We start from the raw sequence: 72,089 nt of genomic DNA on the forward strand, positions 1-72,089 counted from the left end.
AAGTGGGACAATCGCACTCAAATAATTGTGTATAATATCACTACTAGTGACGTTTATTACCAGAAGACTTGCAATTCTGATGCCGTTAGAAAATGTGCTCAACTGCATCTAGAGGCAAAAACAAAGTCTCCTCAAGAGATATCAATGGAACATCAAACTTTGTGTTACCACAGGACTGATAAACATTGCAAAGACATGATCAATAACATGGCTTGCCTTCACATTGTGACTGCCGCTAGTCACAACAAACAGTGAGATGGTTGTTTTCCTGTGGAAGCATCACTTTCACATATATTCCTGCCAATGTAAACGGTGGACCGTGTACCTTCACACGATTAGGACTCATGATGTTTCCATTTCATTATGTAAATACTTACTATCCACGGGACGCAGTTCAATTAAGTGAGGACTGTGACTCCGACACTCAATTATTATACTAATCAGAATATATAAGCTTGAGTCTCTCTATTGTAGGCGTGCCCGGATTAGCTGTTTATAATACTCGAATGATCAATACGTTAGCATGTTTAATAGTTAAGAATATTAATCATACTCCCATTGCTTTATCTGAATTTTTACTAGATAAACATGGTACTAGAAAAGCTGCATTGCAAAACCGAGCCACTATTGACTACTGCTAAAGCATGATCATGGCTCCACGGAATTTGATGGGAAGAGCTGTTTTAATTTCTCAGATCATTCTAAATCTATTCAATCCCATATTGGTACTTTATAAGAATTGGTCAAATGAGTAAAACAAGATGTGGATAAAGGGTGGTGGAATTGCTTGTTCCAGTGGTTGACCAATTTTGGGCAATTACGCAAAGTTTTAGTTTTTGCTTATGGCGATTTGTACACTGATTCTGATATGTGCTGTATGCAATGCATACCTAATTTGCTTACAATGTTTAAAACAAAGAGACTTAGGGGGTCATTCTAAGTCTGGCGGGCGGCGGAGGCCGCCCGCCAGACTTCCCCCCTCCAAAATACCGCTCCGCGGTCGCAAGACCGCTGAGGGTATTTTGGCTTTTGCACTGGGCTGGCGGGCGACCGCCAAAAGGCCGCCCGCCAGCCCAATGCAAAAACCCTTCCCACGAGGACGCCGGCTCAGAATTGAGCCGGCGGAGTGGGAAGGTGCGACGGTGCAGTTGCACCCGTCGCGAATTTCACTGTCTGCAATGCAGACAGTGAAATTCAAAGTGGGGCCCGCTTACGGGGGCCCCTGCAGTGCCCATGCCATTGGCATGGGCACTGCAGGGGCCCCCAGGGGCCCCACGACACCCCATACCGCCATCCTGTTCCTGGCGGGCGAACCGCCAGGAACAGGATGGCGGTATGGGGTGTCTGAATCCCCATGGCGGCGCAGCGAGCTGCGCCGCCATGGAGGATTCAGAAGGGCAGCGGAAAACCGGCGGGAGACCGCCGGTTTTCCTCTTCTGACCGCGGCTGAACCGCCGCGGTCAGAATGCCCTGCGGGGCACTGCCAGCCTGTTGGCGGTGCTCCCGCCGACCCTGGCCCCTGCGGTCTTGTACCGCCGGGGTCAGAATCACCCCCTTAATTTTATACCAGTATGTTATGAGAGTCACTGGTCAAAGGGTGGAGTGTAATGTTGTCTGTATTTTACCCCCAACTCCATCTTGACTCCTGACTCCATTTTGTGCTTAGCTTAGCTTCAAACACCGTCATGTTGGTTGTGCAGGTGTTTTTCCATGCACAACTTATGCAACATGTTTTTCGCTCCTCTCGCTCTTGCTCACCTAAGCAGGGACATAACATGGAAGAGTGAAGGCGAGATAAGGACGTACCAGAGAATGTTTATGGTACAGCAGGGAACAGTTCATTTCTTGGGAGCACACCTTGGGATACGGCCAATCTCTAAACATGCTCTTTCAATACTGACCTGGTACAGCCAGCGTTTGAACAACAACTTACTGTATGGGAGGGGGAGTTTCTAGAATTCTCCTCTTGAGCTTGTTTAAAGTATATCCGAGGGAAATTTGACAACTGTGGTTAGACAGACCTCATTTCCAGGAGGGGATGCCTTGTTTGGATCCCATTGTGGGTAGTTTCTCTCTTTTTGCGGTCGTTTGGGTTCATGACTTGAAGCTGGCAAAGAGATGATGTCTATGTCAAGCCCCGTGGTGAGCAATTTTTAATTCTTATTTTTAGCTTTGCTTGTGCATGAATATATAATCATTATATATATATATATATAGATATATTATCCATGGTTAAAATAGTGTATTTTCTTTGTTTGTTTCTATGATCATTATTTTTCTACTGCTGTGATTATTTTCAGAAGTGCACTTGTGTTGCTCCATTTGACATAAAAGTTCACATAATTATTTCCGTGTACAAACAGTTTGGAAGTGACTCAATAAATCTATTACTCAGACTAAGAGTGCTGAATTATTGGCATTCCTTCCATTACGTCTCCTCTCAGTCTGAAGCAGAAAAAACACACTGCTAATAAATTCCTCCAATATGTTTGCAGCTGTGTGCAACTTCTCCATGGCGAACATGGATACTGTTGCATGCTGCTTAACACTCTTAAAAATTTCTTCAGAGTCAAGACCTGTAGGTAGCTTTTGCTTTACCCCCAGAAAAGAGATCTAGTGTGCAGTGATGCACATGTAATCAGTCTCCTGACAACTGTTCCCCATATCTGTCGTCAGGTGGATAGTGTGGGCAAATCTTTACTGCAAAGCTTGTCCAACCAATTGCAGCACATCATGATGTAGTGCTGGAACAACAACTCTGGCAAAATAGGTCTGGCTTGGAAACTCCCATTTCACGCAGAGGGCTGCCACAAAGTCTACAAATCGAACTCCTTCCACAAAAGAAAAAGGGAGGTGGTCCAACGCTAACATTTTTGCCAGCTTGCCATTGTAGAAACGTGCCGTTGAGTGGTTGCAGTCATATGGCACCTCCTGCCTAAACATGCCTGTAATTGTAGCCTGGATTTTCTTCATTTGTGGGTCCACTGGTGCAGGTGACTTTTCAGATGTAGGTGGTAGCAGACTCAATGTGTGTCGTAGTCCTGTAGTCACCATATGCTGCGGTGTCTCCATTTGACTTACTGTACCATTGTGAGGTCTCTGAGACGGCTGATTCTGGCACACTGCTGGGGACTTGTGTGAAGATGATGTCATCCTCCTCTTCCTCACCTTCCACTGCATTTTGACCCGGTGTAGCTTGGGTTTCATGGCTCTCCTCACCTTTACCACCGCGACCACGTTGAGCAGTTTGTTTAAGGTGCTGCTCCCACCGCATTGCATGATGTTTTTTCATATGGGTCATCTGGCCTCCAGCAGCACAATGTGAATGAAGCTCACCTCGATGAACACTTGTGGGGCAAATGGAGCATATGGCAATGTTCTCCTTCAGTTTGCTAATTGTAAAAAAGTGCCAAACTGGGAAGGAGTACTTTCTTATTGGGCCAATGCCAATGCCTGAAGAACAAATGGATGTACATGGTTGTGGGTATGTTGATTGCCTCTCTGCAGTGCCTACTTGTACTGATGTAGGGGTTGGTGCAGGTCTCTGCTGGGGCCTTACAAATATGGGAGCTAGCAGTGTTGTCTGTGACACATCCCTCAGAGCAGGTTGGAGAGTTATGTCGGACTACTCTGTGCTAGCTTCTACAATGCCTGTGTGGTTGTCATCATCCTCATCATCATCCCCTTCCATGATTCTATTGCTTTCCAGAATTGTCCTTTTTCCTTGCCTCTCCTTTCATCTCCTGGACTCTGCCAGGGTCCACTCCATGAACCTATCATTGTCATCAGAAGTGGTTCTTGGAGAAGATGGTGGAGTGGTACCCTTTCTTTTTCTTTCTGGAGATCTGGGAACCCTTGATCTTGAAAGAGGAGGTTCTTGCTCGACAGAAAGCTCAAGCTCCTGGTCTGCTCCAACTTTGGGAATATCTGGCTGTGGTTGCTGTCCACTTTGATCTGTTTCCTGAACCAATTGTGTCCTACTTTGTGAAAGGGAGAAATCCAATTCAACATCACTGCTCATCGCCATGATTGCAGTAGCTGCCTCACTGACAGACATCGTCTTAGGCTTGGGTTGAGGTGGTGCTGTTGTTGATGCAGGAGTGCTCCCAGGTTCCTACCCAAAGGTCGGTGTGGCAGCAGGCATATGTCTCCCAAAAAAGGTTGCAGTTGGCAAGCCACTGGCAGAAAGCTGCTTCTTCTCCCTGCCCACTTTATTGGGAGCAACTTTCTTTTTGGCCATCTTAACTTGCTCTAGGTTGGCAATGGTATTAAGATGCACAAGTGAATGGGTTTGGTGCCTGTGATCCGAAGTGACTGTAGGGCCTTCACTTCTGCAGTACTGCTGGTGATGTGGGGTCTCTTCTTTTGTATACCTAAAAACAACCAAGCAAGAAAAACATAGGGGGTTATTTTGACCTCGGTGGTCTTTTTCCAAGACCGCCGAGGGACCGCTGTGCGGAAGACCACCATTGTTGGCGGTTTGCCAATCGGCCTATTATGACTTTCGGCAGCTCTCCGTCCTTTTACGGATGGAGAGCCGCCAACAGCCATACTGGCGGGCGCGGGAAAGTGGAGGTTGCTCCACCTTCGCGCCAACAGAGCCCCACCCAACGAATCACGTCCTGTGATTCGGCGTGGCGGTGTTCTGTTGGCGGTGTGGTGTTGGCGGAGCAGCCCCCATGGCTCCCGTCCCCTCCCGGAGGATCGTCGGACTAGGTAAGTTGATCGTCCGTGAGGGGAGGGGGTTGGGGAGGTGATGTGTGTTGTGTGCGTGCATGGGGGTGTGCGAGTGTGTATGTAGAGGGGGTGTGTGAGTGCGTGTATGCTTGCAGGGGTGTTGTGTGTTTGGGAATGAGTGCGTGTATGTCTGTAGGTATGTATGTATGGATGTGTGCGTGTATGTTTGAATGTGGATGTGCGTGTCTGTGTGTGTGGATGTTTGCATGTATGTCGGTGTGTGTGCGTGTATGTGTGTTGGTGGTGCCTGCGTGCATGTCGTGTGTGTACGTGTGATGTTATGTTGGGGGTCGGGGTGGGGAGGGGGGTCCTTCCACCTTTGGGGGGTGTCAGGGGTGGTGGGGGGTAGGGGAGGGAGTCGGGTTGGGGGTGGGGGGTGGGGGAGACCCCTATCAGTGCCAGGGAAGGAATTCCCTCGCACTGATAGTGCTTACCGCCATGGATTTAATGGCGGTTTCAAACCCCATGAAATCCATGGCGGTCAGCTGGGTCCAAATACCGCCGGCGGTATAGTGACGGGCGCCGGGCTGGAGACCCTGGTCTCCAGCAGGTGGTCGCCTCCGCCCTGGCGGGCGGAACGGAGAATCGGCGGATGACCATGGCGGTAACCGCCATGGTCATAATACAAAAAAAAGACCGCCAGCCTCTTGGCGGTCTTACCGCCACTTCTCCGCCTTCCGCCAGGGTCATAATGACCCCCACTGAGTTAATGAAATGTGGCTGGATGGTCATTGCTGCAACAGGTTAAAAATTGTACAGAAAAATGCAATCTTATGTAATATACCTAGTATTTATTGTAAAGGCAACACACACTACTACACCATAACAAAATGACATTTCAAACCAGACAGGCAGATCTAGCTCTTTCCTTTATTTACATCTGTTTTATGAGACACCTGGGCTAGTCAGAGAGAGGTGCATTGGTAAATGGAATAATCTTTTAAATAACATAACCTATGGTGGGAAGGCGGTCCCGGGGAAATGCTTTGGTGGATGGATGGAAAAAGAAATGGAATTGATCGAATGGATGTATCAAGGCAAAATGCAGAATTCAATGAAAATTAGAATAAGAATAAAACATATTAAAATGTTAAAATATAAAAAAATGTAAACATTAAAATTAAATATAAAAATGTAAAAAGGAAAAAAAAGTAAATATATAAATGTAAATAAAAAAGATATACAAAATTAAAAGTAAAAAAGTACGAAAAAAAGCTAAAACTAAAATATAAACATTAAAATATAAAAGTAAATTAAAAATAAACAAAAATGGCAAAAATTAAATCATGATTAAGAATAAAAATGTAAAAAATAAAATTGAAAAAAATAATAAAATGGAATCTTCAAAAACAAATGATCAATAGCAAACAATGTTTGTGTGTAAGCCTATGTCAACCCAAAAACACACTGGCTGCCCAGTGTACGCACAGAATGGCTGCAAGCCAGCCACATGGTCAAACAATAACAAAAGGGAGCAAGGACGAAGCATGGAGAACAAAGAAAACATGCACGCCTATGGCAGAGGACACTGGCTGGATGGAACAAATGGCAGCCAGCCAGCCATATGGTCAAACAACAACAACAAGGAGTAAGGAGGTATGGCAAACAAAGAACACATGCACGTCTATGGAAAAGGGACACTGGCTGCATATACAAAATAGCTGCCAGCCCCATGGTCAAACAACAACAACAAGGAGCAAGGAGGCATGGCAAACAAAGAACACATGCAAGCCTATGGCAAAGGGACACTGGCTGCATGCACAAAATGGCTGCCAGCCACATGGTCAAACAACAGCAACAAAGAGGAAGGAGGCATGGCAAACAAAGAACACATGCAAGCCTATGGTAAAAGACACTGGCTGGATGGACAAAATGGGGGCTAGCCAGCCAGTCACATGGTCAAACTACATCCTCCTATGCCTTCAAATATTATTACCTCCCAATATATAAACTGTATGCAAAGAAATTAAATGCAAACAATAGCCAACATTTCAAATTTAAATTAATCCAGTGCAATCCCTGCCCTAAACACATTTTAAAAACATATACCACTGAAACATTTATTTCATGCGCTGATGATTACTAGTACTGGTCTGGGACAACTGGCTTAATAGCCCTTTGGAAGTCTAAGACACATGCTAAAATAATATTGCAAATGGAAACATGTAGAAAAGGTACGGAGCTGTGGAAAATGTTTCCTTTACCGAAGGTGAAAAATCAATGAAATGCAAAATAAATAATGGCTCAGCCCGTACTTAAACTCCAGGTCACACACCACCACTAAGCATTTTAAAATCAAGTTGAAGCACAAAGAAATACTGGTGCATGCACAAGCAAAAAACAACAACAGCCATATTCAATATAATTTTAGAACTTACTTGTGTGGTGATTTCATAAAAACAAAGTCCTTCAATCCAAAAGATATCCAGGAGACAGAGAGAGTGATACTTCTACCTGATGGCTAGAAGCAATGTGAGAGAATACAAGGTCTCACCCACCCTCGCTAGCTGCCCAGTAGAATCGTTGTACTCAGAGAGAGAGCCAAAACCCAATCTCACAAGCATGAATGAACTCCGCTCTGCATCAGAGAGCAGAATTCAGGAAAACCACACTACTTAGCGTAAAGCAGAGTGCCTGAATTCCGCAAACTCCACCGCTGGATCGGAGTTCTACACCAAGGACTAACCATGGGTGACCCAACACAAGTGTTGTTCCATGCCCAGGAGCCTTAGAATGACCATAGAGGAGATAATTCTCCCAAAATATGAGGTGAATCTCAAGAGGTTTCACTAGCTGCTCGTGCATCAGCTTGTCATCTCAAGCCCTCTAGGGTTGGGCATTATGGTCCTCATTATGACCACAAGGGCCACAGTGGTGGTTTCACCGCCAACAGAGTGGCGGTGAAGACCGCATCAATTTGAGTGTGGCGGATTGGCCTCTGCCAACCCGCCACATCCCCACACATAGCACCAGGGTGGTTGGACCCGCAGGGCTGGAGATGAGCATATCTGACACGGCGGTCCACCGGTGCTATTTTGAGCTGGTTTTCCACCAGGTTTTTCTTGCGGAAAGGCTAACGGGTACACAGATTTTCTTCCCTGTCACTGGCAAAGGACTACCCCCAAGCAAGCACAATACCCCCATCCCCACCGCCCCACCAGGTATAGCGCCCCTCTCCCCTACCCCTCCCCACCAGGTACAGCACTGCCCTCCACCCACCAGGTACAGCACCCCCCACTCGCTCTCCGCATACATGCACAGGCACACAGACACCCACACGCACCGCGTATACAATCATTCACCAACACTAACATGCACGCATTCACTCACATGCATCCATGCACACATTCACTTCAGCACTCATACTCAACTACACACACGCATACAAAGACTCATACAAACACGCATACAAAGACTCATACACACATCGATACACAAACTCATACTCACATGCATCCATGCACACATTCACTTCAGCACTCATACTCGCATACACACACACACACACACAAACACTCATACACACACGCATACAAAGACTCATTCACACATGCATACACACACTCATACACACATTCATACACACATCCAAACACCCACTCACATGCAAACACCCACTCATACACGAACACACAACACCCCCCACCCTCCCACTCCCCTCCCCTGTCAGATACGCGACTTACTTTATCTGGTGAGGTGGTCATCCAGCAGGGAACGGGTGCTTCCACCACCGGCAGCACCCCGCCATCAAGACACCGGCAGGCAATATTACAGGTCATAATATGGCTGGTGGAGTCCTTTTGGCAGGGCGGGGCCAAAGGGGGAACCACCCATGCTCCTGTGCCCGCCAGCATGACTACTGCTGGATTTCCAGCCAAAATATGGCAGAAATCCAGCAGTACTTGTAATATGGTGGGCGGAAGACCACCAAAGTCATAATGAGGACCTATGTCTATTTCATACAGAACTCCTCCCTGGTGGGCCCACCCTCAACTTGCCATCCAGCAAGCTCAAGAAGAACTCCAAGGGCAACAATATCCTTCCCGATAGAGTCCAGCGTGGCCTCCACAGGTGCCCCATCAACTTGAACTACCGAGGTTTGAGGGAATGGTTTACCATGCCTCTTACCCTGCCCTTTCTTGACAGTTGCCTGGGCCCTTTTTCCGGGCTTTGTTTCCAGGCTTACTTGCATCCCCTCGTGTGTAGCTATAGACCTTGACTTCACGTAGACTAGGAGAGGGTAATAAATTCCACTCTGCTGCCAAAGTTGGCAGAATTTTGGCCTCTTCCCATTATGATTGTATTGCGGAATTCTGTCCAAATTCCACTAACTGCTGCGTGGTGGAGTTTTTTTTCATAACAGTGAGTTGGCGAGAGAAGGTGAGATTTGGCATCCCCTAGCACAATCTTCAGGTGCTAGGAGGGCACTTGGTGAGATTTTCTCACTGCGAACAGTTGCAGGCGGTAGCAATCATTAACAGTAAGAAAGAGGCTGCTCAAGTAGAAAATCTACTTGAGTGGCAACAAAATCAAGCAGAGCAGTAGCACCCCCTGACTCGCCAAAGGGTGGCATTTTCTCTTATGTTTCTGAGCAGAACTAGCTCCCGGCCCTAAAAATCAGTGTAAGCAGTGCAACATGCAGATTTCCTCCCAGTCACAGAACCCTTTGGAATCTTGTGGAATTTTCATGTAACCTTGCTGAATTTCACAGAGTGAAACTCCGTGAGCTCGCCCATCTCTAATGCAGATGCACTCAGACAGCCCTAACATCTCCAGGTGTGAACTACTAGAGCTCCAATGCCTTCCAGATAGTGCGCTCTAGATTATTGCCTTTCAGACAATCCACAGGCATGTCGGACCTCACAGATCCCTTCAGAGAACTTGACACCCCAAAGGGAACCAGAGCCACTAGGCTACTACAACCTTGTGAAATGCATTGGGTATCATGTGCTATGAGGATACCAGATGATACCTGGCACCTGCCTAATGCAGTTTGGGGTCCAAGAGTCAAACAATACTGATACCCATCTGTTTAACGGGGGTGCAAATAACAGTCAAAGGTACCAGGGGAGCCGTGAGCTTTTTCCTCATTTTCCTACTGGCCTGACAGATGGGAGATGTCCTGCAGAATGCATCTGAGGCTGTCTTCATCCGGGGACAATAGAAATGAGCTTCTGTATTTGCCTTATACCCATTGATGGTTATTCACTGCCTCTACTTTGAAATGCTGGAAGACATGTGGGCTCTGGGCACCATCTTCCTCTTACCAAAGGACACATGGGTAACCTATTCTGTACCCTCCATACTAACTGGGACCATCTCCTCCCTTCTGGTGTTTGCCCACCAGTGGAGGGCTGGGCCCTCTTGGTGCATCTCCCTTGGTGTGCCCACTTTTTTAACACTCAGAGCACTTGGAGAAAAACTTTCAAAAAAAACAATTTTCCTTTGGCCAGATTGAGGCTGGGTCCCTTTCCCATTTGAACTGTTTAGTGGGATTTGAGAGAACTCCTTGTTGTTTATATCCCCCTCTGTCTTCTGGTGGGAACTCTGACCACCATTTTCAGAGTCCCCTAAGATACATTCTTGGACACTGTGGTGCTGACTCAAATATCTTTCACTTTAGCATGCTCGCTGGAGTCAGTGAGCTTACTATCAACAAGGTGTTGGTGCAGGTGTTGGCACAGTTCTATAAAACAGGTACTGAGCATGTGCTCCTTCAGAATTAGGTTGTACAGCTCAGTAAAATCATTCACCTGGCTGGCCCTCAACCGACCACTCACCGCCTTACTGGAGAAGTACAGGAAATCCACTCAAGACTGCTTTAGAAGCTTCAGGTTGTCCCTGAACCTGATGTGATACTTCTCAGGGGACAGGCAAACCTTGGAGATTAGAATTACTTTCGCAGAAGTGTATCTCATTTTGGTCCCGTGCCTCTAATTTAACAAGGATAGCCCTTCTCACTGGGGGCATGTGTTTGCAAAGTCTAGCTCTACATTTCCCAATCCTCCTCTGGGACCCTATGCATCCTCTGAGCTATCTCATGGGCAGAAAGACATTTGTCTATATCATCTGCCACCACAGAACTGGACACGTGCTCTTGAGGTATGCAGAACTCAATTCTTCATAGGTCATTGGAATGCTGCCAGCACTGCTGCTGGATTCTGCTCCTTGCTTGCCTCTCATGAGCCAACATATTGCCCTCTAGTTTACCCTTAGCCATCTGTAGTTGGAATTCCCTCTCAGTCTTCCTATCTAACAGCATCTCAGAGGACAGGCCTTGGAAGGACACATTGCTCCTTGCCCTAGCATGCGGCTCCTCTTCTGCAGGTAAGTTGTCATCCTGTTCCTCAGGGATTTGTGGCTCAGGGCCATACCTTTTCCCTCTATCTCCTCTAAGTCCACTTCCTAATCCTCTGGTTCCTCTGGGGTGGGGTGGACTACATTCTCTTGACCCTCTCATAGGCACAAAGGGCTAACTGGAGGTCCAACACTGTGGCCTTCTTCCGCAAGTTCACCCCTCACATCTCTTTGCAGAGCTTCTGCAGCTCAGCTTTGCTGAGATCATCAATCTTGAACAGCTCCATCTCCATTGTAGCAAAAAGGCGGTGAAGTACACATAAACTTGGAAAAGGGAAAGCCAAACCAATCAAAAACTACAGATAATTTAACAAGGTGTCAAATAGGGTGTCAAAGTATGCATTGAGGATTCTATTAATTTTACACTAATCACTGTCTGATACTGCACAAATACAAGTACTGAATCCCATATTGAGAACCAATTTAATAAATTGGGCTGTTAGTTGAGGGGATGTGAACCCTTCCAGGCAACAGTCACATTGCTTTTTAGGGTAAACCACAAAGAGTCACAAAATTCATCCATGCTTAGCTTAGAGCAAAAGCAGTCAGGCTTAACTTAGAGGCAATGTGTAAAGTATTTATGCTGCACATAAACAGAAATAAACTGAAAACACAATAGAAGAAATATCCCACACCAATTTAAGATAATACAGTAAATGTTAATAAATTGTTTGACATAAAAATGACAAGAATCAATCAGTATCACTGACCATAAGCAATTTCAAAGATTTACGGCAAGCATAGCGGGTAAAAGCACAAAGTACCAATTGTGGTTATCTGGTCATGCAAGGCAGGGTGACAGTCATAGGTTCAGTCCGGATACAGGGACCAGGTTAGTTCAGCTGAAAAGTTACATTTTCAAAGTCTGGCACAAATAGTCACTTTCAAGGAAAAGGAGGCCCCAAGGAGCAGGGAAGAGCATTGCAGATGGTCGTCACTGTAGAATTATAAGCAGTCTGAGAGTCGTGGATGGCCATCGCTGTAGTGCTAAGATCCTGTCAGGCATCGTGGGTGGTCATTGCTGGAGCTTCACGTTGGTAGCCACCATGGGCTGTTGATGTTGCAGTGCAAAGTGCAGATCTTGCATGCCAGTCGTCACTAGTAGTCACTGAAGTGCGAAGAATCTGATTCACTGGAGCTTTGTGTTTGCGATCAGCATAGATGCCAAGATCTTGCCATGAACTAGCCTTTTCACTGTTGCAAAGAGATTAAAACCTCATAATTTCTCATTTTCTTCCAGGAGAAGTGTAACTGATATCACACCAGGGGTCTGGGACCTGGGAGGCATTTCCTAGGGATCTAAAATTTGCTTCAGCAGATGCCAGTAAGGCTCAGGCAGGTCCAGTTGCAGGTCAAAAAAGGTCCCATTGTGGTAGGTCAGTTAAGCAGCTGCAGGGAGAACTCTGGAGCTTGTTTTGTCTCTGTAGCTCAGAAAAGGAGACCAGCTAATTATCCCTTGGAGTCACTCTGTAACCTGAGGGGAGGGTTGCAGGTCAAGTCTTCCTTCTCAGACAACTGGGCAGGTCTCAGGTAGCAGAACACTCCTCTGGAAGAAGGGCAGTCCTTCTTCTGCACTATCCACAGGTCCAGAAGTGTACTGAAGAGTGTTTCTTTATGGTCTCATTTGTATACCTGATCCTATCTTTGAAGTGGGAGAAGTTCTGGAGTTTCCCTCCACACAAGTTTCTGGAATTTCCTGCTTTCCTACCCCGGTCCTAGTCTGTCTACAGTCACAATAGGCTTGTGTGAAGTCCTTTGTGTATGTGCTGAGGCAGTGTCTTTAAAGTGCAACTGTCACAGGTGACAGCTCCATTCCTCGGATCATGTCAGGAGGGCCCATCCTGTCAACATCCAGTCCCTTTATTGTGTGGCTGTCTTGGAGAAAAACACATAAGCCAGCCTGCCAACTACACCTGGTCATGTGACCCAGGAACAGGCTACAGTCACTGAATGCTTAGGGCAAGAAAATGCCAACTTTCTAACAGTGGTATTTTCAATTGTGATCTAAAATCCGACATCACAATTAAAGAGGAGTTTAAATTGTAATTCTTTAGACACCAAACATTACATATCGGACTGCCCTCAAACAAAAGTTATCACTTATCACATTTAATAAGGAAACCCAACGTTATCCTATGGGAGAGGTAGGCATCTCAGTAGTGAAAAACACACTTGTGATTTTTTTCACTGCCACAACATGTAAAACATAAAACTACATGTCCAACTTGTAGAACCTTTAACACAATGCTCCCTGCCATCTGGGCTGGGTAGGCCCTGCCTGGGGATGACTTATATGTATCAAAAAGGGACTATTATACTTGCCAAATGCCTTATTTTCCAAGTTGAATGAACAGTTTAAACCTGCAAACAGGCTGCAATAGCAGACCTAGGGCATGGTTTAAGGCTTTAAAGTGTTACTTAAGTGGGTGGCACAATAAGACTGACAGTTTTCCTAGAGGCATTTAATTTACCAGCCCTGGGTATATGGTATACCACTTTAATAGGGAATTGTAATTAATTTAAATATGTCAATCATGTGTTAGCCAATTTCACCATATTTTATTAAATGAGCACAAGCACTTTAGCATTGATTAGCAGTGGTAAAGTAAAAAGAGTTCTAAGGCCAACAAAAATGAATTCAGCAGAAATAGGAGGGGAGTAGGCAAAATGTGTGAGGAAAGAACACCCCCTAAAGCTGAAAGGTTTAACATTGTTCTTCTAGGTTCTGTATGGCGTTTGACTGAATGTTCATGTCACAAAGAGAGGCTGATTCACTTTAAGGAGATTCTTATATACAAAATACATCCCTCATTATGAGGTAATGCCCACAGAAACTGCAAGTGGCTCTCTATTTCCAGACACAGGAGTAGTGGTTACCCAAATACCAGACCCAGTAATCCTAGGACAAGAAACACCATATGTTTTTTGCTGGCTGTCAATCTGTATCCAGGGATAGCATAGATGACTCAGAGTAGGAGCTGCAGAAAGAGGCGTAGCCTGGCATGCACCCACCTACCCCTTTTCTGCACCACACAGGAAGCAGATAACACTTCCCCCACTATTGACCTGCTGGGCTATTAACTCACCCAGCACCTCTCCACTCACCCTCCCGACCTGCATCACTCATATGCTTCCATTTACCACCTACTCAAAGGGGGTGGTAAGTCTCAGTGGAAACATGTCTGTTATCCACCTAGAAAGGGAATTGCCATAAAAAGAGAACCCAATGTTCCTTTTGCTAATTTTTTCTTTCCATTTCAGCTCTACTAACGTGATGCCTCTTACTTGTGTGGGCCTACCAAATGGAATCAAAGATTCCTGCCAAAACATCCCTTCCATAACATTGGTATCTCTGCATCAGATAACGGGCAAATGAGGCGCTGTATGGTCCACCATTGAAATTTATTGTTTCTCCTTGCATGTAGTGTAAACCTAGGACTTTCTGTGAAGTATAGTTTTTTGTATGCTGTTGCTGCTATACTAAAAAGTGTCAAGTTAAGAAAGCATAATACTCACCTCTGCGTTTCTAATGCAATCCAAAACTGCCAGAAAGATGATATGGGATGAGTTTTTACAATGTGCGTGCTGACATTAGGTTGTAAATAAATTTCAGTTTTAACTAAAACAGTTCTTGAATTTTTAAAAATTGGGCATTGTCTTCCCTGTGCTAGCGTGTGTATAGAATGTTTTTTCTCTGATCTGTTTGTACTCTTCCCAAAGGCCTACAAATCATTTACACCATTTGCTGTCATACTCTGATGTCCTTTGCTACAACCTTCCTTTGTAATCATTCTGAATGTGTCTGTTCCATTTTTTTACTGTACCTTTGTAAAATATTGTGTTTTATGTACATCCCCCAAATACATTCAGCTTTATAAGAGCTTTGTATGAGTATAAAATAGTTGCAGCGACAAAGAAAGGATGCCTGGGTCTTAATACATGCAGGAAAAAAGGGCACCCTGCCACCTGCTAGGCCAGTGGTTCCCAACCTTTACACTTCTGTGGACCCCCACTTTATCATTATTGGAACCCTGGGACCCCCACTAAATCATTATTGGAATCCGGAAACCACCACTCAGTCATTACTGGAAGATGGGGACCGAGACCTAAACATTGTCGATGTTTTGAACTGCAAAACCATACACAAAAAATACAGAAACAAGTATTCAATCAAACACATACACAAATAAATACACATTCTACTTAATTTACAAACAAATAAAATAAAATAAAAATCTTAATTTTAACAGTAAACTTGGAGCTTTTCTAAATTGAATTACAGCCACACATCGTCCATACTACATTCTCTCTGATTCACCTGTATTGCTCCCACAAATCAATCTGAGGATTCTAATTTAATGTTTAGCCTTCAATTTCAAATTCCTTGACAGTTACAGTACATTTTAAAAGTTTCAGTTGTACATTTAACCTCTTTATTTATATACACTTTATTAATCTGTTAATATTAGTTAATTTTCTAAGCTATCATGGACCGCCTGCAGAGGCTTCGCGGACCTCCATGGTCCACTGGACCACAGGTTAGAAACCACTGTGCTAAACAGTAAAATACATCCACCATTGCTAAGGGTTCCTCAAGCGTCTGGACCTCGGTTGCACTACAACTGCTGCTCTATTGATAGTTAAAGCCCTGAATTGACATATGTATTTCTAATAGTGCCTCTTGTTTGAATGAACTGAATATAATGATAAATATGCATATAGACAACTACTATTTTGAGTCTATTCTACTGCAACCTGACATTATTTTGCTCTTAATTGCATTCCCATTTACCATTTTTATGTCTTGCTTGACCACACAGTTTTTTGCGTGAGGCATTATTATCAATTCTTGACAATACACAGAGTGGGCTATAAATCCACCCTTATGCTGTTGGATGTTTGGTGAACCTTTCCAGTATCTATGGAGCGCTTCCATTGGTATGCATGAAGGGCAATTTTACATCTAAAACCTTTACTTAATCATCACATTCTGTTGCCTCCTTAATGCACTCTATACAGAATATCCTATTTGCTACGTTTTCCAGTATTGGCAAAGCGATTAGTTCTGCCTTTATTGTGCTAAATAATATTTATGCATGCAATTAATGAGGTGGTGTATGCCTTGATTTGTATGTGTTAGTTCATTAAAGCCAGACCTATTGGCATCACCAACGCTTGTCAAGCCTAGTATTCAGGGGCCCATTTTGGCAGGTCCTGCTCTGCGCATTAAGGTGAAGAAATGTGAAGGCATATGGGCGGCAGAGAGAAGAGCTATATAATTTGATTTTCTTCTCTGTCTATTGACAGTGAAAACACGGATCATCTGCACCAGACAGATGGAATGGAAATGAAAAACATGCATTAGTGGTGACAGTTAGACTTTTAGAGATTCCAGAAAGAAAATGAGAGGTTTCAATTCGGAATTTCGTTACAACAGTGGTCTGGGCACCCACGCAAACTAAGATGGCGTTGTCTGAGAGAACCCATGAGAAGATTAATTGGCGATGACATGGGCCTGACACATTGACAGTCTCATGAAAAGGGGAGCTGTAGGAGTGAGAAAGGGGAAACTAATTCAGTCAAAGGAAAGGCACTTTGTAGACAGCGGAAGGAGCACAAATGTAGTATTTTGCAGGAAAGTCGCGGTTCGTTTTGCACTATGGACATCATTTGCGAGATGTTGAAGGTAATATTTCATCCATGGGACATTTTTGTTTTCAATGAAGCAGGGGTTAATTTTCAGGCATTTTCTTAGAGGGGCTTGACCTATGTGATTAGACCAGGCAGGGATGGGTCAGACCGATTGTTCAGGGTGCTTTGACATTTTTTGACTCTCTATTTATACTATTATGTGATAATCAATTAAATACACTTGACATGACATATTTTAGAAATCTACTTTTACCATTTATAAAGTTCAATCATTTTTTTCTCCTAAATCAGTACATACATGAAATGGTAGGATTAATGATGCAACTGTAAATTATCAGAGTTCTATAGTGCACTTGTTTGGCATACCGAAACAATAAATTAGTCAAATATGGCATCAGCCAATGACTTGTGAGTAGGCGGGGGGGAAATATTTCATCTACATAGCGCATTTTCCTTTCCCCTTTTTTGTCAGTGTTATCGTCAATAAACTAACAAAGACTCATTGTACCAACCTCATCAGAATGTTGTAAGGTCAGCTGCGCAGGATAAGTATGCTTTTTACAGACAATAGGGCCTCATTGCGGGTCTGGTGGGCTGACTGTCAGCCCACCAGACCCTTGGGGAGGAGACTGCTATGAAGCTGGAGGTCTCCACCCTTGGCTCAATTACGATCTTTCCACTGGGCTGACCGGTGGAAACCTCCATTTTAGGAGGTTTCCGCTGGAAAGCCCAATGGAAATAGTGCAGCGGCATTGGTCTTGGCACATCAGAGAGCCAAAGCCAATGCTGTTGCACAAAGGGCGCCCCCAGCACCCTCGAAATGTGCATCATCTGACAGTGCACATTCTGAGAGTGCTGGGCAGGGGGGACCTTGCACTGCCCATGACATGGTTGTGGGCAGTGCAGGGGTCCCCCTGTGGCCCCCAGCAGTGCCTTTCCGCCATACTGTTTATGGCTTAGACACCTCCATGAAAAGAATGGCTTACAGGGAAATCACGATCAGCAAGACAGTGCTGAGCTCAGCTCTGCCGTGGATGACCATGACTTTGACCGCTGCCAACCTGTCGGGATCCATGATCCTGGCATTGGTGGCTGTCCCCTGATGATCCGACTGCCAGGGTTGTTATTTGGCAGTCAGATCACCAGGACTGCAGTGGTCTGACTGCCACTGCAAGTTTGGCAGTCGCAAGACCCCCAAACTCGCAGTGAGGCCCAGTAGTCTGCTTATAGCAATGAGGCCCAGTAATCTGCTGGCAACATGCAGAGACAGAGGTCAACTAAAGCTTGTTTTTATTTAAAAGATTTGTTATTAGAATAGTAGATCTGGAATTACCAGGAAGGTCATTACTTTGTGCTGCACAGCACCATACAACAAAAACGTGTTCTCCAAAGTAATGATCCTGTTTAATCCGTCAACTGGATGAACATGAGATATGTGGCACCTTTCTGACCAGGATGAGACAGATTTTGGCAGATTACTAGATAAAAGATCATGAGGTTCAAGGTGGTGGCCTCCATGGAATTCAACAGAAAATAGGAGTGTACCCAGACTCAGAGGTAATTGGAACAACCCCTTAGACCTGAATTCTAAACTAACCATTGAGCCCCTACAGTGATGGTACTTGACTTGTCACAGTCTGAGGCACCGCAGGTGGAGTATGATGCAGTGGTGGGTGATGAGGGTTGGCTACGAGCCAATGGGGCTGATTAGCCACGGCTTGTGTGAGCAAGAGGAAACCCCTGCCTTCCACATCATAGAAGCGAGATCTAGGTGCTTGGGCCTCATGAAGCTAACACTTATAGAGCATGGGTATGAAGGGTTAGTCACTAGGAGGCAGGATGGAAAAGACCAAGAGATTTTGATCTTGTAGCTGAAGTAAAACTTGAAAGGACTATTCTGCTCCTACCTGGCAGTATGAACCCTCATACATGGCTAAAAGGCATCTAGCCAGGTTGTAAGAAACATCAGCGTGCAAGCTTCGATGTGGTCTCTAACTGAAGAAATGAGACTGCAAAAGGAACATAGCAGCCACACTGAGTAGTGCATATGCATCATACAGGTATTGAGAGACAAACACAGCAATGTGGACACTAGCAGATGCAAAGGAGGTGGGGTGGTACAAAGAATCCAATGACCAGACACCATTCCCACAATGGAGAGATCAACAAGAATAATATGCCCAGAAAGGAATAGGAAACAACCTTGACAAGACCAGTACTGTACCTACTGATACCGGAAAGTGCCTAGAATCCCACATACATAGCACAAGGAAGAAGGAAGTAAAGGAAATGACACACACATATCACTACAAAATTACAAAAGCAAAAAGGACGAAGGACGGAACAAAAAAATAACTTCTGCTCATTACTGCCCTTTGATACACTGTCACAGAATAGAGACCTCTCACAATTTAACATAAGGACAAGCGTGTTGCTGCAACACACTAGGATAAGGCAGATGCACCAATCACAAAACAATTCATGAAGGATTTCTTCAAGAGCTTTCATGAGGACTTCATAGTTTCAAAAGTAAACCTAAATTAGAAGTTAAGAAGATCAAGTGGAAAAGGTCTTTTCTGGAGCAATTGAATGACAACAGGCTTGATGAGCAAGTTTAGAAAGCAGGAACTGATGAATATAGTTGAACAAAACATAACCTTCAAGCAAAGCTCAAAGATCTTGAAATCATTGTCATCTTGGATATCATTGTCAAATGCACTACTTTGAAATTAAATGAAGAAAGCATGGAAGCAGCTTAGAAAAAAGGGGAGTGTTGTATTTGAAGACCACTACTTGCTGTTGTTTCAAGCTAATCAACAGAAAAGTCACAGAGTTTCTCGCTCACAACAAGTCCCTTGTAGGTCAGGACCATCCTTTTCAGTTGATATTTACATGGTAGGATGAACAATACCAATTAAATTGTTGCAATAAGCCATGAATGTACCACAACTACCAGAAGAGTGACTACCATGTAGAAAAGAAGAGGAGCAAAATTCAGCAAAAACACCACAACCGCAGAGGGACTGGTGGAGATTGGTGGCCACAGAACCTAAAAGAGAGTTACCCTTACAGGCAACCTTGGAAAAAAAAAGGGTGCCAATCGCTAACTATAGGAAGCAATTTACTAATCACCCAACAAGCTGCAACATTTAACAAGAGAGCTATAAGAAGGATAGTAACGGAAACAGAGGGATATATGAAAAGAAACTAGAGAGGTTGGTAAGGGGAGGAGGGAAAGGAACTATGTAGGAGGAAATACAGACTACATATTAGGGGTGTGTAAAATTTGCATAACATGCTTTTGCATAATCGTGGCAAAATTCAGCAAAACTATTCATATTACGTGAAATGCAAATCCATTATTTCATGCTATATTTTAGCTCAAAATGCATCCTCACACCAATTTTTGCTGCAATTACGTATTTTGCTCTAAAAAGTGCAAAACAACAGCTGCTCATGGTTTGTTATTCCCATGAGTGTGTGGTACATTTTTACTGTGAAGGCCTGTAGTGATGCAAAGTGGTGTAATGGGGTCATTTCAGGAATTATGCATAACGTGCAAAATACGAAACTCCCAAAATGACCAGAGAACAACATTTTTTATGAGGAGGAGGTGGTAGCACTTGATTTTTGTGGTGCAGTGCAGTGCTTCCTCCCCTCATGTTAGAGGCAGGCTGCAGGCCCAGCAAGTGGTCCCTATTCTCTGAGAAGAAGGTACACTAGGGGCAAGAGCACTGCAGGATGTGCCACATCACCAGGGTTGCGCACTGTGGCATGAGAGAGTGGGGCTTGAGCTGGAGCCCTGGAGTATGGAAAGAGCAGAGTCATTGAAATTATTATTGTTATAATTTATGTGCCAATAGTTGTTGCAAAATAATGCATAATAGAACTGTAGCTGAATAAATTGTGCAGCATAAATTTGATACACCATATATTTTGATGAAATGTATTACTCTTTTCATCCATTTAAGCAATTACATCTCTGAGTCCTGATTAGAATTTTCTTTTTGGGATTGAAGAAAGTTGAGCGATAATTTCGTTTTATTATATGATGGAAGGAATCGGATGACTGTTTCACATTAGAGTTAGGAATAAACGTTATTTTCCAATTATTTGAATCATGATATAACAATGAATTTCCAGAAATTATGAACCATATACTTGGTGTATGCTCCCTCAAATCTTGAAGTATTTTGAGATGTAATATGTGGATAGGGACAATATGAATAACAGGATCCTGTGTTTTAAGACATTATGATTGTTTACTCATATTTTCATTTTTCAGTGTGGTTCAAAGATATGCCTTATATTTTAGTAGGTTTCTATAACAGTGTTTGCAATGAATCCGTTGAAATGGTTTTGAATGATCAAATAGTCACACGAGTTGTATATCTTATATCTGACAGCCCTGAAGAAGCAACAAGATTGTGAAACATGTGCAGGCTTTGGCTGTATTGCTTTGATTAGAAAATTTGAGATGATTTATATAATTGGAATGATTTGACAACTCACTGACTTATTGGAATATATAACATCTTGGCTTAAGAGGAGGGAGGAGCCGTGCCCACATTTGAACAAATACTTTTTTATTGGAAATCATTAATTGATCTTCTGGGATATGTTAGACTTGGCCCTTTCTTCAGGGTCATCCCTAATGTTTTCTCTTCACCCTCCAGATTTCTGAACCCATTTTTTTGACCTTTATGACTCTGCATTCTTTGCCACTGCTAACCAGTGCTAAAGTGCTTGTAGTCTTCCATTTAAACATGGTGAAATTAGCTTAAACCCAATTGCCACATTGAATTTACTGATATTACATGTGCCCATGGCCTGTAAATTAAATGTTAAATGCTACTGCATCACTGATTGTTCCACTCACTTAATGAACCCTTTAAAACATGTCTCTGGCCTGTCATTGGGGTCGGTGTGGGGAGTTTTACACTGCCAATTCCACCTGGCATTCCACCTGGCAAAATAAACCTTTTGCCAGGACCAAACCTTGCTTTTTAACACATATAAGTCACCCCTAGTGTAGGCCCTAGACAGCCAAGACGGGAGGCTGCAGTGTATTTACAATGTTGGACATGTACTTTTAGGTTTTACATGTCCTGGTAGTGGAAACTCTTAAATTCCTTTTTCACTACTACACAGTGTACCTTTGCCATAGGTTAACATTGAGTTCCCTTATTATATTTAATATGTGATAACTTTCAATTGGAAGGAGCGTTACAGTTCAAGTTTGGTGTCTGATGAATTGTAAATTAAAGCCATTTTAAATGGTAAAGTCAGATTTTTAGTCACAATTCTGAAAATGCCACTTTTTGAAAGTTGCAATTTTTTTGTCCAAGCCATCAGGAGCCTGCAGCTTGTTCTTGGGTTACATGCCTAGGTGTAGTTGGCATTCAGCCCTTGTGTATTGCTCTCAGACAGTGAGACAAAAGGAAGATAGGTGTTGGCAGGATGGGCCACTCTTAACTTAACAAGAGAGAGAAGATGTCACCTGCCACACTTGCAGATCACAACGGCTCTGCCTGAGCACTCTCACAAACGGTCTGACACTGGCCTTTTGTAACTCCAGACAGGCTGGGGCCAGGGCAGGGAGGCAGGAAATGTCAGACACCTCTGGGTGGAAGCCTCTCGAAACCTCCTACCGGCAGTAGGTTTTTTCAGTGGATTTCTAGTTTTTTTAAACATTAATTACTATTTAATTACCTTACATTAATCCAACCCCCATCTTTGGCCGTATGTAGTGTGTTGTTGGCTGCAGGGCCCCAAACCTACTCAGTGCACACCTTTTGGCAGCCAACCCAGGATGGGGGTACATAACCCCCCTCCCCATGCTGATTCTGACCCCAGGGACACGATCCCAAAAGGCCCACTACCTTTTATAGTGGAGAGGAGTAAATAGACTCCTTCTTGGGCAGCAATTGGCCCCAGGGACCCCATTCACTGGGCCCATTGCTTACGTTATGGGGCAGAGGCCGTGCAGCCCCCTTCCCTGGACCAGTTTCAGCCCTTGAGACCCCATCCCCCAGGGTCTGGTCATATTTTAAATGAGGAGGGGCCCCAATACCCCCATGGCCCAAGCTGGCTACCCACCTCCAGATGGAGCTGGCATTGCTATCACATGCAAAGAGCAGCAGAAAATGCTGCACCCTGGGTGCAAGATTAAGTTTTACATCTGTTTCCCTGCCTGCCTGGCAGGGAAACAGGTGAAAAGTCCACTCCCAGCAAGTGGGAGCATTCTCAAATTGCTCCAGGCAAGAGAGAGCAGAGGTTTCCTTGCCCACAAGCAAGGAAATTGCTATATCCTAGGAGTGTGCTCCCCTGGACAAACAAACCAGGAGCCTAGCCCTGTAGAATGGGGTCCTAGGGGCTGAGACTGGCCTGGAAGGTTGTCCGCGTGGCCCCCCTTCTACTTTTCACTCAGCCAGGTCCCGGGGATGGGGTCCCTGGGGTCAAAATCAGCCTTGAAACGGGGGCCACATGTGCCTTCTTCCTCAATAATATTAATATATACACCCCCCAAGACCTGGCCCACCAAGGGGTCAAACTAATAAACAAGAAGAGGAGATCACACTTGTTTTTTTGTGGTGGATTTGTGGGTCCTCCACAAATTTGGGGCAAAAATGTTAAAATAAAAATGTTTTTTGGTTCTGGCAATGTCCCTGTGGGAACTCACCACCTGGCCTAAGAGGCCAGAGTATTCCTACCCTGACCCCTTCTGTTTTTATTTTACTTATTTCTTGGGACTCAGCTCATTTTACGTCCGAAGAATGGCTGCCACCACTTCCTGGCTGAAGTGGTGGCAGCCAAACAGATCTCATTTTAAGATCTCTGGGATCAGCAGACCCCTGCATCCCTAGATATTTATATTTGTTTTTCCTTTAATATCTGTAAAACCTCTGTATGGATTTACATCAAGTCACAAAAAGAGATCTTTCTAGAAAGATCTAGCTTTCTGCCCAAGTTTTCATAATTCCGTTCAGCAGTTCAGGCTGTAGTCGTGTTTGAAAATCCTTTGGGAAATTGCATGGGGAAAAAACTTTTTGGGACTACTTTTTCCTTGACCCTCGCTTGACGGATCACCCCGAAACTTTCAAAACAGCAGCTGAAGTGAGCAGCATACTAGTTTTGAAAATTCTGTGAAGAGTTGGCAAACGGCAACAAAGTTATTAGAAAAACAAAAATTACACACACACATACACAAATATAGAGGTGAGAGAAAATGGCATAGTGGCATCAACTGCTGACTTCGAAGTTGGGGAACCAGGTTTGAGTCGTGGCGTTGGCTCAACATCCTGTGATTCTGGGCCAATCACTTAGGGACTCATAACGAGTTTGGCGGTCTGAAAACCGCCATGGCGGTGTTGGCAGTACAACCGCCATCAAGATGGCGATCCGACCACCGTATTACGAGTCATGCAGGTTTATGGAGCAAAGATGGCTGGGTTCCCGCCAGCACCGCCAGTCAGCACAAATTGCCATGATCATGAGACAGCAAAAACAAGCCAGTGGAGCCTATTTTTCTGCCAGACACTTTATGATGTTGCACACCGCCAATGTGACCGTGGTGGTCCAACCAACACATCTCAGCAGGCGGAAACAGGGAGTATTAAGGGAGACACTCACCTGCAGGCAGCCTCACACGTCCAGTGCCACCATGGAGCCCACCACAAGCGTCCTGCACACTGCTCATCGAAGGTGTTCAAAATCCATGCCACAGTGGATGCAACCAACGGTAAGTACACATACCTACCAGTGTCATTCCTCTCAACAATTGTTCGTCGCACCGTCAGCCACATCATATGGGGATCACACTAAGGGCACCAAGTATACTTGTCATTGTGTCCCGCATTGGAACCAGAAACAGAGAAGGACACAATCACAGTCACAAAACACCCCCTTTGGGTAGGTAACTCACACTGCACCACAACACTACAAAAAAACACATCTGCTCACCTCAGGCATAGGGACAGTGAAGTGTACACAACATTTTCTCACACCACCAACAACACACCAACATTACACCTACAAATACAACTCACACACTCACATCTCATGAACTGTCATCACATTGAACACACTTATGTATGGCTGCTGCATGGAACACACACACCACTCCCAGTCAACAACCCTGCAATGGACACACACATCACCCACATCACAACACAATGGAAGGGCAAAAGGATGCACAATAGACAGAGAAACATACCAGTTTACACATGCTCTAAAGCACCATGTGCACAGGAACTGGCCCTTTAGGTATCTCTGGGATAAATAATACTACACCCAAATGACATGCCTATCTGCACAATGTGAAAGTGCAATTCTACAAAGCACATACAACTCCAACTGCATGGGACTACATGAAGTAGTCTCAGGGTACACACAGCTAAATGGACACTTGCACAGTCAAATGCAAACAAACATAGCACAGTTGAACACACTCCATGTCTGCACTAACAAAACACAAGCTGCCACACATTAGATGAATCCATAATCCATATCAGGGGGACAAGTCTAACACCATGCATGCTCACATTGGGCAACGCATGATGAAATACTTACCATAACACACAGTACACAATGCAATGACACCACCATTGCATTTACATCCACATATCCATACAGTTAACATATACCTTTGTCTTGGGGAACACCAGCACTGTACACAAAGTCAGGTACTGCAAACAACAGCAAATGGATCGGCAAGCAGGCTGAAACACACACAACTGTAGTCAGACAACACAAGTCACTCAGGAACAACATAAACGTAGAAAAGGAATAGCAGGACAATGTACTGTATACCAAATGAAAAAACAACTGTTTGGGTTTATTGAATCTAAATTTTGTAAAGTCAAAGGCCATTGGCCAGTTCTTATGTTTCTGCACAGCCACATCATTGTGCCATCACTTGTCTGCAACGGAACCTCCACAGGAAGGGGCATCAAATGGGCAGGCAGGCACCTCAGGGATCATCATTTGGGGAGTTGGATTTGAGAGGGGTAGGTGTGGCCTTTGGTTTGGGAGTGGTGGACTGCTTCTTGGGAGGGGTGGGCTTCTTAGTGCTGGAGAGGGAGGTGTACTTGCAGGGGGAGCAGGTGTGACGGGGAGAACTTAGAGGTGTAAGGGAATGTCGGTTGGAGCCTCTTGGGTTTGGGACAGGAGTGGATGGAACAGTGGAAAGATCAAGGTTAAACAAAAAACTTTCATAGGTTCACAGGGGTGGTCAGCAGAAGGGGTGGGGATTTGGATGTCAAGGGAGGGGTTGTCTACTGTGTCGGTGTAGATGATGGTTTGTGCTTCTGAGAAGTATGATTCTGTTTGGGTGGTGTGTGTTGCATGGATGAGTGTGTGCTTTTGTGTGTCTTGGGGGCTGAGAGGTGGAGGTGCTGGGGATGGAGTGGTAGATGTATGGGGTGGTGTCTGCAGGTATGCTGGGTGTGGTGAGTGTGTCACTGACTGTTGTGGTAGTGCCTTTGGGTATGCATGATGTTGTGTGTGGGACAATGGGGGTGCTGGGGGGTCTGGAGATGTGGTAACTGATGTTGTGTCTGTGGGTGTCGGTTGTTTGCTTATGCCGGTGTAGAATACCGTCAACACAGGAAGACCATGCATGAAACAGCAGCTTACAAATGTTTTGCTAATGAGAAAGGGACACATGCTTACATGTAGGCACAAGGAATGTTAACAACAGTGATGGCACAAACATCATGTGAATGGACATTCCTCACTTACCAAGGGAAAGTATTGATCTTCAGATGCACCCAAAGTACAATGTATGCTCTGTCACATGTATGATGGCCATCTTCACATTACAGACAACAGTAAGGCACCAGGACCCATCATCTGCTGAAGACAACTAGCCTTTGGGTGGCAGATGCCAATATACTCATTTACCCAGACACACGGGTGAGGGCAGTGACCCATCACTTTCTTACCTTTGGCCTGTGTTATTGAGGAGTAGTGATCTGTTGAATGGAATTTACACACATTACAACAACAAACAGTACTTGATTGATAACTGTGCACAGCCATATGTCATCCCTGGACAGCAAGTTGTATGTAGCTGGTACACAGTTATGTCCTAGGTCCCTGAGCCAATAGGCAAGTACATCAGTATACAACACATGTCGCCTACACAAACAATCATTCATCTACTTTATTACACATGGCTCATCCCTAATTGTCATGGGTAGCTGTCAGATCCTAACACATTCACTTGGCAATGTGACAGGCAGGAATATGCTTTGTACTCACGCCCTTGTGGCTGCTGTGCTGTCCTAAAAACGCCCATCAAGATCTGCTAGGGCCACGACTAGAATGTGGCCCATTAGGGGTGTCATGGTTCGATGGGCAGCCTGCCCACATTGGGAGGACAGCCCCAGCTGGACCTCTGTGATTTTCTGGGCCCAGCATCTCAGGTCCTCCCCCTTTTTCCTACACTGGGTGCTCCATCAGCTCTAGACCCCAAGGGTCCGCACCTTCTTGGCGATGGCTCTCCAAAGTTCCTTCTTTTGATGGTTGTTGACCTGCATGGATGCAAAAGACAAATCAAGAGAATATACCCAAATGTTCCATCACAAATGGTTGAGTCACATACATGTCTGTAACATTAAGCTAGGGCTTTTTTTATTTGTCAATACTCCTCAAGTGAGGAACACATATGCCAATAAGTACAGGGACACAACTGAGACATATGCATTTCCTTCTGCAGAATAACCCACTACCCTGCTCAGGGCCTAAAGTTACTGAGCAAGCTTACTTACATCAGTTAACCCATGCTCTTGCAACTTATACTGTTAAGTGAGCCACTATGAAAAACTGAAAACATATATGGCTTCTGAAGGGTAGACTCCTTGGGCATGAATGGACCAGCACATTAATTTTCTTTGAGAATGACTCACTGCATAAGGTGCCTTCAGGCAATAGCCAGAGTACAAACTCTAACATTACACAATCAAGGGGCTGCCATGGTGGGTACAGAAAGAGTCTTCCTTGTCTATGTGTGGACATGTGGCCTAACAAATGCAGACTCATGCCACTTCAGAGGGTGGGGTTCTGTGCTATGTACCTCCTTTAGACATACGTGTCCATCTTACAGAGATGGCATCCCTCATACAAAGGCATAGGAAGGCATCCATTGTACAAGTTATGCTATGTAACCAAGCTATTGAATCACATACCATGGCCTCCCAGGAATCAACACACTGTCTGCACTGTGTGACTGTCAGTTATGCAATACGCCTGTACAGGACAAATATGACCTGTGTGAAGGAGACAACAGAGCTGTGGGAGTAAGAGACGTATCATGAGTCTAAAACACACATTCCTAATAATGCTAAATGCATACTTGGACTAGATGAATGATCTACATCTGAACCCATTCCTAATCAAGTCAAAGTAATGAGGCATACAGGGCAGGTTTTACTCATATTGGCCACATGTCATGATCTTCTAGGGTCCAGAGAGTGGACACAGTGCCACGGTTGCATAGCCACAGTGACTCTCCCACAGCCTAGATTATGTCCCATACTAAGAGAAACATGTGACGGTCCCTGGTCTCTGCAGGCTGAGCTGACAGAACCTACATGACACTACATTCCCATCATTTCCATACATGAAAGGACATCATGTAGCCAACAACATTTTGTCATGTGATATGTCTGGCAACCTGAAGGACAGAGTGACCCATGATATGCCTGTCACACAACAGTTTAGCAACAGTAGATGTTGGTTAAAAGATCTGTGGCACTATGCACGTTTCTCACATGGCTCTCAACGGACTCATACAATATGCATACAAAGCTTATGCTGTCATGCACATATGTATTGTCTGACATTTACAACAATCATGAGGAAAGAGATGCCAGTGGATGGCAGGTGTGTCTCCTTTCCTAGTTATATGCACCAAACACAAGGAGGGTCTAGGCCCCTAACAACCTTGCACAACACAATGTGGCTGAACTTAACTTATGACCTTGACTACCATTAACTGCACATTGTTGATCCCATTGATGCCACAGAGACTCCAACAACCGGCACACGAGTAGTCTAACTGGCACACTTGGGCACATTCTAGCCTGTGAGGAAGGAAAGGATGGTGAAGAACATATAAAATTGTGCACATGCGGTACCTACTTGCTCATGTGTTGAGCCACAGAGCTGTTCATACAAGGGTAAATCCTCATTAACAAGCCTCTCCAGCTCCTCTGGAGAGAAGGCAGGAGCCCTATCACTTGCTGGATGTGGCAGGATTGCTCCTAGAGACAGCACACAGCAGCTCAGGTCATGGAGGTTTTGCTATCAGCAGTGTCAGGAGTCAAATGTGTGAATCTGTAGAACATGGAAGTCGTATACGCCATGTATGCAGTCGACATCACTGCCGTTGGGCACATCCATTGGCCCAGGAATGCCAAACGTTAGCCTATGACTGTGTCGGCCACAATTGCAACCCCCTACTGCCATGACGACTTTCGCCCGCAGTCGTGGGCAGTTTCTAATGTCCATTGGAGTAGGTCAGGCAGCTGCCATTTTGGAGGCCTGAAATGCTGTATTGGGCTATAAAAATTGTGTCACACCTGCGAAAATTGATTTTTGACCTCACAAACACACTTATCCTTTCTTGTCATGTAGGTCCTACTACTCAAACACCATTGTAGTATGTTGCAGGGCACAGATGGCAATTAACAGTGGGCCAACGCTGATGGTCATTTTGGTGGTAGGAAAATCCAGTCACATGTCGAGGGGCAATTGTGTTGCGCATCTTTGAGTTTGGTCCATGTGTGGAAAACCATAGGGAGCACAAGTGACCCTTGTGTTATTTGCAGCTGTGATGTGTACTGGATGCCATGTCTATCCAGTCAGAAAAGCGTTCTCACAGGACATCATTGTCATGTTGCTGGACACAATGAATAATGTTAAAAATCATGTCTTGTTATACATAGGTATCAAAGGAGAGGGAGAATGTGGCATCCTCAGGGCTAACGTCCACTGCCAGACCTTCAGACCATGGAAGAATGCCACATCATACCGCTCTACTGTCTGAGTAGGCAAACAATAGTGTACTTATGTCATCAGCGGGAGCCAGATCTGATGCCAGCTAGCAGTTATCCAACCAGCATACCACCTATTGTACAAGTAATGTTTTGCACTTCTTAGCCATAGGGTCCTTCCAACATACTGTGGCTCTATCGGCTTGCATGTCCCAACCTATGTACAGTCTGGTGTTGAAGAATGTCTTTCCAGAAATATTGAAATACCTGGTGTTAGAAACGGGGTCTTGGGTTGGCAGTCAGGTTACCCCCCTGTTCAAGCAAGGACCCTCACTCTAGTCAGGTTAACTAAGAATCACCCTCAGCTGACCCCCACTTGCCCCCTTGGTAGCTTGGCACGAGTAGGCAGGCTTAACTTCAGGGTGCTAGGTGTAAAGTATTTGTACCAACACACACAGAAACTTAATGAAAGCATTACAAAATGACACAACACAGGTTTAGAAAAATTTAAAATATTTATCTAAACAAAACAAGACCAAAATGACAAAAATCAAACATACACCAGTCAAGTTATTAATGAAAAAGCAAAAAGACTCTTAAATCCCTAAAAAAATACTGTAGTTAAAATACTGTTAATGTTGAAAAGTACCTGAGTAGCATCAAAATACCACGAACAGGCGAGTGTGCGTCAAAAAAGGTAAGCGGTGCGTTGATTTCTCACCTGCAAGTGAGCTCATGCATCGTTTCTCCTTCTCGGGTTGGCGTGCATTGTTTTTCCTCCCCGCAGGGGACCAATGCATTGATCCAGGCAACACTCGGGTCAGGGCAGACGTTGCGTTGTTTTTCCATTCCCAGCAAGGTTTGCATCGAAAATCCTGCTGCACGCTCTCAACACCGCGCAATGTGGGTTGCGACATTAACAGCCACCTTCAGCTGGTGGGTGTGTCATTCTTCCAGCTCTGTGCATCGATTTTCCAGCCGCGATGCCGGTGGAGCGTCGATATCTGCCGTGAAGCCGGCGCTGCATTGTTTTTCAGCCATATCTCGGAAGGTGCATCAAATTGTTCCTCGCACGGCGGTCTGTGCATGGAGTTTCCGTCTTCATCTGCCAGCTTCACCTTCCAAGGCCCCAGGAAATGGATAGGACACCACTTGGCAGGGCAGGAGTCTCAGAAGAGAGTCCAGGTGCTGGCAGGAGTGGTCTTTGATGGCCCTTAGACTTCAACAACACGAGGCAAGCTCAGGACAAGCCCTTGGAGATTTCTTCACAAGCAGGAAGGCACACAAAGTCCAGTCTTTGTCCTCTTGCACAGTCAGAAGCAGCAACTGCAGGATAGCTCCACAAAGCACATTCTCAGGCAGGGCAGAACTTCTCCTCAGCTCTTCAGCTCTTCTCTAGGCAGAGATTCCTCTTGATGTACAGAACTTATCTAAAGTCTGTGGTATTGGGTGCCCTTCTTATACCCATTTTGTCCTTTGAAGTAGACTTACTTCAAAGAAAGGTCTCTCTTGTTTGTGAAATCCTGCCTTGCCCAGGCCAGGCCCCAGACACACACCAGGGGGTTGGACACTGCATTGTGTGAGTGCAGGCACAGCTCTTTCAGGTGTGAGTGGCCACTTCTCCCCTCTCTCCTAGCACAGATGGTTCATCAGGATATGCAGGCTACACTCTAGCTCCCTTTGGGTCACTGTCTAGAGAGAGGTGCAACCAGCCCAACTGTCACACTGACCCAGACAGGGAATCCAGAAACAGGCAGAGTCACAGAATGGTTTAAGCAAGAAAATGCTCAATTTCTAAAAGTGGCATTTTCAAACACACAATCTTAAAATCAACTTTACTGAAAGATGTATTTTTAAATTGTGAGCTCAGAGACCCCAAACTCCACATGTCTATCCGCTCCCAGAGGGAATCTATACTTTAACCATATTTAAAGTCAGACCCCATGTTAACCTATGAGAGGAATAGGCCTTGCAACAGTGAAAAACGAATTTGGCAGTATTTCATTGTTAGGACATAAAGAACACATTAGTATATGTCCTACCTTAAACATACACTGCACCCTGCTCATGGGGCTACCTGGGGCCTACCTTAGGGGTGTCTTACATGTAAGAAAAGGGAAGGTTTAGGCCTGGCAAGTGGGTACACTTGCCAAGTTGAATTGGCAGTTTAAAACTGCACACACAGAAACTGCAGTGGCAGGTCTGAGACATGTTCACAGAGCTACTAATGTGGGTGGCACAACCAGTGCTGCAGGCCCACTAATAGCATTTCATTTACAGGCCCTGGGCACCTCTAGTGCACTGTACTAGGGACTTACTAGTAAATCAAATATGCCAATCAAGGATAAACCAATCAACAATACAATTTACACAGAGCGCATATGCACTTTAGCACAGGTTAGCAGTGGTAAAGTTCTCAGAGTTCAAAAGCCAACAACAACAGGTCAGAAACAATAGGAGGCAGGAGGCAAAAACATTGGGGATGACCCTGCATAAGGGAAAAACTACAACACCTGGACAGCTATATCCTGTTTCCCACATATGTACCATTCTTAAAAGGAGGCTCTGCATATCCGAACCATCCTTGATTGTTGATGCGAGTGAGGAATACAACCACACCAGGGGAAGCCCATTTTAATGAGGCCAATGGAAGAAAAAGGTGGGTAGTGCAGCTGGCTTTTGGGCTCCTAAAGGCCAGATTTAGGTACTTTGACTGGACTGAACTGATGGAGCCCTCCTCTACTCACCTGGAAAATTGTCAGATCACTGTGGCATGCTGCATGCTCCACATCGCCCTGCAGAAGAACATCCCAAACATCCCAGAGGAGTGGGGGCCTGCATTCTCACTGGGTTAGAATCCTGAAATGCCAAGTTAGGATGACAGTTGTTAAGAGGAAGGCACTGATTTGTGGGAAGATCTCATCAACAGCTACTTGTAATGAGTGTAAGTATGTCATGTGATGTAATGACTATGAAAACTGTAGTTGTGAGAATGTGTGGAGTGTTTTAGCAACAACTAGGGAGCTGTTATGCTGCAATAATTAGCCAAAGGCTGCCTGAAGAGTTAGTCTTTGACATATCCCCACCATGATGCTGTTGCTTTGTTTGTGTCAGTTTCATTGCAACGTAAGAACATTACCAGTAGCTTGTTATGTGATTTGTGTTATAGTTACAAACCTATACTCCTTGTGTTGTCCTTGCACAGGAACCTTCACCATGGCATCCTCATGTGGGCATTTCAGAGTTGTGACATTGGCAGGTATCTGATGCTGTTCTGACATGCAAAGTGAACATGGATTGTTCTAGGTAATGTAGGTCATAGATTTGGGATGTATGAGACCTGTGCCAAGGCAGCTCACACAGTGTTTGGATGGAATGTCTGAAGTGCAGAATGGACTTGTGTTGTGTGCTGTGTTGGGCAGATTACATCATGTGTGTTATTCTGTGGGCATGAAATTTGTAGTCTTCAATTGCGAGCAAGTCATTCAACCTTCACATTGGCTATACATTGTTGCTGTAAGACCTGTATGTAGCTGTAGATGTGTTTCATCATTGCAGGCCACAGAACCTGTGCCACAACACTGACATATGTTTGTGTCATACCACCAGATGCATGGTCACTGGATTATGAGAGGCCTGTGATAAGAGGCTGTAGTACTCCCATCTGCATGTTTCTTGGATTATGTGATATTTGATTACTTTGGTGTGGTATGTGATAAGGCTGAAGCTGCTGATACCATCCACTTTCATTCTTGCTTATTCTACAGGACAATGCGCGGCAAATCCCTCCCTTCCATGGTCAGGGGGTCTGTACCCTGGAATATGTACTTTGACTCAGTATGAGTCACCCATTCTTATGTCACAACGGTCTAGACATATGGACAGCCTATATGCTGTACACTTGAATAAAATGTTTGGTGTGACCAGACACTTGTACTTATGTAATTGTGTGTAATGTTTATAATCCTGAGCAGGACACTGTGTACCTATAACATATCCCTTCTTGCTCAAGTAAATTATGTCTTCATTAAATGGTTCACATTGTCTTACATCTTTACATAGCAAAATGTTTTCAATTAATTCAAGCTGACAATGAGTTTGTTATGGGTGAATTTATTACAGTGCTGATGAGGTAAATACAATTTTGACAGAAAAGAAGAAAAATAACAAAGTGAAGCTGTCAGTCATGGTGAATGAAATCATTGGAGTAGATGCCACACCATTGTCCAGAGTGTTCCTCCTCTAGGAACTGGTGGGTAGTGCAGGATCAGTCCGCAGAGTGAATGTGTGAAAGGAGTTCCTTTAGGAAGTGGCCACTTGCTGGCAGTTGTGGGTGTCTTGCCATCGTCACCTCCTGGATTCTTCGCCGGACGTCTCCGCTTGCGTGGTGGGGAGATCTGCTGCTACAGAGGCAGGGGTTTCTGTGGCTTGCTCTTCTGGCAGGGTGTCCTATACAGTGGCTGGCACTGATTAAGAAGGGCCTGGTGTTGATGCAACAAACAAAGGGGTAGAGTGGTGTTGTAAAGCCCTGCTCAGGGTGGTGTTAATGTCCCTCATCACCCCTGTTAGGGAGGCCGTGTTGGTATTGAGAGCCTCCCACTGTTCATGCATATCGCTATGGATGTCCCTGTGTAGCTGCTTTATTTTTCAAAGTTAGATCAAAACCTGGCCCATCATGCCTTGGGACTCCTGATACACCCCCAAGACGTGGTTGTTTGTGTCCTAACCAGGAGCAGCCCCAGTGGCCTCACACGTTGGCCCACAGCATCCCTCCAGCACACCATACCCCTACATCCCAGGTTGCCCAGATGGGCCAGAACAATCCTCCACATACAGATGTCCAGGAGTGTCTTCATCCAGGGGGTAGTGGCAGCCTCCTCTGTGGTCTCTGTATGCCCAGTGTCAGCTCGACCTGTTGATGTGAAAGATACAAAGTTACTGGCTGTATTGTGGCATCCACTTGCAACAATTTAGTTTTGCATTAAGCATAGATCTTGTACAAAGTTATTTTGCAGTTAATCTTATTGTGACAAATACCCATGATATTAGTTGTATTGACCTGACATTTGCGAAGCATGCCAATTTCATTTGAGTCAAACAGCTGCTGAAATGTGCAGATCATTAGCCCTTGGGAGGATGGCCTGAGAATTCCATCTTGCCACCAGTGCAGGCAAAACATTGGCTAAGCAAGATACGGATTTGGCCATGCAGGCAGACCCAAGAGTTTGTTGTATATGTGACTGGAGTCATCATGTGCCTAGTGCAGTGGGAATGTGTCTGCTGCCAATAGCTTTCTGGTGATGCATCTTGAGGCCTTTGGGGTCATTGTTTTACACACTGGGTAAGCTGTCCTTTCTGTCCTCAATAGTTTAATCTTGGGTTAACTGGTCAAGATGGAGCAAAGTGGATAGACACATCTCTGAGTTGAGCATGATCTGTATCTTGGTCCCTCCCAGGGGAGTAAACTTCAATTGATAGGTAGCAGGCAAGGGTATTTGGACAAGTGAACACTGTTCTGTTGTTTGGAGTTACTGAAACAGTGCCCCCTGAGAGTTGAAGTCATTTCACTCTCCATACTACACACACTTGACAAATGTTATCCTTCCAGGTGAGTAAGCTCCAATTAAGAGTTCATAAATAGATAGATTTGGGCAAAGTGAATATTGTTTTTGTGGTTGGAGTTACAGACACAGGGCCTATTGGGCTTAGCATTCCGGTCACTCCCTCTACTTCCCACCACTATACAAATGTTATCCTCTCAGATGAGTGAACTTCATTTGAGAGTTAGGACACAGGGATATTTGGGCATGAGAACACTGGGATTGTGTTTGGATTTGAAAATACAGAGCCTCCTGGCATTATTAGTCAGGTCACTCCTTCAATGTCATACGCTTGATAAATGCCACCCCCAGAAGTGAGAACATTCCATTTGTGAGTTTAGAAAGAAGGTTATTTGGAGAACTGAACACTGGACTGGTGTTTTGAGTAGAACAATTTAGCCTACTGGCCTTAGCAGTCATGTAACTCCCTGTACTATACACAGTATACATATACCATTCTCAAAGGTGAGTACACTTCAATAGAGATTTAAGACACGGGCTGATTGAACAAGAGAACACTGTGCTGGTGTTTGGAGTTAGTGAAACAATGGCTCCTGGCCTTAGCAGTCTTGTCAGTCCCTGTCCTACACACACTATACAAATATCATCCTCCAAGGTGAGTACACTTCAATAGAGAGTTAAGACACAGGGGTCTTTGGAGAAGAGAACACTGTGCTGGTGTTTGGGGTTACAGGGCCTCTTGGGAGTTGAAATAAGGTCACTCTCACTACTCCTCAATACTTGACAAATGGTATCTTCTCAGGTGAGTAAAACATATTTGGGATTGAGTTGCCAAGCAGGGGTCCTTGGACAAGAGAACACTGTGAGGTGTTTGGAGTTACAGAAACAGTGCCTCCTGGCCTTAGCAGTCATGTTAGTTCCTGTACTACACACACTATACAAGTATTATCCCCCCCGGGTGAGTACACTTCATGTATGAGTTGCCAAACATGAGTCTTTGGAGAAGAGAACCGTGGGGTGGTGGTTGGAGTGACAGTAAGAGAGCCTCCTGGGAGATGCGGTCATGTAACTCTCTGTGCTACACACACAATACAAATGGTATCCTCCCAGGTTTTACACTTCAATTGAGAGTTAAGACACTGGGGTCCTTGGACAAGAGTACACTGTGCTGGTGTTTGGAGTTACAGATACAGGGCCTGCTGGAAGTTGCCGTCATGTCACTCTGTCTAGTACATACACTATACAAAGGTTATCCCCCAGGTGAGTACACTTCATGTATGAGTTACCAAACAGGAGTCTTTGAAGAAGAAAACACTGTGCTGGTGGTTGGAGTGAAAGTAAGAACATCTGCTGGGAGTTGCAGTCATGTAACTCTCTGTACTACACGCACAATACAAATGGTATCTTACCAGGTGTTACACTTTAATTGAGAGTTAAGATACAGGTTTCCTTGGACAAGAGTACACTGGGCTGGCGTTTAGAGTTACAAATACAGGGCCTGTTGGGAGTTGCAATCATGTCACTCTGTCTAGTACATACATTATAAAAATATTATCCCCAGGTGAGTACACTTCAAGAACTGAGCTGGTGGTTGGAGTGACAGTAACAGAGCTTCCTGGGAGTTACAATCATGTAACTCCCTGTACTACAAACACTATTCAAATATTGTCCACCCAGGTGGGTACAGACAGAGTTACCAAATAATGGTATTTGGACAAGAGAACACTGGGCTACTGGCTGGTTTTACAGACACAGGCCCTCATTACAACCCTGACGGTCGGTGTTAAAGCGGCGGTAAGACCGCCAAGAGGCCGGCAGTAAAAAAAATTGAATTATGACCGTGGCGGAAACCGCCAACATAGACAGCCACTTTAACACTCCGACCGCCAGGGTTGTAATGAGGGCCTGTGTCTGTAAAACCAACCAGTAGCCCAGTGTTCTCTTGTCCAAATACCATTATTTGGTAACTCTGTCTGTACCCACCTGGGAGAACAATATTTGAATAGTGTTTGTAGTACAGGGAGTCACATGATTGTACAAATAAACAGCATGGCGGTCACCGCCAACAGACAGGCGGAAGACAATGTACCGCCCACACCATTATGAGAGGCTAATCCGCCACCTTTTCCGGGGCGGATTCAATGCAAACAAAAGCACAGCGGAAACAGGACTTGGAAGGGAAAACTCTCAGCTCTACACACCCCACCAGGAACCAGGACGCCATGGAGCCGGAACTCCAAATTCTCCCTGCGATAGTCTTCCTGCTCCTCTACCAGGTGGCGACGACCATGGTGAGTACTGCACCTATGACACAGGGGAGGGGGGAGGGAAAAGAGAGTGACACACACACAAAACACCCCCACCCCCACTCTCACACAAAACAACACACACACCAATACAAGGACTGCACTGAGCGTGCTGCTGGGGGCAGTGTCCTGAGCGACGGTGCTGGTGGGGGGCTCACTGGACGTGCTGCTAGCGGCGGTGTCCTGAGCGGCGGTGCCCGTGGCAGCCTCACTGAGCTTGTTGCTGGCGGCGGTGTCCTGAGCGGCGGTGCTGGTGGCGGCCTCACTGAGCTTGCTGCTGGCAGCGGTGTCTTGAGCGGCGGTGCCCGTGGCGGCCTCACTGAGCTTGCTGCTGGCAGCGGTGTCTTGAGCGGCGGTGCCCGTGGCAGCCTCACTGAGCTTGCTGCTGGCGGCGGTGTCCTGAGCGGCGGTGCCCATGGTGGCGGTGCATGTGGCGGTGCCGGTCTTGTCTGCCGTGCAGGTTGGCGGCGACTTCCCCTTCTTTCTCTGGCCCTTCCCCACCTTGGATGGTGGCGCACCTGTCTTGCCACTCCCAACTTTTGTCCTAGCTGAGCCCTTGGTGGCAGGTGTTTTGGCCTTCTCCCTACGGGCTGTGGGCAACTTCTTTTGTTTTGGAGCTGGGGGAATGTCCTTGGCCTTGCTCCTTGGGACACTGGCTGCCCCGCTGCTTGACGCACTCCAGAAGCCGGTTACTGCTGGCACCCCGGTGATGTGGTGGCTGAGGTGCTGGGTTCGGACCTGGAAAGGCAGGCCCTAGGGGACGGAAGGGAAGGGGAGGTGAAGGGAAGAGGTCAAGGTTTGACAGGAAAAGTTTTTTAGACACACTGGGATGGGTAGATGGAGGGGGTTTGGGAGTGGAGGAAGAGGTAATGGTTGTAGGAGGTGTTCGTTTGCTGACTTTGGGTGAAAGTGCATGGGCTGGAGGCTGTCGTGAGGTGGATGGCTGTTGGGTGGGTGTGTGATGGCATTTCTGTACTTTGGGAGGAGGGCTCACAGACACACTGGGAGAGGACATAGGGGATGTGTGAATGGTAGTGGGGGTGGTGAGTGCACATGAGTGGTGTGTGGTGATGGGCATGCTGGTGATGGAGGTAGTGGCTGAAGATGCAGTGCATGCAGGTGTGAGTGGAGACATGACAGGGAGGGAGGAGGGAGACGTGGAGGAGGGGGACACAGTGGAGGCAGTGGATGTTGGTATGTCTGCATGGGTATGATGCTTGTGTGAGTGCCTGTGGGATGTGTGGTGCTTATGTTTGCCAGAGCTACCCTGGTGTGTTGAGGTGTGTGCATGCTGGTCTGATGGTGTGCTTGGTATAGGCTGAGGTACTGGGGATTGGGTCTGGGTGGAGGAAGTAGGAGGGGAGAGGTTGGACACAGGGACAATGGATGCCATCAGTGCTGAGGCCAGAGTCTGAAATGCTCGCTGTTGGGCTGCCTGGCCAGAATGAATGCCCTCCAGGTATGCATTTGTCTGTTGCAACTGCCTCTCTACACCATCATGGCTGAATCTGATTTTTGGAGGTTATATCTGGCTGAGCCCACCCACTGGTGTGGCTAAAAATCATAAACATACCCTTCTCCTAATCTAATCAAGGGGGCACCTAGTTGTCTGGGCTTGCAGGATGTGGGGGGTTGCTGGTTGCTCCAAATGTCCTTCTCTGACTTTGAAGACCAGTTTGGCAGCCCTCCCCCTTTCTGCCTCACCATCTGCTGAGGGGAGATTCCCTCCCACAGGCACATTCCTTTGTGTGAAGCCAGGCTACTTCACACCTCATCAAGGCTGCCTGGCAAGGCTGCTAGAGGCTGGCCAATCGGAGCACAGCAGCAAAAACAATGCAGGGCTGAAATTGGCAACTTTTCATGTAAAGTTTAAAACTCTTTACCTGAACAAGTTATATTAAATCCCACAACTGGAAGTTGTGGGAATTATTATAACAATTAATTTGATACCAAACTCATGGTATCCATCATTTAAGGGGACTTTAAAAATTAAAATAAAGTCTCTCCATTCTAGCCTATGAAGGCCATTTAGTACAATGAGGGAAAAACAAATGTGGCTGTTTTTACCACACCAGGGCTTATACAACTATTTTTATAAGGTCCCTGCTTATAGTTACATGGCACCCAGCCATAGGGGCACATAGGTGTAGGAGGCTGGACTGGCTTGTAGTGGGTACCAAGAGGTACTTACACCTTGCACCAGGCCCAGGTATCCCTTATTAGTGTAGAGGGGTGTCTAGCAGCTTAGGATGATAGAAAAGGTAGCTTAGCAGAGCAGCTTAGGCTGAACTAGGAGACGAGTGAAGCTCCTACAGTACCACTAGTGTCATATGCACAATATCATAAGAAAACACAATACACAGATATACTAACATTTAACGACAATATGCCAAAGTATCTCAGTGAGTACCCTCAGTATGAGGATAGCAAATATACACAAGATATATGGACACAATACCAAAATATGCAGTAATGGCAATAGAAAACAGTGCAAACAATGTATAGTCACAATAGAATGCAATGGGGGCACATAGGGATAGGGGCAACACAAACCATATACTCTAGAAGTTGAATGCGAACCACGAATGGACCCCAAACCTATGTGACCTTGTAGAAGGTCGCTTGGCTGTAAGAAAACAGTGAGGGTTAGAAAAATAGCCCACCCCAAGACCCTGAAAAGTGGGTGTAAAGTGCACCTAAGTTCCCCAAAGAGCACAGAAGTCGTGATAGGGGAATTCTGCAAGGAAGACCAACACCAGCAATGCAACAACAATGGATTTCCTGACGAGAGTACCTGTGGAACAAGGGAACCAAGTCCAAGAGTCACGATCAAGTCGGGAGTGGGCAGATGCCCAGGAAATGCCAGCTGTGGGTGCAAAGAAGCTGCCACCGGATGGTAGAAGCTGTGTATTCTGCAAGAACGACAAGGGCTAGAAACTTCCCCTTTGGAGGATGGATGTCCCACGTCGTGAAGAGTTGTGCAGATGTGTTTCCATGCAGAAAGACCGCAAACAAGCCTTGCTAGCTGCAAGGGTCGCGGTTAGGGTTTTTGGATGCTGCTGTGACCCAGGAGGGACCGGGATGTCGCCAATTGCGTGAGGAGACAGAGGGGGCATCCAGCAAGACAAGGAGCCCACTCAGAAGCAAGCAGCACCCACAGAAGTGCTGGAACAGGCACTACAAAATGGAGTGAACCGGAGCTCACCCGAAGTCTCAAAGGAGGGTCCCACAACGCCGGAGGACAACTCAGGAGGTCGTGCACTGCAGGTTAGAGTGCCAGGGACCCAGGCTTGGCTGTGCACAAAGGAAATCCTGGAAGAGTGCACAGGAGCCAGAGCAGCTGCAAAACACGCGGTTCCCAGCAATGCAGTCTAGCGTTGGGAGGCAAGGACTTACCTCCACCAAACTTGGACTGAAGAGTCACTGGACTGTGGGAGTCACTTGGACAGAGTTGCTGAGTTCAAGGGACCTCGCTCGTTGTGCTGAGAGGAGACCCAGAGGACCGGTGATGCAGTTCTTTGGTGCATGCGGTTGCAGGGGGAAGATTCCGTCGACCCACAGGAGATTTCTTTGGAGCTTCTAGAGCAGAGAGGAGGCAGACTACCCCCACAGCATTCACCACCAGGAAAACAGTCGAGAAGGCGGCAGGATCAGCGTTACAAGGTCGCAGTAGTCGTCTTTGCTACTTTGTTGCAGTTTTGCAGGCTTCCAGTGCGGTCAGCAGTCGATTCCTTGGCAGAAGGTGAAGAGAGAGATGCAGAGGAACTCTGATGAGCTCTTGCATTCATTATCAAAAGAATTCCCCAAAGCAGAGACCCTAAATAGCCAGAAAAGGAGGTTTGGCTACTTAGGAGAGAGGATAGGCTAGCAACACCTGAGGAGCCTATCAGAAGGAGTCTCTGACGTCACCTGCTGGCACTGGGCATTCAGAGCAGTCCAGTGTGCCAGCAGCACCTCTGTTTCCAAGATGGGAGAGGTCTGGAGCACACTGGAGGAGCTCTGGGCACCTCCCAGGGGAGGTGCATGTCAGGGGAGTGGTCACTCCCCTTTCCTTTGTCCAGTTACGCGCCAGAGCAGGGCTGGGGGATCCCTGAACCGGTGTAGACTGGCTTATGCAGAGATGGGCACCATCTGTGCCCATCAAAGCATTTCCAGAGGCTGGGGGAGGCTACTCCTCCCCAACCCTGACACCTTTTTCCAAAGGGAGAGGGTGTAACACCCTCTCTCTGAGGAAGTCCTTTGTTCTGTCTTCCTGGGCCAAGCCTGGCTAGACCCCAGGAGGGCAGAAACCTGTCTGAGGGGTTGGCAGCAGCAGCAGCTGCAGTGAAACCTCGGGAAAGGTAGTTTGGCAGTACCCGGGTCTGAGCTAGAGACTCGGGGGATCATGGAATTGTCTCCCCAATGCCAGAATGGCATTGGGGTGACAATTCCATAATCTTAGACATGTTACATGGCCATGTTCGGAGTTACCATTGTGACGCTATACATATGTCGTGACATATGTATAGTGTACGCGTGTAATGTTGTCCCCGCACTCACAAAGTCCGGGGAATTTGCCCTGGACAATGTGGGAGCACCTTGGCTAGTGCCAGGGTGCCCACACACTAAGTAACTTAGCACCCAACCTTTACCAGGTAAAGGTTAGACATATAGGTGACTTATAAGTTACTTAAGTGCAGTGGTATATGGCTGTGAAATAACGTGGACGTTATTTCACTCAGGCTGCAAGGGCAGGCCTGTGTAAGAATTGCCAGAGCTCCCTATGGGTGGCCAAAGAAATGCTGCAGCCCATAGGGATCTCCTGGAACCCCAATACCCTGGGTACCTCAGTACCATATACTAGGGAATTATAAGGGTGTTCCAGAATGCCAATGTAAATTGGTGAAATTGGTCACTAGCCTGTTAGTGACAATTTGGAAAGAAATGAGAGAGCATAACCACTGAGGTTCTGGATAGCAGAGCCTCAGTGAGACAGTTAGTCATTACACAGGTAACACATACAGGGCACACTTATGAGCACTGGGGCCCTGGCTGGCAGGGTCCCAGTGACACATACAACTAAAACAACATATATACAGTGAAATATGGGGGTAACATGCCAGGCAAGATGGTACTTTCCTACAATAGGGCACACCTTAAGGGTGACATATGTAAAAATAAGGTAATTTAACACTTTGGAAATACTTTTAATTCCAAAGTCGAATTTGCATATAACTTTAATTTAAAAGCAGCCAGCAAGGCAGGCCTGCCTTTAAAATGACACTGGGCAACTCAGCAGTGCACCCACTACCTATGCTGTGTTCCATAAACCTACATGCACTACCATATACTAGGGACTTATAGGTAGGTTAACTTAGCCAATTATAATTAGCCTAATTTGCATATTGATTTTACACAAAGACAAGGCCCTGGGACTGGTTAGCAGTACCCAGGGCACCATCAGAGTCAGGAAAACACCAGCAAAAAGTGAAAATGGGGGCAAAAAGGTAGGGGGCCTCTGCAATCAGCCCTGTTTTCTCACACAAGCCCCCCCAGCCCACACGCCAAGGAAACTCAGCCCAACCCTGGGTGAGTCTTCCTGGTTTGTTAGGCAAGGAAGACAGTGAAGAAAACTGGCTGTCCTTTTGCAGGGCCTACTCTGCCTTACATACTCCTGCCATGGTCACTCCCTCTGGGTACTGAAGCCATCCCAACAGTGAAAGGACCCATCTCAAACTGAAACTTCCCTCTTGGGGGTCTTCCTCCTCTCTCTCTGCCAACTTGGGTAGTAAGGTGCCCACCTCCCTACTCCTAACTTTGCTAGGGCAACACCTAGCTTACCCAAAGAGGTCACCCAACACTTGAGCAACCACAAGATGACCAACAGGGTCAGGGGGCCTAATTTGCTATTAGCCCTGGGGTTTTCCTCCCAGGCCGAGTACAGTGCTGCCAGGAAGGCTAGCACCCAGCAGAGGCTACTGACAGCTGTCAGTACCCAGAACCACACCCTAAGCTCTCCACTGACAGGTGGCTGAGCTGCTTTAGGGGCAACTGTGGTGTCCTGGCACCCCTCTTGCTGTCTAGAGTGGGGGGCTACCACCTCCTGTGGCAGACACCCTCCTTCCACTCTCCCTTCTGTCAGTGCAGGGGCAACACCCTGCATCTGGACAGCTGCCTGACTACTCAGGACTTCCTTGGGGTCAGGTGAGGCCTCACCAGTGCCAACTCTGGACTCCCCCTCTACTGGGGCAGAAGGCCTTTGGCTCCCTGGAATTCTCTTTAAGAGTGGCCTACCCTTCCTTTTCCTTTTTCCTTTTCTTGGGGACCCCTGTATCCTAACTGTAGGGACTGACTCCCCAGGACTTTGGGTTGGGGGGCGCGCTGGGCGACCGCCCCATCTGGGACCAGACTCACCCCTGGGAGGTCATTGCCCAGGATACAATCTAGGGGGATGTCAGCACTGACTACCACCCTAAACCAATCAAGGATAGCCTCTCTCTCTAGGGGCACTATGCCTACAGGTTTGGAGGTGACCTCCCCTGTGGCTATCCTGACTTTCCGGGTCTCTCCTGGGACCTACATGCCTGGGGTCACTAACCGGTCACTCACTACAGTGTGACTGGCACAGGTGTCTCTCAGGCCAGTGGTAGGAATCCCATTCTCCTGAATGGAGTGGAAGTGCCTACTCCCACCCTCAGAGATCACCAGCTTACCATCTGGTCATGTCTCCCAGCTCAATGCTAGGAGGACTTCTTCACCTGAGGAGTCCTCCTCCATGGCTACACTGGACAGCCCAGTGCTAACCACCTTCTTTGGACAGGCTGCATCTCCTCTGAAATGACCTGTCTGCTGACAGTCAAAGCAAGCCTTACTGTCCAAGAGCTTTTTTAACCAGGGGTCTCCCTGTCTCTGCTTGTCAGAGTGGGAGTGAGATTTACTCTCCTCCTTCTTAGGGTTCTGGGGTACAGAGGGAGTCTGTGTGGTGGGCTTACCACCTCCCTCCTTAGGTTTTTGGGGACTTGACCCCCCCCTTCTTGGAGCCTCTCTCCCCCCTGGGATTTGACAACCACCCTGGTTCTCAACCACTCATCAGCTGCCTAGGGTTGGTCAGCTTAGAGTCCACTAGATGCTGGCGTAACCTTCCTTGGGTACAATTGGTCAAGATGTGCTCTCTCATGATCAGATTGTATAACCCCTCATAAGTATTTACTTTGTTACCAATAATCCAGCCCTCTAGTGCCTTAAGTGAGGTGTCTACAAAGTCAACCCAAGACTGGGTACTGACCTTTTGGATGTCCCCGAACTTCATTCTGTACTGCTCTGGGGTCAGACCAAACTTCTTGGTTAAGCACCTCTTCATACTAGGGTATGAATCTGCCTCCTCCCCCCTAAGGTCTTAAACCTATCCCTCCCTGAGTTGGGGACCAACTCCCATAAAAGTGAACCCCAGTATTGAGGCCTAACCCTTCTCATTTGGAATGCCCTCTCAAAGGCCTCCAAACACTTGTCTATATCATCCCCCTCTACATAAGCAGGAACAACCCCCATGGGTAATCTGGGGCAAAAAACCCCACCCATGGACACCTCAACTTCTCTGTCGCTGCCACCATCTCTTTTCTCTCTCTTTGCCCACTTTTTCTTTTATAGGGCCAGCTTCTCTGCCTCCAAAGCTATGAATGCTAGCTGGGCCTCCAGCTCTCTTTCTCTGAGGGACAGGTTCTCTCCTCCTGAAGGGACCCTCTTCCCCCAACTAGCTTTGGGTCTGCCCCTAGTGACTGTATGTAATGAGGACCGGTCTTCCTCATCCTCACTTAGGCTCAGATGCCCTCCCTCCCCTGAGTGGTTAGAGCTAGAATCCTCCCCTACTTCTCCATCCTCTGGAGCTTCCTCTGGGTCTACCTCCTGGGCCTCAGCTCATGCTGTCAGGGATTTGATCAGGACATGCTTCCTGAGGTCTGTGGTTGCAGGCAACCCTCTTTCAGTACACAACCCCCTAAGCTGGACTGCTGTCAGTGTGGGTGGGCTAGCCAGATAAAGCTCCATGGTTCCCTAGTTTTGTATCAACAAAAACGTTTTGCAAAAATTGGAAACAAGAATGTAGAAAAATCACAAAATTCAATAATTGAAATTAATCCAACTTAAAAATTGAAAACAATTTTGCACTAGGACAATTTAAAGGATTTTTAATTTGTTTTACTAAAAACTGTAATGTGATACTGAACACAAGTATAGGATCCCACCACTGCTCACCAAAAATGTTGGAAAATGGGTCATTGGTAAGGGCAGTTAGGTACCTACACTTAGCAATAGGCCACTAACCTCCACTAAGGTCCAGTTAGGTCTCAGTAAATTAAACCCAGCTCAACCCTTGGTAGCTTGGCAACGAACATCAAGGCGCGAAGGCGGCAGGATCAGCGTTACAAGGTCGCAGTAGTCGTCTTTGCTACTTTGTTGCAGTTTTGCAGGCTTCCAGTGCGGTCAGCAGTCGATTCCTTGGCAGAAGGTGAAGAGAGAGATGCAGAGGAACTCTGATGAGCTCTTGCATTCGTTATCTAAAGAATTCCCCAAAGCAGAGACCCTAAATAGCCAGAAAAGGAGGTTTGGCTACTTAGGAGAGAGGATAGGCTAGCAACACCTGAAGGAGCCTATCAGAAGGAGTCTCTGACGTCACCTGCTGACACTGGGCATTCAGAGCAGTCCAGTGTGCCAGCAGCACCTCTGTTTCCAAGATGGCAGAGGTCTGGAGCACACTGGAGAAGCTCTGGGCACCTCCCAGGGGAGGTGCAGGTCAGGGGAGTGGTCACTCCCCTTTCCTTTGTCCAGTTTCGCGCCAGAGCAGGGCTGGGGGATCACTGAACCGGTGTAGACTGGCGTATGCAGAGATGGGCACCATCTGTGCCCATCAAAGCATTTCCAGAGGCTGGGGGAGGCTACTCCTCCCCAGCCCTGACACCTTTTTCCAAAGGGAGAGGGTGTAACACCCTCTCTCTGAGGAAGTCCTTTGTTCTGCCTTCCTGGGCCAAGCCTGGCTGGACCCCAGGAAGGCAGAAACCTGTCTGAGGGGTTGGCAGCAGCAGCAGCTGCAGTGAAACCCCGGGAAAGGCAGTTTGGCAGTATCCGGGTCTGAGCAAGAGACTCGGGGGATCATGGAATTGTCTCCCCAATGCCAGAATGGCATTGGGGTGACAATTCCATGATCTTAGACATGTTACATGGCCATGTTCGGAGTTACCATTGTGACGCTATACATATGTCGTGACATATGTATAGTGCACGCGTGTAATGTTGTCCCCGCACTCACAAAGTCCGGGGAATTTGCCCTGGACAATGTGGGAGCACCTTGGCTAGTGCCAGGGTGCCCACACACTAAGTAACTTAGCACCCAACCTTTACCAGGTAAAGGTTAGACATATAGGTGACTTATAAGTTACTTCAGTGCAGTGGTAAATGGCTGTGAAATAACGTGGACGTTATTTCACTCAGGCTGCAAGGGCAGGCCTGTGTAAGAATTGTCAGAGCTCCCTATGGGTGGCAAAAGAAATGCTGCAGCCCATAGGGATCTCCTGGAACCCCAATACCCTGGGTACCTCAGTACCATATACTAGGGAATTATAAGGGTGTTCCAGAATGCCAATGTAAATTGGTGAAATTGGTCACTAGCCTGTTAGTGACAATTTGGAAAGAAATGAGAGAGCATAACCACTGAGGTTCTGGATAGCAGAGCCTCAGTGACACAATTAGTCATAACACAGGTAACACATACAGGGCACACTTATGAGCACTGGGGCCCTGGCTGGCAGGGTCCCAGTGACACATACAACTAAAACAACATATATACAGTGAAATATGGGGGTAACATGGGAGACAAGATGGTACTTTCCTACAATAGGGCACACCTTAAGGGTGACATATGTAAAAATAAGGTAATTTAACACTTTGGAAATACTTTAAATTCCAAAGTCGAATTTGCATACAACTTTAATTTAAAAGCAGCCAGCAAGGCAGGCCTGCCTTTAAAATGACACTGGGACAGTCAGCAATGCACCCACTACCTATGCTGTGGTCCATAAACCTACATGCACTACCATATACTAGGGACTTATAGGTAGGTTAACTTAGCCAATTATAATTAGCCTAATTTGCATATTGATTTTACACAAAGACCAGGCCCTGGGACTGGTTAGCAGTACCCAGGGCACCATCAGAGTCAGGAAAACACCAGCAAAAAGTGAAAAATGGGGGCAAAAAGGTAGGGGGCCTCTGCAATCAGCCCTGTTTTCTAACACAAGCCCCCCCAGCCCACCCGCCAAGGAAACTCAGCCCAACCCTGGGTGAGTCTTCCTGGTTTGTTATGCAAGGAAGACAGTGAAGAAAACTGGCTGTCCTTTTGCAGGGCCTACTCTGCCTTACATACTCCTGCCATGGTCACTCGCTCTGGGTACTGAAGCCATCCCAACAGTGAAAGGACCCATCTCAAACTGAAACTTCCCTCTTGGGGGTCTTCCTCCTCTCTCTCTGCCAACTTGGGTAGTGAGGTGCCCACCTCCCCTACTCCTAACTTTGCTAGGGCAACACCAAGCTTACCCAAAGAGGTCACCCAACACTTGAGCAACCCCAAGATGACCAACAGGGTCAGGGGGCCTAATTTGCTATTAGCCCTGGGGTTTTCCTCCCAGGCCGAGTACAGTGCTGCCAGGAAGGCTAGCACCCAGCAGAGGCTACTGACAGCTGTCAGTACCCAGAACCACACCCTAAGCTCTGCACTGACAGGTGGCTGAGCTGCTTTAGGGGCAACTGTGGTGTCCTGGCACCCCTCTTGCTGTCTAGAGTGGGGGGCTACCACCTCCTGTGGCAGACACCCTCCTTCCACTCTCCCTTCTGTCAGTGCAGGGGCAACTCCCTGCATCTGGACAGCTGCCTGACTACTCAGGACTTCCTTGGGGTCAGGTGAGGCCTCACCGGTACCAACTCTGGGCTCCCCCTCTACTGGGGCAGAAGGCCTTTGGCTCCCTGGAATTCTCTTTAAGAGTGGCCTACCCTTCCTTTTCCTTTTTCCTTTTCTTGGGGACCCCTGTCTCCTAACTGCAGGGACTGACTCCCCAGGACTTTGGGTTGGGGGCGCGCTGGGCGACCGCCCCATCTGGGACCAGACTCACCCCTGGGAGGTCATTGCCCAGCATACAATCTAGGGGGAGGTCAGCACTGACTACCACCCTAAACCAGTCAAGGATACCCTCTCTCTCTAGGGGCACTATGGCTACAGGTTTGGAGGTGACCTCCCCTGTGGCTATCCTGACTTTCCTGGTCTCTCCTGAGACATACATGCCTGGGGTCACTAACCGGTCACTCACTACAGTGTGACTGGCACAGGTGTCTCTCAGGCCAGTGGTAGGAATCCCATTCTCCTGAATGGGGTGGAAGTGCCTACTCCCACCCTCAGAGATCACCAGCTTACCATCTGGTCATGTCTCCCAGCTCAATGCTAGGAGGACTTCTTCACCTGAGGAGTCCTCCTCCATGGCTACACTGGACAGCCCAGTGCTAACCACCTTCTTTGGACAGGCTGCATCTCCTCTGAAATGACCTGTCTGCTGACAGTCAAAGCAAGCCTTACTGTCCAAGAGCTTTTTTAACCATGGGTCTCCCTGTCTCTGCTTGTCAGAGTGGGAGTGGGATTTACTCTCCTCCTTCTTAGGGTTCTGGGGTACAGAGGGAGTCTGTGTGGTGGGCTTACCATCTCCCTCCTTAGGTTTTTGGGGACTTGACCCCCCCTTCTTGGAGTCTCTCTCCCCCCTGGGATTTGACAACCACCCTGGTTCTCAACCACTCATCAGCTGCCTCCCCTACCTCTCTAGGGTTGGTCAGCTTAGAGTCCACTAGATGCTGGCGTAACCTTCCTTGGGTACAATTGGTCAAGATGTGCTCTCTCATGATCAGATTGTATAACCCCTCATAAGTATTTACTTTGTTACCAATAATCCAGCCCTCTAGTGCCTTAAGTGAGGTGTCTACAAAGTCAACCCAAGACTGGGTACTGACCTTTTGGATGTCCCTGAACTTCATTCTGTACTGCTCTGGGGTCAGACCAAACTTCTTGGTTAAGCACCTCTTCATACTAGGGTATGAATCTGCCTCCTCCCCCCTTAAGGTCATAAGCCTATCCCTCCTTGAGTTGGGGACCAACTCCCATAAAAGTGAACCCCAGTATTGAGGCCTAACCCTTCTCATTTGGAATGCCCTCTCAAAGGCCTCCAACCACTTGTCTATATCATCCCCCTCTACATAAGAAGGAACCACCCCCATGGGTAATCTGGGGCAAAAAAACCCACCCATGGACACCTCAACTTCTCTGTCGCTGCCACCATCTCTTTTCTCTCTCTTTGCCCAATTTTTCTTTTCTAGGGCCAGCTTCTCTGCCTCCAAAGCTATGAATGCTAGCTGGGCCTCCAGCTCTCTTTCTCTGAGGGACAGGTTCTCTCCTCCTGAAGGGACCATCTTCCCCCAACTAGCTTTGGGTCTGCCCCTAGTGACTGTATGTAATGAGGACCGGTCTTCCTCATCCTCACTTAGGCTCAGATGCCCTCCCTCCCCTGAGTGGTTAGAGCTAGAATCCTCCCCTACTTCTCCATCCTCTGGAGCTTCCTCTGGGTCTACCTCCTGGGCCTCAGCCCATGCTGTCAGGGATTTGATCAGGACATGCTTTCTGAGGTTAGTGGTTGCAGGCAACCCTCTTTCAGTACACAACCCCCTAAGCTGGACTGCTGTCAGTGTGGGTGGGCTAGCCAGATCAAGCTCCATGGTTCCCTAGTTTTGTGTCAACAAAAACTTTTTGCAAAAATTGGAAACAAGAATTTAGAAAAATCACAAAATTCAATAACTGAAATTAATCCAAATTAAAAATTGAAAACAATTTTTGCACTAGGACAATTTAAAGGATTTTTAATTTGTTTTACTAAAAACTGTAATGTGATACTGAACACAAGTATAGGATCCCACCACTGCTCACCAAAAATGTTGGAAAATGGGTCATTGGTAAGGGCAGGTAGGTACCTACACTTAGCAATAGGCCACTAACCTCCACTAAGGTCCAGTTAGGTCTCAGTAAATTAAACCCAGCTCAACCCTTGGTAGCTTGGCAACGAACATCAAGGCGCGAAGGCGGCAGGATCAGCGTTACAAGGTCGCAGTAGTCGTCTTTGCTACTTTGTTGCAGTTTTGCAGGCTTCCAGTGCGGTTAGCAGTCGATTCCTTGGCAGAAGGTGAAGAGAGAGATGCAGAGGAACTCTGATGAGCTCTTGCATTCGTTATCTAAAGAATTCCCCAAAGCAGAGACCCTAAATAGCCAGAAAAGGAGGTTTGGCTACTTAGGAGAGAGGATAGGCTAGCAACACCTGAAGGAGCCTATCAGAAGGAGTCTCTGACGTCACCTGCTGACACTGGGCATTCAGAGCAGTCCAGTGTGCCAGCAGCACCTCTGTTTCCAAGATGGCAGAGGTCTGGAGCACACTGGAGAAGCTCTGGGCACCTCCCAGGGGAGGTGCAGGTCAGGGGAGTGGTCACTCCCCTTTCCTTTGTCCAGTTTCGCGCCAGAGCAGGGCTGGGGGATCACTGAACCGGTGTAGACTGGCGTATGCAGAGATGGGCACCATCTGTGCCCATCAAAGCATTTCCAGAGGCTGGGGGAGGCTACTCCTCCCCAGCCCTGACACCTTTTTCCAAAGGGAGAGGGTGTAACACCCTCTCTCTGAGGAAGTCCTTTGTTCTGCCTTCCTGGGCCAAGCCTGGCTGGACCCCAGGAGGGCAGAAACCTGTCTGAGGGGTTGGCAGCAGCAGCAGCTGCAGTGAAACCCCGGGAAAGGCAGTTTGGCAGTACCCGGGTCTGAGCTAGAGACTCGGGGGATCATGGAATTGTCTCCCCAATGCCAGAATGGCATTGGGGTGACAATTCCATGATCTTAGACATGTTACATGGCCATGTTCGGAGTTACCATTGTGACGCTATACATATGTCGTGACATATGTATAGTGCACGCGTGTAATGTTGTCCCCGCACTCACAAAGTCCGGGGAATTTGCCCTGGACAATGTGGGAGCACCTTGGCTAGTGCCAGGGTGCCCACACACTAAGTAACTTAGCACCCAACCTTTACCAGGTAAAGGTTAGACATATAGGTGACTTATAAGTTACTTAAGTGCAGTGGTAAATTGCTGTGAAATAACGTGGACGTTATTTCACTCAGGCTGCAAGGGCAGGCCTGTGTAAGAATTGTCAGAGCTCCCTATGGGTGGCAAAAGAAATGCTGCAGCCCATAGGGATCTCCTGGAACCCCAATACCCTGGGTACCTCAGTACCTTATACTAGGGAATTATAAGGGTGTTCCAGAATGCCAATGTAAATTGGTGAAATTGGTCACTAGCCTGTTAGTGACAATTTGGAAAGAAATGAGAGAGCATAACCACTGAGGTTCTGGATAGCAGAGCCTCAGTGAGACAGTTAGTCATAACACAGGTAACACATACAGGGCACACTTATGAGCACTGGGACCCTGGCTGGCAGGGTCCCAGTGACACATACAACTAAAACAACATATATACAGTGAAATATGGGGGTAACATGGCAGACAAGATGGTACTTTCCTACAATAGGGCACACCTTAAGGGTGACATATGTAAAAATAAGGTAATTTAACACTTTGGAAATACTTTTAATTCCAAAGTCGAATTTGCATATAACTTTAATTTAAAAGCAGCCAGCAAGGCAGGCCTGCCTTTAAAATGACACTGGGCAACTCAGCAGTGCACCCACTACCTATGCTGTGGTCCATAAACCTACATGCACTACCATATACTAGGGACTTATAAGTAGGTTAACTTAGCCAATTATAATTAGCCTAATTTGCATATTGATTTTACACAAAGACCAGGCCCTGGGACTGGTTAGCAGTACCCGGGGCACCATCAGAGTCAGGAAAACACCAGCAAAAAGTGAAAAATGGGGGCAAAAAGGTAGGGGGCCTCTGCAATCAGCCCTGTTTTCTCACACAAGCCCCCCCAGCCCACACGCCAAGGAAACTCAGCCCAACCCTGGGTGAGTCTTCCTGGTTTGTTAGGCAAGGAAGACAGTGAAGAAAACTGGCTGTCCTTTTGCAGGGCCTACTCTGCCTTACATACTCCTGCCATGGTCACTCGCTCTGGGTACTGAAGCCATCCCAACAGTGAAAGGACCCATCTCAAACTGAAACTTCCCTCTTGGGGGTCTTCCTCCTCTCTCTCTGCCAACTTGGGTAGTGAGGTGCCCACCTCCCCTACTCCTAACTTTGCTAGGGCAACACCCAGCTTACCCAAAGAGGTCACCCAACACTTGAGCAACCCCAAGATGACCAACAGGGTCAGGGGGCCTAATTTGCTATTAGCCCTGGGGTTTTCCTCCCAGGCCGAGTACAGTGCTGCCAGCAAGGCTAGCACCCAGCAGAGGCTACTGACAGCTGTCAGTACCCAGAACCACACCCTAAGCTCTCCACTGACAGGTGGCTGAGCTGCTTTAGGGGCAACTGTGGTGTCCTGGCACCCCTCTTGCTGTCTAGAGTGGGGGGGCTACCACCTCCTGTGGCAGACACCCTCCTTCCACTCTCCCTTCTGTCAGTGCAGGGGCAACACCCTGCATCTGGACAGCTGCCTGACTACTCAGGACTTCCTTGGGGTCAGGTGAGGCCTCACCAGTACAAACTCTGGGCTCCCCCTCTACTGGGGCAGAAGGCCTTTGGCTCCCTGGAATTCTCTTTAAGAGTGGCCTACCCTTCCTTTTCCTTTTTCCTTTTCTTGGGGACCCCTGTCTCCTAACTGTAGGGACTGACTCCCTACAGTTTGGGGTTACAGGACTTTGGGTTGGGGGGCGCGCTGGGCGGCTGCCCCATCTGGGACCAGACTCACCCCTGGGAGGTCATTGCCCAGGATACAATCTAGGGGGAGGTCAGCACTGACTACCACCCTAAACCAGTCAAGGATACCCTCTCTCTCTAGGGGCACTATGGCTACAGGTTTGGAGGTGACCTCCCCTGTGGCTATCCTGACTTTCCTGGTCTCTCCTGGGACATACATGCCTGGGGTCACTAACCGGTCACTCACTACAGTGTGACTGGCACAGGTGTCTCTCAGGCCAGTGGTAGGAATCCCATTCTCCTGAATGGGGTGGAAGTGCCTACTCCCACCCTCAGAGATCACCAGCTTACCATCTGGTCATGTCTCCCAGCTCAATGCTAGGAGGACTTCTTCACCTGAGGAGTCCTCCTCCATGGCTACACTGGACAGCCCAGTGCTAACCACCTTCTTTGGACAGGCTGCATCTGCTCTGAAATGACCTGTCTGCTGACAGTCAAAGCAAGCCTTACTGTCCAAGAGCTTTTTTAACCATGGGTCTCCCTGTCTCTGCTTGTCAGAGTGGGAGTGGGATTTACTCTCCTCCTTCTTAGGGTTCTGGGGTACAGAGGGAGTCTGTGTGGTGGGCTTACCATCTCCCTCCTTAGGTTTTTGGGGACTTGACCCCCCTTCTTGGAGTCTCTCTCCCCCCTGGGATTTGACAACCACCCTGGTTCTCAACCACTCATCAGCTGCCTCCCCTACCTCTCTAGGGTTGGTCAGCTTAGAGTCCACTAGATGCTGGCGTAACCTTCCTTGGGTACAATTGGTCAAGATGTGCTCTCTCATGATCAGATTGTATAACCCCTCATAAGTATTTACTTTGTTACCAATAATCCAGCCCTCTAGTGCCTTAAGTGAGGTGTCTACAAAGTCAACCCAAGACTGGGTACTGACCTTTTGGATGTCCCTGAACTTCCTTCTGTACTGCTCTGGGGTCAGACCAAACTTCTTGGTTAAGCACCTCTTCATACTAGGGTATGAATCTGCCTCCTCCCCCCTTAAGGTCAGAAGCCTATCCCTCCCTGAGTTGGGGACCAACTCCCATAAAAGTGAACCCCAGTATTGAGGCCTAACCCTTCTCATTTGGAATGCCCTCTCAAAGGCCTCCAACCACTTGTCTATATCATCCCCCTCTACATAAGCAGGAACCACCCCCATGGGTAATCTGGGGCAAACAACCCCACCCATGGACACCTCAACTTCTCTGTCGCTGCCACCATCTCTTTTCTCTCTCTTTGCCCAATTTTTCTTTTCTAGGGCCAGCTTCTCTGCCTCCAAAGCTATGAATGCTAGCTGGGCCTCCAGCTCTCTTTCTCTGAGGGACAGGTTCTCTCCTCCTGAAGGGACCCTCTTCCCCCAACTAGCTTTGGGTCTGCCCCTAGTGACTGTATGTAATGAGGACCAGTCTTCCTCATCCTCACTTAGGCTCAGATGCCCTCCCTCCCCTGAGTGGTTAGAGCTAGAATCCTCCCCTACTTCTCCATCCTCTGGAGCTTCCTCTGGGTCTACCTCCTGGGCCTCAGCCCATGCTGTCAGGGATTTGATCAGGACATGCTTTCTGAGGTCAGTGGTTGCAGGCAACCCTCTTTCAGTACACAACCCCCTAAGCTGGACTGCTGTCAATGTGGGTGGGCTAGCCAGATCAAGCTCCATGGTTCCCTAGTTTTGTGTCAACAAAAACTTTTTGCAAAAATTGGAAACAAGAATTTAGAAAAATCACAAAATTCAATAACTGAAATTAATCCAAATTAAAAATTAAAAACAATTTTTGCACTAGGACAATTTAAAGGATTTTTAATTTGTTTTACTAAAAACTGTAATGTGATACTGAACACAAGTATAGGATCCCACCACTGCTCACCAAAAATGTTGGAAAATGGGTCATTGGTAAGGGCAGGTAGGTACCTACACTTAGCAATAGGCCACTAACCTCCACTAAGGTCCAGTTAGGTCTCAGTAAATTAAACCCAGCTCAACCCTTGGTAGCTTGGCAACGAACATCAAGGCGCGAAGGCGGCAGGATCAGCGTTACAAGGTCGCAGTAGTCGTCTTTGCTACTTTGTTGCAGTTTTGCAGGCTTCCAGTGCGGTCAGCAGTCGATTCCTTGGCAGAAGGTGAAGAGAGAGATGCAGAGGAACTCTGATGAGCTCTTGCATTCGTTATCTAAAGAATTCCCCAAAGCAGAGACCCTAAATAGCCAGAAAAGGAGGTTTGGCTACTTAGGAGAGAGGATAGGCTAGCAACACCTGAAGGAGCCTATCAGAAGGAGTCTCTGACGTCACCTGCTGACACTGGGCATTCAGAGCAGTCCAGTGTGCCAGCAGCACCTCTGTTTCCAAGATGGCAGAGGTCTGGAGCACACTGGAGAAGCTCTGGGCACCTCCCAGGGGAGGTGCAGGTCAGGGGAGTGGTCACTCCCCTTTCCTTTGTCCAGTTTCGCGCCAGAGCAGGGCTGGGGGATCACTGAACCGGTGTAGACTGGCGTATGCAGAGATGGGCACCATCTGTGCCCATCAAAGCATTTCCAGAGGCTGGGTGAGGCTACTCCTCCCCAGCCCTGACACCTTTTTCCAAAGGGAGAGGGTGTAACACCCTCTCTCTGAGGAAGTCCTTTGTTCTGCCTTCCTGGTCCAAGCCTGGCTGGACCCCAGGAGGGCAGAAACCTGTCTGAGGGGTTGGCAGCAGCAGCAGCTGCAGTGAAACCCCGGGAAAGGCAGTTTGGCAGTACCCGGGTCTGAGCTAGAGACTCGGGGGATCATGGAATTGTCTCCCCAATGCCAGAATGGCATTGGGGGTGACAATTCCATGATCTTAGACATGTTACATGGCCATGTTCGGAGTTACCATTGTGACGCTATACATATGTCGTGACATATGTATAGTGCACGCGTGTAATGTTGTCCCCGCACTCACAAAGTCCGGGGAATTTGCCCTGGACAATGTGGGAGCACCTTGGCTAGTGCCAGGGTGCCCACACACTAAGTAACTTAGCACCCAACCTTTACCAGGTAAAGGTTAGACATATAGGTGACTTATAAGTTACTTAAGTGCAGTGGTAAATGGCTGTGAAATAACGTGGACGTTATTTCACTCAGGCTGCAAGGGCAGGCCTGTGTAAGAATTGTCAGAGCTCCCTATGGGTGGCAAAAGAAATGCTGCAGCCCATAGGGATCTCCTGGAACCCCAATACCCTGGGTACCTCAGTACCATATACTAGGGAATTATAAGGGTGTTCCAGAATGCCAATGTAAATTGGTGAAATTGGTCACTAGCCTGTTAGTGACAATTTGGAAAGAAATGAGAGAGCATAACCACTGAGGTTCTGGATAGCAGAGCCTCAGTGAGACAGTTAGTCATAACACAGGTAACACATACAGGGCACACTTATGAGCACTGGGGCCCTGGCTGGCAGGGTCCCAGTGACACATACAACTAAAACAACATATATACAGTGAAATATGGGGGTAACATGGCAGACAAGATGGTACTTTCCTACAATAGGGCACACCTTAAGGGTGACATATGTAAAAATAAGGTAATTTAACACTTTGGAAATACTTTTAATTCCAAAGTCGAATTTGCATATAACATTAATTTAAAAGCAGCCAGCAAGGCAGGCCTGCCTTTAAAATGACACTGGGCAACTCAGCAGTGCACCCACTACCTATGCTGTGGTCCATAAACCTACATGCACTACCATATACTAGGGACTTATAGGTAGGTTAACTTAGCCAATTATAATTACCCTAATTTGCATATTGATTTTACACAAAGACCAGGCCCTGGGACTGGTTAGCAGTACCCAGGGCACCATCAGAGTCAGGAAAACACCAGCAAAAAGTGAAAAATGGGGGCAAAAAGGTAGGGGGCCTCTGCAATCAGCCCTGTTTTCTCACACAAGCCCCCCCAGCCCACACGCCAAGGAAACTCAGCCCAACCCTGGGTGAGTCTTCCTGGTTTGTTAGGCAAGGAAGACAGTGAAGAAAACTGGCTGTCCTTTTGCAGGGCCTACTCTGCCTTACATACTCCTGCCATGGTCACTCGCTCTGGGTACTGAAGCCATCCCAACAGTGAAAGGACCCATCTCAAACTGAAAATTCCCTCTTGGGGGTCTTCCTCCTCTCTCTCTGCCAACTTGGGTAGTGAGGTGCCCATCTCCCCTACTCCTAACTTTGCTAGGGCAACACCCAGCTTACCCAAAGAGGTCACCCAACACTTGAGCATCCCCAAGATGACCAACAGGGTCAGGGGGCCTAATTTGCTATTAGCCCTGGGGTTTTCCTCCCAGGCCGAGTACAGTGCTGCCAGAAAGGCTAGCACCCAGCAGAGGCTACTGACAGCTGTCAGTACCCAGAACCACACCCTAAGCTCTCCACTGACAGGTGGCTGAGCTGCTTTAGGGGCAACTGTGGTGTCCTGGCACCCCTCTTGCTGTCTAGAGTGGGGGGCTACCACCTCCTGTGGCAGACACCCTCCTTCCACTCTCCCTTCTGTCAGTGCAGGGGCAACACCCTGCATCTGGACAGCTGCCTGACTACTCAGGACTTCCTTGGGGTCAGGTGAGGCCTCACCAGTACCAACTCTGGGCTCCCCCTCTACTGGGGCAGAAGGCCTTTGGCTCCCTGGAATTCTCTTTAAGAGTGGCCTACCCTTCCTTTTCCTTTTTCCTTTTCTTGGTGACCCCTGTCTCCTAACTGTAGGGACTGACTCCCCAGGACTTTGGGTTGGGGGGCGCGCTGGGCGACCGCCCCATCTGGGACCAGACTCACCCCTGGGAGGTCATTGCCCAGGATACAATCAAGGGGGAGGTCAGCACTGACTACCACCCTAAACCAGTCAAGGATACCCTCTCTCTCTAGGGGCACTATGGCTACAGGTTTGGAGGTGACCTCCCCTGTGGCTATCCTGACTTTCCTGGTCTCTCCTGGGACATACATGCCTGGGGTCACTAACCGGTCACTCACTACAGTGTGACTGGCACAGGTGTCTCTTAGGCCAGTGGTAGGAATCCCATTCTCCGGAATGGGGTGGAAGTGCCTACTCCCACCCTCAGAGATCACCAGCTTACCATCTGGTCATGTCTCCCAGCTCAATGCTAGGAGGACTTCTTCACCTGAGGAGTCCTCCTCCATGGCTACACTGGACAGCCCAGTGCTAACCACCTTCTTTGGACAGGCTGCATCTCCTCTGAAATGACCTGTCTGCTGACAGTCAAAGCAAGCCTTACTGTCCAAGAGCTTTTTTAACCATGGGTCTCCCTGTCTCTGCTTGTCAGAGTGGGAGTGGGATTTTCTCTCCTCCTTTTTAGGGTTCTGGGGTACAGAGGGAGTCTGTGTGGTGGGCTTACCATCTCCCTCCTTAGGTTTTTGGGGACTTGACCCCCCTTTCTTGGAGTCTCTCTCCCCCCTGGGATTTGACAACCACCCTGGTTCTCAACCACTCATCAGCTGCCTCCCCTACCTCTCTAGGGTTGGTCAGCTTAGAGTCCACTAGATGCTGGCGTAACCTTCCTTGGGTACAATTGGTCAAGATGTGCTCTCTCATGATCAGATTGTATAACCCCTCATAAGTATTTACTTTGTTACCAATAATCCAGCCCTCTAGTGCCTTAAGTGAGGTGTCTACAAAGTCAACCCAAGACTGGGTACTGACCTTTTGGATGTCCCTGAACTTCCTTCTGTACTGCTCTGGGGTCAGACCAAACTTCTTGGTTAAGCACCTCTTCATACTAGGGTATGAATCTGCCTCCTCCCCCCTTAAGGTCATAAGCCTATTCCTCCCTGAGTTGGGGACCAACTCCCATAAAAGTGAACCCCAGTATTGAGGCCTAACCCTTCTCATTTGGAATGCCCTCTCAAAGGCCTCCAACCACTTGTCTATATCATCCCCCTCTACATAAGCAGGAACCACCCCCATGGGTAATCTGGGGCAAAAAAACCCACCCATGGACACCTCAACTTCTCTGTCGCTGCCACCATCTCTTTTCTCTCTCTTTGCCCAATTTTTCTTTTCTAGGGCCAGCTTCTCTGCCTCCAAAGCTATGAATGCTAGCTGGGCCTCCAGCTCTCTTTCTCTGAGGGACAGGTTCTCTCCTCCTGAAGGGACCCTCTTCCCCCAACTAGCTTTGGGTCTGCCCCTAGTGACTGTATGTAATGAGGACCGGTCTTCCTCATCCTCACTTAGGCTCAGATGCCCTCCCTCCCCTGAGTGGTTAGAGATAGGATCCTCCCCTACTTCTCCATCCTCTGGAGCTTCCTCTGGGTCTACCTCCTGGGCCTCAGCCCATGCTGTCAGGGATTTGATCAGGACATGCTTTCTGAGGTCAGTGGTTGCAGGCAACCCTCTTTCAGTACACAACCCCCTAAGCTGGACTGCTGTCAGTGTGGGTGGGCTAGCCAGATCAAGCTCCATGGTTCCCTAGTTTTGTGTCAACAAAAACTTTTTGCAAAAATTGGAAACAAGAATTTAGAAAAATCACAAAATTCAATAACTGAAATTAATCCAAATTAAAAATTGAAAACAATTTTTGCACTAGGACAATTTAAAGGATTTTTAATTTGTTTTACTAAAAACTGTAATGTGATACTGAACACAAGTATAGGATCCCACCACTGCTCACCAAAAATGTTGGAAAATGGGTCATTGGTAAGGGCAGGTAGGTACCTACACTTAGCAATAGGCCACTAACCTCCACTAAGGTCCAGTTAGGTCTCAGTAAATTAAACCCAGCTCAACCCTTGGTAGCTTGGCAACGAACATCAAGGCGCGAAGGCGGCAGGATCAGCGTTACAAGGTCGCAGTAGTCGTCTTTGCTACTTTGTTGCAGTTTTGCAGGCTTCCAGTGCGGTCAGCAGTCGATTCCTTGGCAGAAGGTGAAGAGAGAGATGCAGAGGAACTCTCATGAGCTCTTGCATTCGTTATCTAAAGAATTCCCCAAAGCAGAGACCCTAAATAGCCAGAAAAGGAGGTTTGGCTACTTAGGAGAGAGGATAGGCTAGCAACACCTGAAGGAGCCTATCAGAAGGAGTCTCTGACGTCACCTGCTGACACTGGGCATTCAGAGCAGTCCAGTGTGCCAGCAGCACCTCTGTTTCCAAGATGGCAGAGGTCTGGAGCACACTGGAGAAGCTCTGGGCACCTCCCAGGGGAGGTGCAGGTCAGGGGAGTGGTCACTCCCCTTTCCTTTGTCCAGTTTCGCGCCAGAGCAGGGCTGGGGGATCACTGAACCGGTGTAGACTGGCGTATGCAGAGATGGGCACCATCTGTGCCCATCAAAGCATTTCCAGAGGCTGGGGGAGGCTACTCCTCCCCAGCCCTGACACCATTTTCCAAAGGGAGAGGGTGTAACACCCTCTCTCTGAGGAAGTCCTTTGTTCTGCCTTCCTGGGCCAAGCCTGGCTGGACCCCAGGAGGGCAGAAACCTGTCTGAGGGGTTGGCAGCAGCTGCAGTGAAACCCCGGGAAAGGCAGTTTGGCAGTACCCGGGTCTGAGCTAGAGACTCGGGGGATCATGGAATTGTCTCCCCAATGCCAGAATGGCATTGGGGTGACAATTCCATGATCTTAGACATGTTACATGGCCATGTTCGGAGTTACCATTGTGACGCTATACATATGTCGTGACATATGTATAGTGCACGCGTGTAATGTTGTCCCCGCACTCACAAAGTCCGGGGAATTTGCCCTGGACAATGTGGGAGCACCTTGGCTAGTGCCAGGGTGCCCACACACTAAGTAACTTAGCACCCAACCTTTACCAGGTAAAGGTTAGACATATAGGTGACTTATAAGTTACTTAAGTGCAGTGGTAAATGGCTGTGAAATAACGTGGACGTTATTTCACTCAGGCTGCAAGGGCAGGCCTGTGTAAGAATTGTCAGAGCTCCCTATGGGTGGCAAAAGAAATGCTGCAGCCCATAGGGATCTCCTGGAACCCCAATACCCTGGGTACCTCAGTACCATATACTAGGGAATTATAAGGGTGTTCCAGAATGCCAATGTAAATTGGTGAAATTGGTCACTAGCCTGTTAGTGACAATTTGGAAAGAAATGAGAGAGCATAACCACTGAGGTTCTGGATAGCAGAGCCTCAGTGAGACAGTTAGTCATAACACAGGTAACACATACAGGGCACACTTATGAGCACTGGGGCCCTGGCTGGCAGGGTCCCAGTGACAAATACAACTAAAACAACATATATACAGTGAAATATGGGGGTAACATGGCAGACAAGATGGTACTTTCCTACAATAGGGCACACCTTAAGGGTGACATATGTAAAAATAAGGTAATTTAACACTTTGGAAATACTTTTAATTCCAAAGTCGAATTTGCATATAACTTTAATTTAAAAGCAGCCAGCAAGGCAGGCCTGCCTTTAAAATGACACTGGGCAACTCAGCAGTGCGCCCACTACCTATGCTGTGGTCCATAAACCTACATGCACTACCATATACTAGGGACTTATAGGTAGGTTAACTTAGCCAATTATAATTAGCCTAATTTGCATATTGATTTTACACAAAGACCAGGCCCTGGGACTGGTTAGCAGTACCCAGGGCACCATCAGAGTCAGAAAAACACCAGCAAAACGTGTAAAATGGGGGCAAAAAGGTAGGGGGCCTCTGCAATCAGCCCTGTTTTCTCACACAAGCCCCCCCAGCCCACACGCCAAGGAAACTCAGCCCAACCCTGGGTGAGTCTTCCTGGTTTGTTAGGCAAGGAAGACAGTGAAGAAAACTGGCTGTCCTTTTGCAGGGCCTACTCTGCCTTACATACTCCTGCCATGGTCACTCGCTCTGGGTACTCAAGCCATCCCAACAGTGAAAGGACCCATCTCAAACTGAAACTTCCCTCTTGGGGGTCTTCCTCCTCTCTCTCTGCCAACTTGGGTAGTGAGGTGCCCACCTCCCCTACTCCTAACTTTGCTAGGGCAACACCCAGCTTACCCAAATAGGTCACCCAACACTTGCGCAACCCCAAGATGACCAACAGGGTCAGGGGGCCTAATTTGCTATTAGCCCTGGGGTTTTCCTCCCAGGCCGAGTACAGTGCTGCCAGGAAGGCTAGCACCCAGCAGAGGCTACTGACAGCTGTCAGTACCCAGAACCACACCCTAAGCTCTCCACTGACAGGTGGCTGAGCTGCTTTAGGGGCAACTGTGGTGTCCTGGCACCCCTCTTGCTGTCTAGAGTGGGGGGCTACCACCTCCTGTGACAGACACCCTCCTTCCACTCTCCCTTCTGTCAGTGCAGGGGCAACACCCTGCATCTGGACAGCTGCCTGACTACTCAGGACTTCCTTGGGGTCAGGTGAGGCCTCACCAGTACCAACTCTGGGCTCCCCCTCTACTGGGGCAGAAGGCCTTTGGCTCCCTGGAATTCTCTTTAAGAGTGGCCTACCCTTCCTTTTCCTTTTTCCTTTTCTTGGGGACCCCTGTCTCCTAACTGTAGGGACTGACTCCCCAGGACTTTGGGTTGGGGGGTGCGCTGGGCAACCGCCCCATCTGGGACCAGACTCACCCCTGGGAGGTCATTGCCCAGGATACAATCTAGGGGGAGGTCAGAACTGACTACCACCCTAAACCAGTCAAGGATACCCTCTCTCTCTAGGGGCACTATGGCTACAGGTTTGGAGGTGACCTCCCCTGTGGCTATCCTGGCTTTCCTGGTCTCTCCTGGGACACACATGCCTGGGGTCACTAACCGGTCACTCACTACAGTGTGACTGGCACAGGTGTCTCTCAGGCCAGTGGTAGGAATCCCATTCTCCTGAATGGGGTGGAAGTGCCTACTCCCACCCTCAGAGATCACCAGCTTACCATCTGGTCATGTCTCCCAGCTCAATGCTAGGAGGACTTCTTCACCTGAGGAGTCCTCCTCCATGGCTACACTGGACAGCCCAGTGCTAACCACCTTCTTTGGACAGGCTGCATCTCCTCTGAAATGACCTGTCTGCTGACAGTCAAAGCAAGCCTTACTGTCCAAGAGCTTTTTTAACCATGGGTCTCCCTGTCTCTGCTTGTCAGAGTGGGAGTGGGATTTACTCTCCTCCTTCTTAGGGTTCTGGGGTACAGAGGGAGTCTGTGTGGTGGGCTTACCATCTCCCTCCTTAGGTTTTTGGGGACTTGACCCCCCCTTCTTGGAGTCTCTCTCCTCCCTGGGATTTGACAACCACCCTGGTTCTCAACCACTCATCAGCTGCCTCCCCTACCTCTCTAGGGTTGGTCAGCTTAGAGTCCACTAGATGCTGGCGTAACCTTCCTTGGGTACAATTGGTCAAGATGTGCTCTCTCATGATCAGATTGTATAACCCCTCATAAGTATTTACTTTGTTACCAATAATCCAGCCCTCTAGTGCCTTAAATGAGGTGTCTACAAAGTCAACCCAAGACTGGGTACTGACCTTTTGGATGTCCCTGAACTTCATTCTGTACTGCTCTGGGGTCAGACCAAACTTCTTGGTTAAGCACCTCTTCATACTAGGGTATGAATCTGCCTCCTCCCCCATTAAGGTCATAAGCCTATCCCTCCCTGAGTTGGGGACCAACTCCCATAAAAGTGAACCCCAGTAGTGAGGCCTAACCCTTCTCATTTGGAATGCCCTCTCAAAGGTCTCCAACCACTTGTCTATATCATCCCCCTCTACATAAGCAGGAACCACCCCCATGGGTAATCTGGGGCAAAAAACCCCACCCATGGACACCTCAACTTCTCTGTCGCTGCCACCATCTCTTTTCTCTCTCTTTGCCCAATTTTTCTTTTCTAGGGCCAGCTTCTCTGCCTCCAAAGATATGAATGCTAGCTGGGCCTCCAGCTCTCTTTCTCTGAGGGACAGGTTCTCTCCTCCTGAAGGGACCCTCTTCCCCCAACTAGCTTTGGGTCTGCCCCTAGTGACTGTATGTAATGAGGACCGGTCTTCCTCATCCTCATTTAGGCTCAGATGCCCTCCCTCCCCTGAGTGGTTAGAGCTAGAATCCTCCCCTACTTCTCCATCCTCTGGAGCTTCCTCTGGGTCTACCTCCTGGGCCTCAGCCCATGCTGTCAGGGATTTGATCAGGACATGCTTTCTGAGGTTAGTGGTTGCAGGGAACCCTCTTTCAGTACACAACCCCCTAAGCTGGACTGCTGTCAGTGTGGGTGGGCTAGCCAGATCAAGCTCCATGGTTCCCTAGTTTTGTGTCAACAAAAACTTTTTGCAAAAATTGGAAACAAGAATTTAGAAAAATCACAGAATTCAATAACTGAAATTAATCCAAATTAAAAATTGAAAACAATTTTTGCACTAGGACAATTTAAAGGATTTTTAATTTGTTTTACTAAAAACTGTAATGTGATACTGAACACAAGTATAGGATCCCACCACTGCTCACCAAAAATGTTGGAAAATGGGTCATTGGTAAGGGCAGGTAGGTACCTACACTTAGCAATAGGCCACTAACCTCCACTAAGGTCCAGTTAGGTCTCAGTAAATTAAACCCAGCTCAACCCTTGGTAGCTTGGCAACGAGCATCAAGGCTTAACTTAGGAGACAGAGTGTAAAGCATTAAAATATCACAAAACAGGAATTAAATAAAACATAGGAAACAGTTTAAAAATCCAAAACCAATTTACAACAATAGTATATATTTTTATCTTTAAAATGAAACAAAAACGAATAAAATCGGATAAGGGGAACCGGAGATATGAATTTTTAAAGAATTATAATTTTTTTAGCGCCTAGAAACAAAAAGCGCCAATCAGGTCATCTGGTTGCACCTCGACCGGGGCAAAGTCAAAGTTTAAGGCCGACCGCAATGGAGCCCTGCTCGACTACAGGCCGCGGCAGGACTCGCTTAAAAGTTTACCTTCACACTTATGCCTTCATTACAACATTGGCGGTAAAAGCCGATTACCGCCGTGCAGAAGACCGCCAACACACCGCCGCAGCCACGGAAAACCGCCACAGCTATTATGACCCACATTTCGGAATCCGCCAAAATTCAGACACCCACACAAGTCCGCCACACCAAAGGACAGTGATAAACTGGCAAAAACAAAATCTACACCGTCACGCCAACAGAAATACGCCCACACTATCACAACACACGAATCAACGCAGCGGTCTTTCAACCGCAGTATTCTATTGGCGGTACACACCGCCACGCTCAAAATACACACACATTTACAAAACACAGCCACATTGGACAATTCGAAATACACACACCTGAAACACATACACACACCACTCCCACACACCCAATACAATATAAAATACACACCCACATCACCCACAAACCCCCACAACAAAAACATTCTGAAAGAAGGCAAGAGAGAGAGCACCAGCAAGAACAACAGCATCCACAGGCACACAACACCATCACCCACACAACTTCCACGCACCTCACACAACACACCACTACATATCACTACACTTATCACCACACACTCAACCCCACACATCACCTACTCCACCCCATGGCAAGGCAAAGACACCCCAGGTTCTCGGAGGAGGAGCTCAGGGTCATGGTGGAGGAAATCGTCCGGGTAGAGCCACAGCTATTCGGAGCACAGGTGCAGCACACCTCCATTGCAAGGAAGATGGAGCTATGGATAAGAATAGTGGACAGGGTTAACGCAGTGGGACAGCACCCAAGAAATCGGGAGGACATCAGGAAGAGGTGGAACAACCTACGTGGGAAGGTGCGTTCCGTGGTCTCAAGACACCACTTGGTGGATCAGCGGACTGGCGGCGGGCCCCCACCTCCTCCCCCACAACTAACAACATGGGAGGTGCAGGTCTTGGCGATTCTGCATCCTGAGGGCCTCGCAGGAGTAGCTGGAGGAATGGACTCTGGTAAGTCCAATCATAAATATAACAACCCCTGCCCTACCTGCATGCTATCACATACCCCCACCCTCACCCCCAGCACCCTAACTCCTCACAAATGTCCCAACATCACTAATCACCCATCCCAACACCAAGCCCTGCATGCAACAACAAAGCATGGACACCCATCACTAAAGCATGCCCACTGCACATACCCATACAACCCCCTAAACCATCATGACACAAGGTCCCACACAGGAATGCAAACACTGGGGTACACGGTCACCCATCCATTGCACACCATGACACACACAGATTTAATAACCATCCTTTTATACCCCTGCAGGACCCCTACCCAACGTCACCGGACAGGAGGGTCCACACATGTCCACACCACCAACAGAAGAGGCCCACAGTGATGACAGCACCTCTATCCAACTGGATCTAGATGACCAGCCCAGCCCATCGGGGACCTCGGGACAGTCGGTTCCCATCACACAGTCACAGGCCACTACAGACCTTCCACCCTCTGGAAACACCAGCACAGCACCCACCCAGCGGGCCCATACCTCCGTCCCCAGGACACGTCAATCAGCTGTGTGTCCACCATTACAGGGAACCCAGGATAACCCACCACCCCAACAACAACAGGGACCTGGGGGCAGTGGTAGTGGGCACACGGTCCAGGGGACGGAGGCCCAGGAACACAGGGGAACTGGGAGGGCTGCTGTGTGACAGGGGGCGGACAGGCCAAGGGAACCCACTCTCCACAAGGCCTCTCCTCCATCATGGGAGCCTACCACCACTCCCAGGAGACGATGCCAACGGTACTGGCCAAGTTTCAGGAGACCCAGCGCCTGCAGGAGGAACAGTATATGGGCTTCAGGGAGGAAGTCAGAACAATCAGCTCCACCCTGGGCACCATCGTAGGGGTGCTGAAGGAACTTGTGAACACCAGGAGGGACACTGTGGCACTAAAAGGGGCCCCTGACGCTAGCATGGATGATGAACTGCCCACCACCTCCGCCGGCGCTAGTGGACAGGACACCCCGCCACAGGACCATCACACCAGCACCCCACCCCCTGCAGAGGGAGAACCACCCCACAAACGGTCCCTGAGATCCAGGACAAAGACAGAGCACAATGCCAAGACCCCCGCCAAGAAATGAGACCACCCTGATTGTTATCCTACTGTCCCACTTTGTCACCCTGTCCATACTTTAACTGCCCCAGTTTCACTTCCTATGCCCATATGGGCAATGCACCTGTGAGACTAATAGACTGGACTCTGCCATGGACATTCCTCCGCCATCACCCCTCACCATTTCACTACCCCCTCCAATATTGAGCACTTAAATAAACACACCTAAAGCCCAAAGCAATCTGGAGTCTGTCTGTGATTTCGAAAAAGTGTATTAGCAATTACAGTGACAAAATGCTTTTTAAATAGTAATGTCAACATACCTATGTCACACAGCTCTAGTCCATGAGGAATCTAAGCAGATGTCCCACAGTGGGACCCACATCTGTGAAATCGTAAGGGAAAGTGACAACTCGGTGACCATACACTGGGTGAAAACGACACACAGAAGAGAGGCAGTAGTGTTAAAGTACATGTAGTAGGCAGGTTTGTTTTCTTACCTGTGTCTCACTGGAAATATTGCTGGATCACTGAGTTCCTGTTGTGCATGTCTTCTTCCTCTGCTTCCTCGTCTTCACTGTCCACAGGCTCCACAGCTGCAACAACACCGCCATCTGGACCATCCTCCTGCAGAAAAGGCACCTGTCGTCGCAAAGCCAAGTTGTGCAGCATACAGCAGGCCACGATGATCTGGCACACCTTCTTTGGTGAGTAGTATAGGGAACCACCTGTCATATGGAGGCACCGGAACCTGGCCTTCAGGAGGCCGAAGGTCCTCTCTATAACCCTCCTAGTTCGCCCATGTGCCTCATTGTAGCATTCCTCTGCCCTTGTCCTGGGATTCCTCACTGGGGTCAGTAGCCATGACAGGTTGGGGTAGCCAGAGTCACCTGCAAATGTCGAGGGACAACTGTTAGACACACACTAACCATTAGGTACAACCCCAGACCCAGACAACTATTTACACTGTATAGGGTCCTTGTCCTCACCTAATAGCCACACACGGTGAGTCTGGAGTTGCCCCATCACATGAGGGATTCTGCTATTCCTCAGAATGTAAGCGTCATGCACTGAGCCAGGAAATTTGGCATTCACATGGGAGATGTACTGCTCGGCCAAACACACCATCTGCACATTCATCGAATGGTAGCACTTCCGGTTTCTGTACACCTGTTCACTCCTGCGGGGGGTACCAAGGCCACATGTGTCCCATCAATGGCACCTATGATGTTGGGGATATGTCCCACCTTTCACTGTAGGCAAATCCTCCACCTGAGGTAAAACGATGTAGCTGCGCATGTGTTTCAGCAGGGCGGACAACACTCTGGACAACATGTTTGAGAACATAGGCTGGGACATCCCTGATGCAATGGCCACTGTTGTTTGAAAAGACCCACTTGCAGGAAATGGAGTACTGACAGGACCTGCACTAGAGGGGGGATTCCTGTGGGATGGCGGATAGCTGACATCAGGTCTGGCTCCAACTGGGCACACAGTTCCTGGATTGCGGCACGATCAAGTCTGTAGGTGACAATCACATGTCTCTCTTCCATTGTCCACAGGTCCACCAGCGGTCTGTACACCGGAGGATGCCGCCATCTCATCACCTGCCCCAGTGGACATGCTCTATGGATGAGAACAGCGATCAGAGGGTCAGCCAACACTGAGGTACTAAAACAACAACTTTATTGCACCCATTTGTCAATCTGCTATGTGCCTGTCTTAGTGTGTATGCAAGGCCTAGATATGTGTGACGCATTTAAAAATAATGTCATGTGGCCCCCTGAAATGGCAGCTGCCTGACCTGTAATGTGGGACAAGGGGTTATGAGGTAACCTTGCTGGCGTAGTACACCGTTGCGGTAGGTGGTCGAAGACCGCGGCGCAATCCTGCATTGGTTAACATTGGACCCTATGGGTCCCAGGAGCCAATGATGATGTAAGCCTGCGGTGATGGTACGCACGGCTGCGGACGTGACTGCCATTTTCTCTCTGTTCACTAACTTGGTACCTGATCTTCAACAGGAGAGGACCTACACTGCAAGTGCTGCTGTGACCTCAGTCTGGAAGTGACAATGGCTCGTGGGTCTGGGGAAGGGGCCCCTGCCTTCACATCGGAGGAGTTGGATAAACTAGTGGATGGGTTCCTCCCCCAGTAAACGCTATTCTACGGTCCTCCAGACAAACAGGTGAGTACACTGTGAGCATGCTGTATGGGCAATGCCTGTTTGGAGTGGTGTGGATGGGAGATGGGGGGGATGAGGTGTGCATGATCCGACAGTGAGTGTATGTGCGTCAGGTCAAGGATGGGAACGTGGGCCAATGACTGTGACTGTCCAGACAATTAATGTTGTACCTTTTCCCCTGTACTATTCCTGTAGGTCAGCGCCCACCAGAAGAAGGATATTTGGTGTGCAATCGCCAAGGATGTCCAGACCCTGGGGGTGCACCACAGACGGAGCACCCACTGCCGGAAAGATGGGAGGACATTTGCCGCTGGAGCAAGAAGACGGCGGAGGCCCAACTGGGGATGGCCTCCCAACGTGGGAGGGGATTCCCATCTCACCATGACCCCCCTGATGTTCCGGATCCTAGCGGTGGCATATCTGTAGTTGGATGGGCGCTTGAGGGCATCACAGCAGCCACACATGGGTGAGTTCAGTCACATCCATCTGACTCTGCGCGCATTGGAGGTGTCTGGGTGTGGTAGGTGGGCTGTGGGTTCCCCTAGGCTAGGGTGAGCCTTGTAGGCAAGAACCCTTTGTGAAGCAGGCTAAGTGGCACCCCAACCCCACCAGTAGTAAGAGCCATCTACACCTAGTCAGGTTCCCGTGACTTCCATGTGTGCAGCAATCGCGCATAGGCCATGTACCCCATGTCCCTGTGAGGAATTAGGGAACTTTAAGTGCATGGCATTGTGCAGAGGCCTGCTGTGTCTGTTGTGTCCACCAATGGTAGCGGTATTGCATGTACTGAACATGTCTTTCTACTTTCTTTCCCCCCCTTTTTGTGGTCTCCCTGTTCTTGTGTGCATTAGCATCATCAGGAGGAGCTGTGCCAATGGAGCAGGAGGGAGCTGCATCCCACATGGCCCTCGAGGGCGACACTACGGAGTCAGAATTCACCAGTGGGATGGAGGGCGAGTGGAGCTCCACAGCGGGGACTGGAGCAGAGACCAACGACACCGACTCCTCCTCTGATGGGAGCTCCCTTGCGGTGGTGGGCCCCTCTGTGCCCCCGCATCTACAGGTACAGCTGCCACCCCACCTACCAGCACCGCCCTCCCAGCAGCCCCTCAGCATGTGCCCCATGGCCGCTCACCCAGGAGGGTCTTCGCCCTCCTTCGCCCCAGGCACCTCAGGCCCTGCCCCAGTCACCCCTGCTGCCCTCAGTGAGGAGGCTATTGACCTCCTGAGATCCCTCACTGTTGGGCAGTCTACCATTCTGAATGCCATCCTGGGTGTAGAGAGGCAGTTGCAATAGACAAATGTAGACCTGGAGGGCATTCATTCTGGCCAGGCAGCCCAACAGCGAGCATTTCAGACTCTGGCCTCAGCACTGATGGCAGCCATTGTCCCTGTGTCCAACCTCCCCTCTCCAACTTCCTCCACCCAGATCCAATCCCCAGTACCTCAGCCTATCCCAAGCACACCTTCAGACCAGCATGCACACACCTCAACACACAAGGGTAGCTCTGGCAAACATAAGCACCACACATCCCACAGGCACCCACACAAGCATCATACCCATGCAGACATACCAACATCCACTGCCTCCACTGTGTCCCCCTCCTCCACATCTCCCTCCTCCCTCCCTGTCAAGTCTCCACTCACACTTGCATGCACTACATCCTCAGCCACTACCTCCATAACCAGCACGCCCATCATCACACACCGTTCACGTGCAGTCACCACCCCACTACCATTCACACATCCCCTGTGTCCTCTACCATTGTGTCTGTGAGCCCTCCTCCCAAAGTACACAAACGCAGTCTCACACCCACCCAACAGCCATCCACCTCACAACAGCCTCCAGCCCATGCACCTTCACCCAAAGTCAGCAAACGAACACCTCCTACAACCACTACCTCTTCCTCCACTCCCAAACCCCCTCCATCTACCCATCCCAGTGTGTCTAAAAAACTTTTCCTGTCAAACCTTGACCTCTTCCCTTCACTTCCCCCACCCCTTTTGTCTCCTAGGGCCAGGCTTTCCAGGTCCCAACCCAGCACCTCAGCCACCACATCACCGGGCACAGTGGTGCCAGCAGTAATCGGATTCTGGAGTGCGCAAGCAGCAGGGCTGCCAGGATCCCAAGGAGTGAGGCCAAGGACATTCCCCCACCTCCAAAACAGAAGAAGTTGCCCACATCCCGGAGGGAGAAGGCCAAAACACCTGCCACCAAGGGCTCAGCCAGGACAACAGTTGGGAGTGGCAAGACAGCTGCGCCACCATCCAAGGTGGGGAAGGGCCTGAAAAAGAAAGGCAAGTCAATGTTGCCGCCAACCTGCACGGCGAACAAGACCGCCACCAGCACCGCCACATGCACCACTGCCACAGGCACTGCTGCCAGCACCCAAGTTACTGAGCCCTTCAGCAGCACCGCAGACAATGTGCCCTTCAGCAGCACCGCGGTC

Source organism: Pleurodeles waltl, chromosome 6 (assembly GCF_031143425.1).
Source record: "Pleurodeles waltl isolate 20211129_DDA chromosome 6, aPleWal1.hap1.20221129, whole genome shotgun sequence".
Lineage (NCBI taxonomy): Eukaryota > Metazoa > Chordata > Amphibia > Caudata > Salamandridae > Pleurodeles > Pleurodeles waltl.